Source organism: Diadema antillarum, unplaced genomic scaffold (assembly GCF_040938485.1).
Source record: "Diadema antillarum isolate AM-2024a unplaced genomic scaffold, OU_Dant_1.0 seq00000694_RagTag, whole genome shotgun sequence".
NCBI lineage: Eukaryota > Metazoa > Echinodermata > Echinoidea > Diadematoida > Diadematidae > Diadema > Diadema antillarum.
The window spans coordinates 663,919-724,866 of record NW_027271599.1 but is presented as its reverse complement, the minus strand read 5'-3'; the positions used below and the strand labels follow the sequence as shown (position 1 = coordinate 724,866).

The 60,948-nt window shown below is 41.0% G+C and overlaps 3 protein-coding genes across 3 annotated transcripts in view; 1 reads left to right on the top strand and 2 right to left on the bottom strand.

Annotated features, from left to right (window-relative positions):
- Window positions 1-2,263: 2,263 nt before the first annotated feature.
- LOC139737534 (torsin-1A-like) lies at window positions 2,264-9,149 on the bottom strand. Its single transcript, XM_071648207.1, has 5 exons — window positions 8,823-9,149; window positions 7,711-7,994; window positions 6,796-6,971; window positions 5,955-6,079; window positions 2,264-5,046 (listed from the first exon to the last, which is right to left on the bottom strand). The coding sequence occupies exons 1-5, from the start codon at window positions 9,136-9,138 to the stop codon at window positions 4,730-4,732; spliced, it is 1,218 nt and encodes a 405-aa protein (XP_071504308.1). The 5' UTR covers window positions 9,139-9,149; the 3' UTR covers window positions 2,264-4,729.
- Window positions 9,150-12,248: 3,099 nt separating this feature from the next.
- LOC139737517 (centrosome-associated protein 350-like) lies at window positions 12,249-50,104 on the top strand. The gene is given in 30 exon segments (XM_071648187.1): window positions 12,249-12,274; window positions 17,343-17,473; window positions 19,407-19,450; window positions 20,123-20,284; window positions 21,048-21,108; window positions 21,523-23,330; window positions 24,054-24,366; window positions 24,758-24,934; window positions 26,838-27,068; window positions 27,557-27,744; window positions 28,242-28,391; window positions 30,254-30,475; window positions 30,632-30,659; window positions 33,337-33,381; window positions 33,441-33,555; window positions 34,264-34,341; window positions 34,878-35,109; window positions 35,382-35,642; window positions 36,107-36,556; window positions 36,747-36,931; window positions 37,548-38,289; window positions 38,459-38,599; window positions 38,866-39,227; window positions 39,845-40,112; window positions 40,528-40,745; window positions 42,328-42,659; window positions 43,323-43,483; window positions 44,085-44,445; window positions 44,937-46,003; window positions 46,806-50,104. Coding segments are annotated over 29 exon segments (10,695 nt in total). The 5' UTR covers window positions 12,249-12,274; window positions 17,343-17,379; the 3' UTR covers window positions 49,005-50,104.
- Window positions 50,105-56,530: 6,426 nt separating this feature from the next.
- Window positions 56,531-60,948, bottom strand: part of LOC139737533 (vacuolar protein sorting-associated protein 52 homolog) — an 87,733-nt gene continuing 83,315 nt past the window's right edge. The window contains exons 16-17 of the mRNA XM_071648206.1: window positions 60,877-60,948; window positions 56,531-59,696 (exon numbers count right to left, since the gene is read on the bottom strand). The exon at window positions 60,877-60,948 is cut by the window's right edge and continues 47 nt beyond it. Of these exons, the coding sequence (XP_071504307.1) occupies window positions 59,550-59,696; window positions 60,877-60,948 (219 nt within the window). The 3' untranslated portion in view covers window positions 56,531-59,549. The remainder of the gene's footprint in view (window positions 59,697-60,876) is intronic.

Here is a 60,948-nt window from a genome sequence, read left to right as displayed (position 1 = left end):
ACTTCACCCCCTAATACACATACATGCCAAGTTTCACTACGATACCTCAAAAACATTTTTAGTTACGCTGTCCACAAAATTCATTACGGATGGACGGAAGGACGGACGGACGGACAACCCGAAAACATAATGCCTGCGGCACCACTTTGTGGCGGAGGCATAAAAACACAACAAACACAAACACACAAATGTGTGAGCATGCAAATTTAGATGACCTGTACATAATGAGCATGGAATTTGCTAACTTCCTGATTTACCTAGTGCACAAAAGAAATAAATAACCTATGTGAAGGTGACTGGTGGCTCATCCTCCAACGTCTGTTTTATCCACTGGCACTGAAGAAAAACTGTCTATCCCCACAAGATATGTGACACCTCGATTACAGTTCAATACTTATTTCAAAATGCAGTTTGGACTTCAGGGAGATGATGTAACTTAGCCAAACATTTCACAAGCTTGCAGTGGATTGCTTGAACTTTACAAGCAACAAAGATCTGAAGCAACATTGCATGATCACTATTTATGAAAATATTTTCACAATATACAAAAAGAGCATATGCACTGCTTTGATGCCTAATAAGTAAAAACAAAAAAATCAAATACGCTTCTGAGTGTGTGTATATGTATATGACGTACATATCTATGTTTGTATATATATGTATGTTTGTATATGTATGTATGTATGTACATGTATGTATGTATGTATGTATGTATGTATGCATATATACATTACAGGCAAGAACATTATTTACCCAAATGTTGACCTAACATACACAATGTACATTAGCAAAGCACTTACAGGTGTTTGAAATACTGACTTTATGACCATAATTCACAGAATTATCCATCCATAATTTTACTCTTGGGACACTCTTTGCATGAATCACGGACTTTGAGAATTTGACTTTGATCTTCCAATCCCCTTCAGCTCCTGTAGGATTTTCCCATAACACTCATTAGTCACTAACCCATTCACAATGGCCATGTAGCATGAAATGGCATCTACTTCATGTTATTGCATAAACAGTGAACTATCAGAATGGATACTTTACCTTTGATCTTTGAACTTTCCTCACTCATATGCTATATGAAGCCAACATGAGCTGTGCAATTTCTTCATATTTAATGACACTTTATCAGGCCTGAGAGGCTCTGGTTGAAACTATGTGCATGAGGTAACTTCAGTAGTACTATTTTCTGAGGGATGCAGCCCCAAAGAAAACAGTGCTACTTAAGTCACCGAAAGCACACGGTTTAACCAGAACCTCAAACAATGGCCTGGTATATTTGTTTTATATCCCTTCCTGTTAATTTTAAGAGTAAGAGCAAAGTAAAGTGGGTAGTTGACTGATCTAAAGTTATCTTTTTGTTTTTTCCTCAAGCACAAAATTACGAAGATGAAAGTGTTTATGATTGCATCAACTGCGCGATGCACTTTATCTCGCAAAACGTAGACGCAGTGCGTTTGGTGGAAAACCGTACTGTGACATGATGTCTCATGCACTAAAATATGCTCTTGTGGCACGATGTTGTGCGCTTGCGCTTACCAAATATCACCATAGCAGCGTGATATAGTTTTTTTACTATTTCCCTAGGGAAATAGTTGTACTAGGATTTTCATGGTGGAAATATGTTTTGTTATATTCAATGCACTCAACCAATCAGAGAACCAGAAATAATTTGTGAGGAATATATGAACCACTGAATCAGTAAACTTGAAGAATCAACTCTATAATTTGGCTCCTTATTTTCACTAGATCCTTTGAAAAATGTGGTTACAAAAAAATGTTCTGATATTTTGCTCTCATCAAGTCGGATGAAATCCAGTCTTCACATGATTTTTAGGTCGTTAAGGAGGTAGACAATTCAAACATAATATCTTCAGCACCACTGGCACAAGGGCATTAAAGACATGCAAATATGTAGCACAAAATCATTCAAAATAGTGACACTGCATGTGAAAATTCCTATTTAGGCAGCACATTTTATCTTCAAATCTTTATGTAGTCAACTTCGCATAATTACGTGGTATCAAGTGTACAGATGACATACTGGCGTACAGAACGAAAGTGAACCTTCTAGCACCTGAACTACCGACAGCCGCTGAGAATCACTGAAATGCTTGCAGCCATTCTGATTTGTGTGTGTGTGTGTGTGGGGGGGGGGGGGTGGTGGTGGTACCAATGTGTGAAAATGCATTTTGGTATGATTTATCTCGTTCTTGTATTATCTTAATCCACAAGCTAATCTCCATTGATACATTAGACATTTTGCCTAAACCCAGACAAAATGGTCTCAAGTAATTTGCTTACTTCGTTTGGTGACGAGAGCTTGACTATGTAAAAATAAAAACTTGTAGGTGCTGAAGGGTTTTAAGGGGCTGACTGCATTCAAACGTCCCTTTGAGGTGCTGGATGTCATTATTGTATGATGGCATGGCGGCTTCAGCCAGAGGTTTGTAAAACTGTTCTGCACACCAACATAGCATTAACAGTCACATGTGCATTAATTAACATCACACTTCTAGGGGAATGAGCCCCAAATGTATGTGGACGTTGATCGAAAGTAGAAATATTACTGTATATGCCATATATTTCACAGGGTTTTTATTTTTATGAACTTCACGAGTCAGATGCCATTCGCAAATCTAACAAGCAAAAATATTAACTCTATAAAATGCGACATGCATGCACACATTTCTCCATTCATTACTGTACCGAGTACCGTGATTGTGAATTTAACCACCTGCGAAATTGTTGGGAAGTACCAATTCGTGAAAATTAGACACACAAAATATATGTTGTAGACAGTATTGTAGTAGAACACATCAGTGAAGTTTGCAGAAAATCAGAAAATGTTATTTTCTACAAAAAGTATGTATTCCTTCCACTCTAAATTACATAATGTAGCAGATGATGTAATTCCCCTTGCCTTCAGAAAAAAGCCAAGTGCTCTTTCATTATGCTAGAAAAATTAAAGCATCTTGAATTATCTTCATATTTCATTCATAACTGTTGTACTACTAGAACATCACAAGTTGCTGTCATCTCCTTACCCAGCCTGGATGGCTGTACCAAAACTTTAGAAAGTCATAAATTTTTAACCAATTTTCTGATATTTATAAAACTTCACCGACGTGTTCTACTGATATTTCTGCACTAACTCAAGCCACACAAACATTTGGGGTCATTCCTCTGTAACTCTTTCACTACTATTGGTGACCTATTTCTATATATACACTATTAATAGCATTTTGAAATAGGGAGCCCTGAGAGTCAAAAACTTGAGCATTATACTCTAACCCCTATATGACATCTTACTTGACAAATGGAAAGATCAAATGGCTACAGATAAAAGTGCAAGCTTCCTCACAATACTAACTACAACGTATCTCTACTTGAACTTTTTTTTTCTACTTTTCTTTTTCAACCCCCACAAATGATGCATCATTTCATTTCATACACCGCAAGTGAAATTAAACAGAGGATGAGTCACTCTTAAAGATTATTGCACACACATATTTTTTTTTTTTTATTCTCAAGAACTTTTAAAGCACTGATATCACAGATAAGAGACAGCTGGAAAGGAGGGCCAAGTACAATTTACTGGCATTATTGTGGATTCTGTCACCACTCATTTCATACTCCATTCATCACCATTCATTTCGTCACTGCCAATGACAACTTCCAACCTCCACAGACTTTGCACAAAGTGGAGATGTAAGCACGAGTGAGTGGTGACGAAAGCCACGATTTGCCCAACTTACTTCCGTTATTGGAAAGTTATTTTCTTCCAACATATATTGACCACTTCTTTCTCTTTCACAGTGCCGGCAACTGCTGCTGATCACCATTATCAGCAAGAAGAGTAATTTGTATGTCCCAGGAAGTGCACTACATACAATTATTTTTTTTTTTAATTCTCACTCTTTATTCAAATGAATGATTCTTGCATCGAGTTGTATTTGACTTCAACCAATTGAGACAAATTGCCTGTCAGTGATTGAAAGCAATACAAATTATTCAGTGTCTGAGTAATAACTATGATAAAAAATCATGAGCATACATACTCACCTGAGATTTGAACCCACAACCCTCTGATTGTTAGACAGGCATTGTGTCCACTAGACTATCAAGATTCCACCTGATAGACAGTGATGGTTCTAATCCGCACAGTGTAATCTATTAAACTTGTTGATTCTGGTGTCAAGTTGTTTTTCAAATAAAGATATTCTCCTTCACTGTAACTAATCTCATGTACTTTGAAAAACAAAACAAAAACAATAACATGGGATTGCTTTGAGAGACTATCATACGAGCTCTTTCCTGGAGTTTAAACACAGATGTCTCCGATATCTGAAGTATACTCACAGATGTAGTGTTTCTTCAGACTGGCATTTGAATCATTTAAATGAAGAAGGCCCTTGGAGAAAATCCAAACAAACAGATGAATAAACAGATGAACAAACAAGCAAACAAAAAGACTACAAACAGAAAAAAAAGCCAGTCTTTCAAACTTTTCATATGTAAGTCGTGTTTCAGCAGTCTGGTGTTCCCACCTATCGGCCAACGATAGAGGGGCGATGTATCCTATCCCCACACGAAGATCAACGGAGTACATCCAAGTGTCAAAGATGCTGCATTTCTGATTGAAAGGTTTTTTACCTATTTCACAGAGAGGCATGGTGTCCAGACTCTACAAATCTTTATGCCACCTCTCTCGACGACTTCATAGATCTCCCTTGGAGTGAGCACTAGATTCTATCGTCCTTTTCCTAGTGTGAAGGCGATAGAGGGAAAGGTTCAGCTTCTCCACGACGCTCTTGCATCCCTTGGTGGCAAATATCTCCATATCCTTGGGCCAAAACTGGAGTTTCTGTAGGACCTCCTCGATCAACGTCTCCGCATCCACCTTGGGGATAAAGCCCTCTTTCTTCAGCTCCGTCTGTATGCACTGACGGACGTGGCCGGCCTCCAGGGGAAGGAAGGGGACGAAGTGGCTGATGAGATACTTGTCGATCAGTCTTGCCTTCTCGAATCCACTCCCTGTTCGGTCGTCACAAGAAGTGAAATGAAGAAAATAGAACAAAATTGCATCTCTCAGCAGCTGACTTTCAAAAGAATGGGAAAATTGTGCTGAGCAGGGACTCGGGTATAAGAAGACTCAAAGTATAGTATGTGAAATTACAACAGTGGCAAAGTCTCATGTCCAGATATATTCTGTCATTTTGGTCCACAAAGACTTGCTGTAGCAAATTGGGATTGAGCATACTGGGGGGCCATGTGAGATAAAGACAAAAATGTATACTTCTTTTGACCATTCATCACAAGAGCAATAGATTTGGGAGTCATTAAGATCTGACAGACCTTTCATACACATTATTGTTAAGTCAGTAAGAGATTGAGTGCAGATGTCATTGTCATGCATTATGAACATCTCCCGGGATTTAGTCTGTATTCATTTTCCTTTTTGGCTAATATTTCACATTTTCGTTGTTACACAACTGAAATTGTTTTATTACAGTGTTAATTCACTCATTTCTTACGCATTCATGTGTTCATTTTGGAGTAATAAGAGACAGTTCTGCAGACATATGAGAACTATGTTTTGGCTTTAATACTGAATACACTAAATATTTCACGAGGTTTTTATTTTTCGCAAATTTTGAGAGTCAGGAGCTATTCGCGAATTTAATGACACACAAAAATATTGACTCTGATCTCAACATGAATGTGACATGCACACATACACTTTTCAATTCAGTACTGTACTCCACGATTGCGAATATAGCCACTCGCGAAATCATCTGAAAGTCCTGATTCGTGAAATACATGGTGTATACAGTAATCATGATAGAGAGATACAGAACCAAACCATACAAATCATGTTTCCTTGGAATTCATGGGTAAAAAGAGCACAACATGAAAACACATGATGAGAGTATATGATGTACCTGCTAGCTGGAAGGAGCTACTTTCAATGATACCTTCCAACTGCTGCAACGTGATATCTTCTCTCTTCTTCCCAGCCTGCATGTGTTCCAATACCACGTTGGAGATATCTCTTGATGCTGTGTTACTGTGAGGTGGGAAGCAAAATTTGGGTTTGTGGACATCTGGGATACTAATTTCTACATAGCATATAGGCTGTGAAACAGGGAAACCAGCCACAATTCTTTTTTTATTTCTTTTTGCGCTTGAACCCACACCCTGAAACTTCTTTGAGCGAGACATTTTACAGCTGGTACAAAGCTGAACGATTTAAGGTTTATCTTCTGACTGCTTATCATATGCTGCAAACACCATTTTGGTGAGAGAGCGTATATCTTGTCTTGCTATAGCAATTGTCAACAAATTCTTCAAAAAGAATTATACAGAATACAGTTATCAGTGTTTGTATATTTGGGTTTTGTTGTTGTTGTTTTTCAGATTGTGCAGACATTAAATGACTCCTGAAGTTCTTACAAAAGGTAATCAGCATTCTGTATTTGAATGTCAGTTTATTATTTATAAACAGAAACATATATATTTTTTCTTTTTTTTTTTACGAATGCCACGTGACACGTCCCAATTCTATACCAATATGACAACACTGTGTGTGGAAATGATAACTGAGCATTCAACATCAGTTTACTGAATGCAGCAACAACAAAATGCCACTTTTCTTTTTTTCTTTATTTTTTGTGCATGCGTGAATACTAATCAGCAAAACACACGCATACACACACAATGTATTTACACTATATACACCAATATATCTTAATGTTCAGTTTAATTTCTGCATCACGGTCTTACCTTAAAAATATGTATATTGCCTTGTTGTATTGTTCACCCTGGTTGTGTGCTCCGTACTCCAGGAAAGGTCGTATAACATCCAGTAATCCTGGGGGCATGTTCTCGACCTCATCAAATATGAACAGCTGTCTCGGACAGGATTTGATACTCTTAGTCACCTCTTTGTGAAGAGAGTCCTGTCATGGATACAATAAATATGAATTTCTTGATAGAAAACTTAAATGAAAAAAGAGGAAAGAGAAAAGTGCAAGACATAATCTTTGGAGGAAAGAAAGATACACACTGCAGACAAACTTGGATTTATTGGCATGGGGGGGGGGGGGGGGAAAGACATCAGTTAAAGTTTGGAGATATCAGCAAAGCAGCATCAAGATGATGTCTATGCCTATGTCATTGCATTTGAAGTGTTTTCTTCAAAAAACATCATCTTCTATACTCTAAAGATATATCATGGCATTGAACTTGGGGTGAGAAGACAACATTTTGCAACTGATCGACAAACTGCCCTTCATTCTGCGTAAATAACCGCAGTCAGATTATTCAGTGTTTGAGCGGTAGCCATGATAAAAATCATGGGCATACATAATTGGGTGGATTTTGAACCCATTACCTCCAGATTGCTAGACAGGAATCATATCCGTTGGACTACCAAGCTTCCCCCCAATAGCCAGTGATGGTTCCGATAACATCTAGCAGCGGTACTGCATATTATTTACTCAAATTAATGAATCTTGCATCAAGTTGTTTCATTGCAAGCAATTGACAGTTGATGAAGGGCAATTTGTCAATCACTTGCAATAAAAACAACTCAACGCAAGGATCATTAATTTGAATTAACACTTGTGTAACCCTAATGATTTGGAGCAGAATTTAAACTCAATCTGACACAAAGTATAATAAAAAAAAAATCTCCACCTTGTATTCCTCCAACTTAGCAGCATGTCGATAATCTCTGTCCGCAATCTTGAAATGCACATACTTGCTCTGCATTCCTTTCCTGTAGATGCTCTCCGCGATGAGCCTGCTCACAAAGTTTTTACCCGTCCCCGTGCGACCATGGAAAGACAGAACCAGTGGCTTGGGCGGATTTCGATTGGACAGGTGGCCATGGAGGGCCCCGAGGACCGTTTCCTGCACTATGTGCTGCCCAAATAGGTTCTCTTTCAATGCGTTCTCCAGGCCAGAGGGCGCAAAGAGACCTGTAGGAAAGTGGGTAGGATGTCTTCCTCAATTGAAATGTCAGTTTCACAGGTCTAGCACAGAATTACATAATGATGATGATCTTAATAATGGTGATAATGATACTATCACTAGGTAATAATGATAATGATGATAATAATAATAACAATAATAATAATAATAATAATAAAAACAATAACATTGCTCTAATCCCTTGAGGCCTTTATGCATTTGACAATGTAGGACAAACTCTTAGCTGCCTCTACTATGCCCTGGGCCAATGGATTGGACTCAATATTACATAGCTGAACATTACAAACACAACGAGATATGGCATCATGATAACAACAACAATTTTACAACAACATAAACAATATTACAACAACTGCTTCTACTACTACTACTACTACTACTACCAATAATTAAAACAAAAATGATTAAATACCGTAAAAAAATCCAAATGGACAAAAAAAAAATCATACATAGGCCACGACAGTGGAAATCTAATATTACACGTATTCCATTTCCATCATTTCAATCGAAATGCTAATTACTTCAAATCGCATGCTATTTCTCATGACAAAAGTTACCAAAGGCTTACTTGACTTTGAAGCAATCTTATCCATTCACCATGCATCCATGCTAAGACAAACCAAACTATCACTTTATCCCCTTGAATTGCTGCAATAAAAAGTTAATTTGGTGAAGAAGCTACAATTATCAGTGCGACAGACAGTAAATAGAGCAGAGATACCAGGGGGCACTAGCGTGTAGCATCACACTACAGAAGGGGCTGTTTATTCATCAAGCTCCGCTGCACTGCATGCGACTCTTATGCATCAATTCACCTGATGAAACGTTGTGGATGTTGATCCAGGGCTCATCGCAGCATTCCCAGAGGCAGAACGGATTCCACTTCCATGCCACTGCCGCCGTGATGCCTACCATCTCGAGGACCTGGCCCGAGGACCGGCCTTGCTGGGGCTGCAGCGGCAAGCCACCCATTAGAAGGAGCAGGATGAAAAAGTGTCGCACATTCATCGCTTGTGCCATCGTTCCTGAGATGGAGACCTGCAGCCACCCTCTACCAGAAGCGCTCCCAAGATCTCTGTAGAATGCCCCCCTAAACTGCAAAGTCCTCCACGGCGTATTCTGCTGATTCATTGCTGCCAATCCCCAAATACGTCTTCTGCCTGGCATAAAGCGACGTCGTGCCCTGTAGCTGTACTACGTATGGCGATGCTCTCAGCTGTGGTTTCTTCTTCCCATGTGCAGCATCTAAATTGAACCGTGCAGTCACAATTTACTTGTAAATGTGGTATAAATGGCAAGTAACATAATAACAATTCTGACTTGATCAAAATGTGTTGTTTGATGTGCAGACTAATCCACTATAATGTCTTGCTGAATTTGAAGTTTCACAACTTCCCTTTAGTACCAGTAACTGAACCCTACCTGCTACAGGAAACAAAAATGCTGCAGACCTGTTATCTACAGCCTACTTCTTTATGAAGCTGCAAATGATTTGATTCACGCTTTTACACAAATACACAAGACAAATGTATTTTTGTTATTTAAACAAGAAAAATACCCTCAGATTGATGATGGATATTACCAATGAAATATCTTGTTCATTCATCAAATAAGCACATTTCTAGGATGACCAAGTTGTTGACGTAATCAATAGCTCACATCCACAAATTTACTACCAGGTACATCCACTTTGAAGTCTTTGTCCTGCAGTTGATGTCTGCTACTAAATATAGGCCTAAATCTCATTCAATAATTGCATGTGAAATTTTATATTTCTAATGTTTACTGTTAGTAGATATCTAGCTTTGCATCATGTATGGTAAGTCTACTACTCATCGACCACCCATTTTTAGATCGACCACCCTCGCGCAATGACTTTCTCGCATTAACAAAAATCAGAAGTATGAGTGGGACTGAGGGCAATTAATACACTGTAACATTTTAATATGAATACAAATCAAGAGAAATTAGGGGGATACAGGCCAGTAGCCTGAGGAAGGAGGAAATCCTCATTATACACGTAATTATTGTTAACAAGTCTTTGCAATTCACTACACTACATTTATGTGCTTTATGAATGGGAGAACGGGCGGTCGATTAAAATGATGAGCTTGCAACGGTGCACAGTAGAAAATGTCACTTGCGTTTGTTGCCAAGAATTCCGCACATACGGTACGAGTCAACAATCAGAGCCCAGGGTATGAATCTGCAGTATTTTCTGCCTTGAGTGAAATGAAATTATGGTGAAACTGAGGGATACTTTTTAAGATTGGGCCCACAAGGTATTTGATCAAAAAGTGGTCAATGAGTAGTAGGTCCAACAATACTCATTGGGACACTGGTAACAGAAATCTAGTGTCCTAGGGTGGTATTCTGAAAATCTTCCTAATTAAGTTTCTTCCCAAGTTTCTTCCAAAGTCAGAACTTAGGAAGTGCCCAGGAAAGACAGAATTGGTATTCTGAAATTTCTTCCGAGGAACTTCTTAATGCAAACTGGGCCATCCTTATCCCCGCCCAAGTCCTTTCTTAATCCAATACAAAATGCCATATCTAAAGGAACCAACCAATATGACAATCGCATATAACTATGACGTACCTTTCTCATATGCCCATTTCGTGCATCAAAGTACATGTTACACGCAGTAAATGACAGGCACCTATCACAATGTTTTGCAGCTTGCTTGCTTAGTTAGGACAGGGGTGGAGCTTTCCTAAATATCTTCCTAAAATTCCTTCCTATAAGTGCATTCTAGAATACCGTACCAACTTCTTACTGTAATCCTAAGTCAGAAATTTGCACATCTCATCCTCATTTGCATATCTTCCCAAGTTTCTTCCCAAGTTCAGGAAAAAACTTGATTAGGAAGATACGGTACGTATTTAGGAAGAAACTTAGGAAGATTTTCAGAATACCACTTATTTATAGGAAAAAATCCTGACATATACTACATAGCCACCATAGGAAGAAATTTCTTCCTAGGAGGGACTTCAGAATACCACCCCTGGACCTAGAGTAGAAACTCTAGATAGTGGCAGTGCCACCAGCACGCAGCCAGCGCAACATTGGCATCATTTACACCTACCAGTACTACACTAGACAATTATATAGACGGTCAGTCTAAATGGTCTATACTGTAGGCCTACAGCCTGCAGTAACTGTGTACAAGGAGCACCCCGGGGTTACCTGCAGGCCAGGCGCGGCACAGGCTAACGTTACAGAATTAATCATCACATCCCACACCATAAATCGTACTCTAATTTCTATTGTTGTTTGCTTTTATTTTTTGTTTACTTTACCATAGACCTCAGTCTCAGATCTAGCATATTTAGTGTCTACATTACAGACCCTCTTAAAAAAAAATTTAATCAGCGCTGCTACTAATGACATGTTAGATATTTAAGCGGATTAAGGTTTTGACACAACTGGGGATTGGGGTCATCCCATGGGCAGGGGTAGTCAAGAAAATTAAAGGCATAAATTGGCATGTTGTGTTAGCTATAGCCTGGTTAGCTGGTAAGGTTAGTTTGATTTAAATTCATCTTTAGTACATCCTTATCAAAATTTTATATTTGTAAGACAGTTTATTCTACTGAACCATAAATTTTAGAAATCATAATTTTCGTGTCAATGAAAGCTTCCTTAACCTTAGTATCAGTGACACGTTATAACATTGTTAGAAGTTAGGCAATAACTTTTTCTAGTAAATTTAGTGTCTACTGTCAGCTTTCAAGCTTGAGCCATATCGAGGCCTCGAGCCAAGCCCAGCCATTTAATAAATTTACACATACGTGCGTCTTCCTGTTTGACAGCAGCACTTCGATCATTACTTTTTGAGCAACAGTAGTAACGTTAGTGTCCTCTGAACTTTCCCTCTCGCGGCTCTACTGGGAACGGTTAGAGATCTAACGTTAGATTATCTAGTCTATGTGTGGTAAACAAATACTTCACCCTAGCCTATCCACAGTCACAGCTCAGTCATACGCGAACGTACAATGTACCGTACGTACAACAATCTTCGCCATACTGAAAGTAGGCTCTGCTCTGTGGGTCACCCAAGGGCAATTCCCCGCCTGGGTGGAGATGATATCATCGCTGAGACCCAAACACACAGACAGCGACAGCTCCGCCTCCTCTTTTTTCGCTGTTTGTACGTTTTTATAGCTCTTACCACTGGGTGATACACGTTACGAGCGTGTTTTGCGAGTCAGCGCAAGGGATATATCCCACAATGCATCTCAAAGCTGATAATATCAAAATGGCGATTGGGTGAGTGTTTCCGTATAGTTTGAATACGTATTCGTGAACGTTAGAAATTACGTTTGTTAACCTTCATTTTGCACTGAAAATATAGAAATTAAGTAATGTTTTATATCTGCACAGTATGAATTATGTTTGTAGAGTGTTTCAGTATGAATATATGGAAATATTTTTGTAACATAGCCTTGTGAAACTTAGTTGTTTTGAAATTGTGTGGGTAGGACTGCCGCAGTACAGTTAACCAACACGGCTCATTATGGAGTGGGATCACACAGCTCAGTGCATAAACTTCATTCACTGCAAACTGCGTGCGTGACTCGGAAGTGAGTCATTCAATACGATTTATTCGAACTTCTCCCAGTAAGACCGAGTTGCATACAGAAAGAAGTGTGAAACATTTGTTGGTTGCATTTTTCATGTAATATAACTTTACACTTAGATCCATCTAGATTCTAGTTTTTCATGATCTAAAATTAGTTTTTATAGGCGAATCGATAGAGTCGAAGCTACGGTAGCTCGCTAGCGTAGCCTGTAAGGCTGTATTAAAGTGGTAGGGTAGTGTGACTTGGCCTTGAGAGTTGAGAGTTGAGTTGTGCTTTTTGATGTTCAACTTGCACATGAATTGAGAAACCCTGAACATGGATCAGCTTGAGGAAGAGACGGGTAGGAAATAGAGTTAGATTTGTAAGATCGTGTCTAAATTACACGATATAGAAACGCGAAACGTCTAGCCAGATGGACTTGTGCTTAACGCTTGCCCTGGCTTTAAGGCCCACTGCCAGAATATCCTGTCATCATGGTCACAGCCCAGTGACAGGTATCAGGACGTTAACAAGCAAGGGCAGGTTATTGGACAGTATTAATAGAAAATTCTGATTTGGTATTCAGGTATCCGCGACCGCGACCAGCACGCACACGCCCTCGACATTATGACGGGGTATTCTGCAGTTGTTCAGGACTTTTTATGACACTGCTACTAGCCAGTGCTAGGACTTCTCGACTGCATGGGCTGTTCTCATGCCACTACCAGAGCACAATGCTCGATGGTTTTTGGTGTTTTTTGTTTGTTTGTTTGTTTGTTTGTTGTTTTTTGTCCAAGTCTAGACTAGAACCTTTCTAATTCAATCCAAGCTTCTTCTTTTTTTTTCTCTCTCTCTTCTTTTTTTATACCTCAACTCAGGCAGCTTCAAGGAGTTGCAGGACAAACCCATTGTAGCCTAAACTGCTAGAATTTAGAAACTTGTGTTTATGAATGTGACACTAGATTCTAGTGTAAATTTTTCTCTGGGTCATATGTTGTGCTGGTTATGATTTGATACTTTTTTCAAAATCGTGCTTTAATCTATTCTTACTAATCTTACCTATTGGCCATGCTATGTCAAATGATGAGCTGATTAATGCTAGCACAGTTGAGCATTTTTATTGTTTGAATTACCAGGTCTGCCTGGTATGTATCAGTTTGCAAAGCAGAGAAATCACTAATCAGATAAATCCATTGGCCTCATTCATAGGGTAAAAAACAAAAGTCAGTGATTTTACATACAGGCGCCTTGAGTATAATGAACTGTGCATTTTATCTGAGGTGAGTTCTGAGGCCTTTAATATTACACATTTGCACATCCTATTGCATTTTGTACATCATGACTTGTGTGTAATAGATTCTTATCTTATTTAAGACCATTTCTTTCATTTCACGTCATGTTTGTAGAAATTGCAATAATGATGTGCCTGGAATTTGAAAGAAAAAGAAAAAGAAGAAATCATCTGTCAATCAACTTTTCAATGTGATGTTGTCCTGTCTTTGCGATTGTACTCTTCTAAAATCAGTAGTATAAAAGTAGTCAGAAGGACTAGACTAGTCTGTAGCTTTTTTTTTTTCTTCTTCTTCTTCTTCTTTTGCTTTCCTTTCATTAGGGTATTGCCCAATGTTCTGTAAGGAATTACCGGTAAGCTGACGGGTGTGCTAGTGGGCAGATGCTATTGGCGCAAAAGAGAAGAACTGATTTTGGTTGCTCTACATGATGGAATGGTTATGAGCTGCGGTTTTGAAGATAGTTTTGTCCTGGATTGATGTTATAGGGTTAGGCAGTTGATTAAATTCTGGTATCTTGTGTAGAATGAATGAAAATTTCGAGCAATTTTGATTTGCTTGTATGGGGTATAACTGTTTACTGCAGAGGAATGTCTGAGATTCCTTCCAGTTGGGTACAAAGTAGACTGCACCACTTAAAGCCCAAACAAAGTTCTGGTACGCCTGCAAAAGTTGTCAAATTTCGCTCCCAAAGGTGAAGGTATGCTTAGGAAATGTGCAGGATAACGATGTTATTACAAGATATTCGATGGGTAACGACGAAAATGCCAAATATTAACCAAAAAGGTTCAGTCTCAGAACTTACCCGAAAGGGGTCAGGCTAAACTCGGACTCGGGGATTACTCGGCGCTTCGCTTTGACGGCGGGATGAGTTGTAATGGTTGTCCCTCTGATTGTACAGTGTTGTCCTATGGGAGCGGCCTGTACAAACTAGCGCTTCGTGTTCTGGCTACTCGCAGTAATGGTCCGAGTTGTTACAACGCGCGCATCAAAAACCTCTTTTGCGCGCATGCAAAATTAGTGTGCGCCTATCAAGCACCTCTAAAACAACCAAAGGCGCTTGATAAACAACAACAAAAACTCCAAAGACCGCGCGTCTCAGCAACTGAGGACTGCGCGCTGTCATTTTTGTTTTGTTTTGTACAGGATTACGTTAGCACGCACTTTCCTGTCCATTCAGTTAGGCCTCATTTGGTATTATGCAGTGGCCAGTATGTAGCGATCACTTACTGCGTGTGAATTGTTTGAAGTAGGGTCGAATTCTTCCCGAGACCGAGTTAGTCTGGAGCCTTCTGGAATAAAAGTCGGTTTTCCTACTATTATTATTTTTCTCAAAATACTCCAAACCGACTCATCATTCCGGCAAACCGCGTCAGCCAGGTAAGTTTCTTAGTGGACTCTTTCGATATATTGCAAGCAAAAATGAAATGGTGCTAGACGGGTTCTCAAGCACTTACCGAAACTTAGTTTTCACTTTAAAAAATAAATAGATTTGATAAATAGAAATAAGACCTGTGGAAAAGACAAAGTGTTGAGAAAAAGTTGTATGACTTCTTTAATACTTTCCATTTGATGTCTATAGCAGGGCTGTACACTAACCCATTTTTTCTTAGTCTAGTGCGATCTGTCCCTGTCGGACCAGTAGGTACCCAGTTTTTCAATTTTTACTTGTCTATTCCTGAAGAAGTTACTGGTCTGACAGTGATTTTTACTGGTGTGGACTGTCAGCCCAGTGCCAGTGTGCAATGTTGTCTATAGTGTAATGCTGTAGATGTTTTAAGCTGTGTAACTTGTACAATATGTAGGACATGTATACTGTATGTTATTGATTATTTTTTTATGCCTCCGTCACGAAGTTGTGCCAGAGGCATTATGTTTTCGGGTTGTCCGTCCTTCTGTCCGTCCGTTCTTCCGTCTGTCTGTCCTTCCATCCGTCCGTAATTAATTTTGTGGACAGCGTAACTAAAAAACCTTTTGAGGTATCGTAATGAAACTTAGCAGACATGTGTATTAGGGGATGAAGTTTTGCCTATCAACTTTTGGATGTACATGCTCAAGGTCAAAGTCAAAAGGTCAAGGTCAAATCTTTAAAATTTCACTGTTTCCCAATATCTATATATGCAATGGCTGAAGATATTTTTTTGAAACTTTGTGTATACATGTATTACCCAATTAAGTGTCTCTGGTGAAAGTTTGGGGTCATGAGGTCAAAGTTCAAAAGATCAAGTAAAAATGTTAAAATTTCACTTTTTTCTCCGTATCTTGGAAATTGTTCAAGGTATCTTCATGGAACATAGTATATATGCATGTGCTGACTGGCAGTGATTATCTAGGGAATCTGGGATTCATGGGGTGAAAGGTCAGGGATGAAAGGTCAAGGGCAACACTTCAAAATTGTACTATTTCCCTCATATTTAAAGGTGCATGGTCCCGGTGTTTTAGTCAAATGCGTACGCGGGGGCCCGGCGTAAGTTTCCTATAGAGACCTATGCTATCGACTCCTCTTTGGGGCTTACGCTGTGGCCCACTTCCCCGAGTCCGAAGAAGTCCAATCCACTGTAGTCAGTGGTTCGATCATGATTCGGCTCAGGGGGAAGACAGCTTTAGCAAATTTCTTTTGTGATGTCATAATAAGCACATATGCACGCACCCTGGCATTACTACAGACTGCGTGATGCGCAGAGAAGACAACGAAGGCAACGTTACTTAGCAACACCTACACGCTTTACTCTTGATGACAGCTCAACTTCGGCTATCTTCGTATCAATGCTGACGGTGATCGGCAGTATCATCAACAGCACCCTCTACACTACCGGGACTATGCACCTTCAAATGCAGTGCCAGCAGGATTATTTTTTTTTAAACTTAGTGTATGCATGTATAACCCAATCAATAGAGATTCCCTGGAAGTTTGTTTGGGGTTTTTTTTTTTTGCCAAAAAGGTCAAAGGTCAAAAGGTCAAAGATCAAGTGAAAGTGCTGAACTTACTTCTTCCTCCATATCTCGGAAGTGGCTCGAGTTACCTTGAAACTTAGTACATATTTATGCATGTTCTGTCTGACAGTGATTCTCTTATGAATTTTAGGGTCAAAGGCCAGATGAAAATTGTAACAATTTACTACTCAATACAGAAATTGCACTTTTTCTCCATACCTTGAACTTATGTAATGGTCAAAGTCAAGTAAAAATCCTTAAATCCTCAAATACATGCTCTCCTATTCATCCAATTAAACCTAGGTAAAGGAAGGTGAACATTCAACACATTTGTGACAAACATGTCATTTTAATATTCTGCGAATTTTGTGAAAATGTAATCACACATTGTCCACATGTACTATAGACCTATTTAAAAGAGAATCTTGCATTATGGCGGAGGCATACCAGTCACCATAGCAACATTTCTAGTTAAGTATTGAAAATGAATCATGGCCCAGACGTATAATGCAACATACCTAATAGATGTGCATTTGATATCCTTCACAACAGACACTTGCACAGATGAGCAGAAGATGTGTGCTTGATAATGGCCAGCACAACAGTAAGAGCCAGACGGGTCACAGAGCCAACTCCTGTACAGAAACAACCATATCAACTCAATGATGAGAAGCCATTTGCAAGTAAGTAATGAACTACATACTACTTTCTTTTGGTATACGATAATGTAAGAGTACCTCTAGTCGCTACTCTTGAGTTCAATTCAGTTTACTTCAGTTTATTTTGCTATCCATCAAAATTAGGCATTTCTTCGACTTGTTACTGACATATAGTAAGGGTAATATTATTCCCCCTGCCTTCTGAAAGAGAGAAGTCAAGCGTTCTTTTGTTATGCGAGAAAAGTGAAACTAAGTTGAATTTTCTTTATTCTTTCTTTATATCGTTGTACTCATGTGACATCACAAGCTATAGTAGTCTTCTCATCCAGCCTTGAGTGAGCAGAAACTTCAAAAATTCATAACTTTTGAACGGATTGTCCGATTTTCCTCAAACTCTCAATGATGTGCTCTACTAATATTGCTGCATTCACTCAACCCACATGTCTATGAAGGTGAACTTGTCCTTTAAAATGGATAATTTTGGGTTTAAAACCATTCACAAATTTGTAGAAGATGAAATTTGTGGGGAAAAAAAATTGAAAGAGTAAAAAAATAAATAAATAAAAAACCCGACCCGAGATTTCTGTGATTTTTGGTTGGTGGTGAAGGGCAAACAAACCATTTTTTTTTTTTTTTTTTTTTTTTTTGGGGGGGGGGGGGGTCTTATGAAGAGAACAATCATGGGCAAAAAAAAAAAAATGTGCTTGCTGGTTGACTCCCTGTGACCATCATTTGTTTTTGTTTTTGTTTTTTTCTGCTGCTAAATAATTTGGCATCTCTGTGTAATTGCCCTTGCATGCCAAACAGAGTAGGGACCACTGGGGTCATTAGCAGTTCCCAATTCCAGTAATATGAGCTTGAAATAATGTCGCATCATGCAGTCATACATCAAAGGTACTGGTTACCATTGAGAGTAGTGATTTAAAGAATGTTCAAGATATCACATTTTATGCATATATGATGTGTTGGTCAGTTGTATCATAAAACATCCAACCATGTAAAACATTTCGCAATAAAGCCTTGGATATAAGGAGATATCACTATTTTTCTCAATAAACCATAACTGGAGACGGTTTAATCTATAAAAATTTTTATTATAACTATTGTTCACATTTTGTGTATTTTTGTAATAACTATTGTTCACATTTTGTGTATTTAACAATACTTAACATTGATTATTCTGATTCAAATTTTTACATTAGTTGTTTTCCCTAACTTACATTTTAGAACTATTTTGGAGCACTAAAGCTGGGTTTTTGTTTTATGCAAATGGTGAATAATGCCTTTATAATGTGACTGGAGCTACCTAAATCCTTCAAAGGAAAGAGTGAGATTCAAACTAATAATTTCAGAGTAGTCCTTTCAAAGCTGTGGTGGCATGACACCCCTCCCCCCCCCCCCCCCCCCAAAAAAAAAAAAAGAAGAAGAAGAAGAAGAAATGAATAAAAGATTTTGAAAACTACAAACAATGGCAATTCCTTGCTTGTCGCTTGTTGCAAATATTTGATGTAAAATTACAGGGCTCATTTCAACCACCAAAGTTTTCTTATAGCTTATGACAGTGAAGTGTTTTTATGGCTGTATATCAGTGTCAGAACAAGATAAAAACAACACAGTAAAAAGCAAAGCAAAACTAATCCAAGCAACACCTTTATAGCAGTAGTACCATTTACATCTAAAGTGAAAGTCAATTAATTAACATCTACCGTCATATATATGGGCCGAGGACTTTTCAGGTTTTGAAAGTGAAGATGGTTTGGACCAGCCATATATTTGAAAGTGTTTCTGCAATATCAACTGTACATACACGGAAGTGGGGGCTCATTGAAGGGAAGGACAGTGAGCAAACATTTCAACCTAGGTGAAAAAAGTGTGTCTTCAGAGATATCCTAATAGTTGTTTTTGCATGCTGTAACAAGCAATAACCTGATGTTGGGTGATAAATCTTGCTTTGCAGACTTGGAGTCAGCATGGGACAACATTACAGAGGCAAAAACGGCTGTGAGTATATCATAATGTTCCTGCCAATATTTTCTCTGTGAATAGTTACTTCTTCTTTTGCATTTCTACAAATGGCAAAATGCAGTAGAATATAACATTTCCCGGTAATTCTGGAGAAAAAAAGAAGACTAGGATATATGAGGAGGCTGGCTAGATGGTTGAAAAGGCCATGTTGATGGCCAACAGGTTCTCCAGCCCACACCCCATACTGATATTAAAATCCACACCCAACCAAGACATTGGTCAACCAGAAAAAGCAAACTTTACAGAATGGTACAAGTATGATTTAGAAGTAAAGCATAAGTCATTGTGCGGTATTCTTCTGCTTCTGGGATTTGTGGATTTCTAAATATGCAAAGTGTCATGCATCCTATACAATTGCTGTAATTTTTCTTGGGGCTCCAATATCCAGACAGTGACTACAACTTTTGATGATAGATAATTGTCCATTTCAGGGATTGGTCAGCTGTGTTAAAACAGGGTGTATCACAATTCATGATGCTTGGAAAGTCAAATACAGTATTTGATTGCTTTCAGTTACCTATATAATGTGTTTGATGGTTGTATTTTTCCTTTTGTGTATGTGTTTCTGTCTTTTTACATATTCATCATGGCAAGGTGGCTTGCTGGACTTCTTTGATTTTTTTTTTCATTTTTTTTTTTTATCGATAGTTATATCGTGCTGAAGCCAGACTCGAACAGTCTGAGAATGGTCCCCATCTGAGGGATCACCGTAGCTCTGGAAGCCACCTTGAAAAGAGGCATCCTGCCGGTGCCCGCGCACCAGTCGACTCTGTTCCGTCCATGGAGATCAAGACAAGTGCTACTGCAAAGGTAGAGATTGTTAGCTCGTTGAATACAGCTTGCTTGTCCAGTTGGTATCTTATTTCATATCTATTTATCTTAATTACTTCCATATTGGTGGCAGTGATGGAAACAGCTCCATACAAGTGGTCCACTGCATTCACACTCAGAACAAATGAAAAACTTCCTTTAAAAAAAAAGAAGAAATTAAAACATTAATGAAAAAAATAATAAAAAATGAATGAGTAAGACTGCAACAATTAAGCCAACATGATTTTTTAAAACCTTTAGACAAACATCACTATCAGATGAATGATGAAATATAGTGCCGTGCAATATGATTAGAATTGTTGTGTTAGACTAAAGAGCGGTGAGTTAGGAGTGACACAGGTGACCAAGAGGAATGTTGATGCCATTTTCGTCCTAGTCCCGTTCCCTGCACACACAAAAAAGGAAGAACAAATCAATAAATCACATAACAAATCAAGCAAACCACAACAACCCAAAAGTCAATTTGGTCAATTTTCAACAACAATAACAAAGAAGGCTGTATGCAGAATATCACTCTTCCATTTTCTGTGTTTGTTTGCTGTGCTTATTTGAAGAGTGGTATTATTTTGTCATGCTCACTGACTGTTCAATGTAAAATTATTGTGTTGATATGTTTTTAGAGCATGCCACTCTAGAATCTGGTCCAAGTGTAGTGGAGACTAGTCCCAAATGTGGTACGATGTGCATACCTCCTTCCCTTGACTGGGTTATCAACAGTCATTTGTGTGTTTCTTGATTCCAGTTTGATCCAAAAAGCAGAGGATACCAATCAGAAAGGACACGAAAGAGGGTCACAATTGCTGGTAAGCATTTAGAATATTGGTACATTGTCCACACTTCGAGCCCAGATGATATGTACATATATGACAGAGCTGTGCCTTATGAGGCTGCTAAAGTGAATTACCCACTCCATGACAGCTCTGTAAGCTTTTGAACTGATTGTGTTTTGCTTTCTCATTCAGCAACAAAAACAATGATGTATGCACCGGAATTATTGTTTGGTGTTGTAATGATTAGATATTGCTTGTCCAATCACTGGAAGTCTTTGTGTGTCTGTGTGTGTGTGTGTGTGTGTGTGTGTGTGTGTGATTTAAAATACAAAACAAAAAAACAAAAATATCATTTAAGAAGTACTCATTTTAGGCTTCATGATGCACCTTACAGTTTCCTCTTTTTTTTTTTGTCATGGAACCTCTGTTTTACTTTGCCCCTAATAGATGACACAGTGAGGACCAGAGAGTTAGCTGCTCCCTCAGATATTACACCAAGTCCAATCCTGTCACAGAGGCATGGCTCTCAACTAACTGATAACTTCCAGAATGGTGCGCCTCGTTCTGATGACTCTGCCGGCAAGTTGGTGAATTCGTATGGAGGGCTGTCAAGGACAGATTTCAGGGAGCCTCACGGAGAGTCATCGAGCAGAGATATTCTTGGCAATGGCCCAGCAAATTTCTCTATCGGGAGCAGCACAGACATCAGAATCCTCAATGACATAGCAACTCCTAGTCTCGTTCGCCAGTCATCCACTGTAGAGATGGAACCAGGACTGAGAGTGAGCAAGGACTACATTCCTGCGTATGACCGACTCTTTGGTGATAAACCCGTTTTGAAACTGAGTCAGAAGGACCCAGCTTCAAGTCTCACAGCAGACAATTCGGAGAATAAGTGGTTGTCAAGGCTTGTGTCCTGCAGTCAGACCCCTCAGGATCAGTCTTATCGTGTCCATATGGACCGTCTGCGTAAACGCGTGGAACAGCAGAGGATGGCTTCATCGCAGCTGCTGGAATCCAGCGCAGATACCCAGCGGAAGCGGCATCAGGAGAGTGATCCCGTGAGATTTAATTCAGAAGCCGAGGCTGACGTTCTGTTGGGTCACGTTGCACCTCCCAAAGTGCCTGTTCGCAAAGTTGCTTCGGCCCCAGCAGCTCCTGCATACAGAGGGTTCAGCCAGGCCGAGGCCCGTTTTCAGCTTGTGCCAGGTGGCAGGATTGTGACTGAGGACCAGATAAAAAGGAAAACGAGTAGGCAAAACATTCACCACAGAGAAGATCCGCCTGCTTTAGGTCAAGGAAGAACAGACACTGCTAGACCGCTGCAACCGTCGCAGAAGCTGGCCCAAGACAATAGAGTCAACTCAAAGACCAATACCAGCAGAGGTAACCCCAAACCTGTCCGAAAGGTCCATAAAGCTCCTCTTCCAACTTCCAAGCCAAAGAGACCAGAACCTGTAGGGGGCATTGGTGTGAGTGCTTGGAGAGAGGGTCAGAGGACAGTCATAAAAGTGTTGGGACCACCGCCAAAGGTACCGAGGCAGCAATTCGCAGTTGATGCTACATCAGATCAGGGGCAGGACTCGAATGCTCCCTCTGATGCTGCCGGCAACAAGACCGGGGATGAGATCGACAGGTTATCAGAGCACCCCATCGACTCAGACAACGACATGACCGATAATCCCCATTCGAACAGTAACCCACCGAGCATTGGGCGGCTACCAGAGGAAGCGCAAGGAATCCTGAATGACTTGCATCTGGATCCGACGGATGAGGATAGAGACTCTTCCCCCATCCCTGTAGAATCCAAATCTAGCAAGAACAATAACAATGTTCCCCGGTTGTCTAAGAAGAAGAAAGCATCCAGATTAAAAGCACGAGAAGATGAACATAGGGTAGCTCCCGTCAGAAAAGTGCGTCACTACGAGGTAGAGGAGGTGCAGAAATACATGGCCAGACAACGGATGGACAGGAGAAAGAAAATTCAGGAGGATAAGAAACAGAAGGCCTTGCAGGCAGAAAAGAAGAAAGAACAATTGCAAGATTTGTACAAGAGGCAGCGGGACAGTGCAAAACCACCCACAAAGATCATCGCTGGAGGCAGCTTTGCTGCCGGAGATGGTGAAAGGCGGTTTCTGGATGAGACATTTAGCAAAGGACCGGGGCAAGAGTCGCAGGGGGGTCTTGCCAGACCTCTTGCCAGACCAGTAACTCTGTCCAGGCAGCATGCTTTCCAGGAAAATTACAACAGAAGGGTAAATAGTCTTTTACATTGATGAGTTTGGAATTCTGTTGCCCATTTAGGATGGTTGAAAAAAAGAGAAGAAGAGATGATGGTTTAAAAAACAAACAAAACTCAAAAACATATTGAAGTCTGTGAAATTATTCATCAGCATTTATAAAAATCCTCAGTTGATGTGTTTCAGTTTAATGAGATTACCAGCCAAGACTATTACTAATGCTTTGCTGATTGAGTTAACCACGACCCAGTGCTGTGTATCTGTCAGAGCAATCCGCTGTTATCCAAATAGGCTACACCAAGTAAGAATTCAGTGATGCTACAAATGTAGTACAGGGTAATAAAACCCAAATGTATATATGTGGATTGAGTGAATTCATTAGTATTAGTAGAACACATCACAAAGTTGGAGGAAAATCGGACAGTACATTAAAAAGTTACAAATTTTAAGTTTCTTTACAGCCATTGCTCTGTCATTATGCTAGGAAAGTGCAAATATATTGATTTTTTTAAATATTTTCTTTTTGTCATTTTGCATACATGACGTCACAGAGCGTTTTAGTATTCTCATCCAGCGTGGCTGCACCTCATAACTTTGGAACCGGATTGCCTGATTTTCCTCAAACTTTGCTGATGCGATTTACTAAGTTGCTGCCTTCCCTCAACTCAAATATTTATCTCTGTTTCATTCTCCTGTGAGGATATGTCATTAAAGAACCTTGTATCTCATTCTCTGTAGATTGATGTGACGGGGTCGGACAAGGAGAACCGTGCCTTCTGGAGCACATCCAGTAGCGACAGCTCCCTCCGCTCCAGCCCCCAGACTGATGTGTCAGCATCCACTCCTCAAGACCCCAATCCTGCCGCCGCTGGGGTCTCAATCTTCCATGATCCGCATCACCAGCACAGCGAGGGAGCCGGCCTGGGGAGGGATATCGTCCTTGAGCCTGTCCGTGAGGAGGACGCCCCAACTGCCTCCATGGTCATCAAAAACCAACTCGATGACAATGAGGGCAGACCGAGCAAGAACGACGTAGCTGCTGGAGTTGCAAGCCATGGTGCTGGGCCGCCAAACCAACCATCAAGTAAGTTTTCACACACAACAGTAGAGGTATGACAGGCCTGTAGATAAATCATTAATGTTGTAATGTGTAGTTTGTAGGTTGTAATATTATGCTATAATTGTTCTGTGACATAGCATTCACTTTGCTAGCAGTCATCATGAATTGAGCTATGTAAAATTGAATAAAGATTTTTCACATTATGTCAATACCGATGACATCTGAGATGTCAGTCCTGTTAGCTGCAATTGTAGGACAGGTTAGAAAGGTATGGATTTATTTTGTACAGTAGTTACAAAAATGTGACTTCATCATGATTTATATCTAACGTACTCCAACAATCCTATTCTCTCTCCCCACAAAAACCTGCATCACGTCAAAGCTGTAACACGGCCGCGACCAGTCACCTCTCCCGGCAAGCCCCGCAGCAAAGCGGAGCGGGTGGCAGCCATCCGGGCCTCGGCCGCAGCCCTGCAGGGGCGGCTGGAGAACGAAGTGCGACAGCTGACTGGGGATCTCTCCCACTTGACAGCTACTGCCCTGGGAGGCAGCCAGCACAGTCCAGGTCAGTCCAAGACTCCCTTTGCGCAACACAACTGTCCATCAGAGCTCACCAGCTAGCATTCTATGTGGTTTAGCTAGCTGAAAGTACTGAGATTTTGGAACTTTGCCAAGTTGCATTGAGCTTTCACTCCTCCATTGCCAGGAAACAGAGACTGTACGTGATTACAGACTAGCAAAGCTTTGTATTGCACATCGATTGTAAGGACAAGAAAAGAGTGTGGCAGCTGCTCAGAAATATGGATTGTTTGTTAGGGCCTGGCCTGCTGGCGAGTGATCAGATGTCCTTGCTTCCCTGTCAGAAAATGCTGTTTTTCTCCCATCATTTCTTCTTTTTTTAAATGATGTGTGTGTGTGTTGGGGGGGGGGGGCATTAAGATAATTGAAATGTGTGTATATATACTGACTATCAGAATTGGATAAAATTTTGATCATTCATTTCTTTTTCTTTTTTTTTTATCGAGGCAAAACTGGCTAAATGTTATCATGTCATCCATCTCCAGTGATGTAATTGCTTGGATTGCAAGCATTGGAATGTAGTGATTATTCAATTTTCTGATTTCCCGGGTAGTTATATTGACCAAAGAAGTCATGAAGTCATGTTAACTCTTAATGTGCCAGGCCAAAAACCCCTAACGTGCCAGAGGTTTTTACCTAAAGCTAGAACGTTTCGAAACTGGACTGACAATGAAATTTAAAACTGCCATATCTCTGAAACTATTGACTGTCTTGAATTAAGTTCTACACAACATATATCGAGAAAAGTTTGTTCTTTCATGTCATGTAATCAGTTTGCCATAATTTCTATCTGAACCTGAAATATTGCAGAAATAATTGATACATCAAAAAAATTATTATAAATGTTTGTGTAGTATGGAAAAAAAGAGTCAGTCGCGGTTTTTCTTCAATAGAACGCTCCCTTGACTCTGTGAGAAAGTTTTAGAGCAACATCTCCTGTTTCAAATGATAACAAAATTGCGTTCTAGAATTGTATGATTCCAAAGATACTAGCAGTTCATTTTGTCTTAGCAATTTCTCTTTCTGCCTCAGTAATTCATTCCCAAATGTGAGTTCTTTAGTCCCAAACCCTGTATTTGCAACTGAAGTAATGTCCCTGGCCCTGGAAGAGGGTCTTTTGTCCACTTGAGAAAGAAGAACCTTCTAATCCTCCTTTTGTCTAAGCGGACCGGGGGCGGGCGTACTCTATTGAAATCGGCTGGCCTTTGTCCGCGTGCAATTCCTATGCTAGCGTGGGGGACGATTAGTGACGTTTACCAAAACAAAAGGATGAAAGACTTGACCGACGAACGAAAGCTGACTCTCTTTGAGGGACAAAATCAAAGCAGCTTCCCGCAGGACAGCATCCAAGCGGAACAATCCGAGTGGAACCGCATAGACAATACATGCTGATTCAATAGCATACACACGCGTGGTTTACCAATGAGCCTTTTGGTCCACACACATCTTGCGGAGGGTGCGCTCACTGCGGATTTTCCCCGACGCCAAAAAAATACATCGAGCTGAAAAATCACGTATTTACTCAAAATTTTCCAATGTAAACATGGTCATATTTTCAGTGGAAACGATGGTTATACTAATCAGCTACCAGTTCATATCATCGGCAGTTTCTTGGTACAACACATTACGGTACCACAATAACTTGAATGATCAATGCTTTTCTAGCTCTTCTTAGTCGCCGATCGGCGACCATGGCACGTCAGGACTAAGGTCGCCGTTCGGCGACCATGGCACGTTAAGAGTTACTACAAAATTTGACGTCTGTATGTGTTTGACATGGCAGATTTGTAGAAGGCAGCATTTAAATGTAGATCGCCATGACCCTTGTTCTCATTCATCACCATGCTAACTTCCATGTGTGTGATCTGTATGCTGTCCTGCAGGTGCTGCTTCATTGAGATCACCGTCCAACGAGAGATGGGCGTATCCCTATTTGGGATTGGGCAGACCGGTCCCGACCACTACTCCCTCCCAGGTGGCCAGGCCCAGTGCCCATGTGAGGTTCAGCATGCCGGAGCCCGCCCTCTGGGAGCGCGAGTCTCCGAAGCTGACCAAGCACCAGAGAGTCGCGGGGAGTGGCAAGGACCCCAATGTCTTTGTCGGGTCACTGCCAGGTGAGTGTCGATCCGTGGTAGCAAGAGCGTGAAGGTTGGCTGAATTGGGGCAGATTTTATTCTCGTTTAAGTGCTTGGTATGTATTGAGAAAGAAACTCTTCAAAGACAAAAAAAAAAATCAAAAACTTGAAAAAAGACATCTCATTTACAGTAAAGAGTGTAAGTGCACATAATATTTAAAATCACCTACAGCTGTATCGTGATTGCATAACACAGCTCTGTGACATTGATTTTGATGAAGTAGGATTTCAGAATAACTGAATAGAATCATATTGTTCATGGTGTTTTTTTTTTTATAGTTTTTCTTCAATAACATCATTCTTAACGTTGACAGCATTACATACTCTGAGACCTGATTGCAGTACTACATTGCATATCGCAAAAAAAGAATAAATGAATAAAAATAGAACAAGTGAAATCTTGCATTCACTAAATGTAGCATCTGTATATGAGTGACAAATTTGACCTCTGACGTCTTGCTTCCCAGGTGTGAGTAACCTGTCCCAACAGGCCCGCCAAACGGAGGAGGGCCAGACTAAGGGAGAGGCGGCCACCACAATCCAGGCCGCCTTCCGCGGTCACCAGGTCCGGCAGCGACTCAACTGGGAGCTGCCTTCGGGAACCACTCTCAAGCAGCGCATCAAAGGCCAGAAGACCGAGGCTCAAGTACCACAGGTAGACAATGATTGTGGCATACTTGGTTGGGGGGGGGGGGGGGGGGGAATAAAACCCTCTCCCTATTACATAAAGTGAGCTGAACTAGATAGATCCAATACTTATAGTTTGTTTGGCAGTAGGTGAATGCTATGTGGTCATCCTTTGCTAGAGAGAAGTTATCAGTATAATGCACTATTGCACTATTCCGGATAGATTTTGACCATTATGGTTTATGAAGAAGCAAGTACTTCTTGTGATTGAAGTTGCACTAAGTTCACCTGTGGAATTATAACCTGTCCCCTGATTTCCTCAACTAGTTCTAGTACAAGGGAACCTGGTCATTAATGAGGACCAAAAAATCATGTCATTTACATTGTTATATCAAAAACAGAAAAATATAAAGAGTTGGAATTTTCAAAATTACCGTGTTATAAGAGGGTTTTGTCCAACCTCTTTATAATGAGGTCCCGCTGTACCTTCATATAATGTGCATATTTTATGTGTAATGTTCCCAGATTCGGCTGTCGGCAGTCGGGAAACCAGCAGTGCCGAGCGGCCATCCCATGCCGGAGCGTGCCCTCCAGTCAGATGGGGAATCTCTGAGCGAGGGTCCGCTGTCTGACGAGTCCAGCGAGGCAGAAGTGGATCAGGAGTATACACCCAAGGTAAGGGCTTTGTCCACCAGGGATGAGGTCAAAACTTGACCTTGGCCTGTCTTGACCTATGTGCATTTGAAGCTTATTGTCATATTTTTCTATATTTTTTGTTGTCACTTAGCAATATCAACAGAACAACTGGTATTTGAGAGTACAAGCTATATTTTCTTTGTTGACATCAACATTCTTAATGTTTGTTTTTTTGTGTTTGTTTGTGAAGAGGGAACGCTTACCTTATTTTTTACTTTTTAGAGGGATGTAATCCAACTCATTGAAGAATCGGCTATTGTTGATATCATGACTGGCTGCGCATACAAGTTGAAAAATGAGAGTTTTATACTGGTAGATAATACATTCATTTGCGTCAAAGCATATTTTGAATGTGTTCAGATAAAATTGGAATTGGGTTAAAAGAGTGGATCGCCTCCACAGCATTCAACACTGTGTGTGGTGCCTGTACATGGGGTTGTGTGTAAGAGGAAAACCACTAATGCCATTGCCTAAAGATCCCCTCCATGTGTGATTCATACATGTATTTGCCGCTGCAGCTGTTCCAGCCATCACAAACTTGGCCATGAGCCATCAAATCCTCTCTTTTTTTCCTTTTTTTTCCTCTTCCTTTTTTTTTTTTCCACAGAGCTGGCAAAGTGCTTGGCTCTGAATAGATGATTCAGTCATTGCATACTCATTGTGGTACATTGTATGTTTCCGCTGTGTGCTTGCTTGCCTTGTGTATGACTTTGTTTGTGTGTATGTGTGTGTGTGTGTGTCTTTGATTGCACAAAGTGGGGTCAAAACTTGTTTTGAATACAGTAGGTAGACAAGATAGAAATGACCAATACGTAATTCACGAAAGTGACTGGGGATTGTCACATTCTGGGATCATAGTATTTGATGCGGCTTCTGATACCCTGGGGTATCACGTGGAAATCTGCCATTTTGTTGAACTATTTTTTTTTTAAGTGTCGTACCCTGGGTTACCAAAAAATGGGTGGCAGTAATTTTTTGGGCTTTATGGAAGAAAATCTTGTTGTAACAATGAGCTCAGCAGTACAGCAGCATCATAACACGGGTACTCATCACACAGTAGCACTGCACTATGCATAACCAGTCCAAGGTAGACGTAAAATAAGTAATAATGGTGCGAGCTCGTGGATTGAGATGCTCTCACTCTGAGTTATTGTTCAAAATTTTAATAACAAGTTTCGAAAAAAAGAAGAAAATATTACTTTTATTATCATTATGGTTAAATAAAGAGATGTAACAGGGCTAAATTGGAATTGGGATCATTAGCTGACTGCTAAAATTTGGCTGCCAAAATAGCAGCTATGTGTAACTGTACAAACACAAGATTGGCGTAACGCAATGCTGTAACCCAAGGTATGACAGTACCCTGGGGAATGGCGTTGGTGCATCATTTTCTCACCGTTTTGATAATATCCGTGTCTTGGGCGTATCATCAGCATTCTTTCTCAGGATACTGCTTTATCATTAACTTAAGTGTTTTTCTAATTGTAAAATGTTTATGTGTTTAGTAAAAGGTAGCTTTTTAAAAGAAATATTTTTGTGAACTTCATTGTAATTTTTTGTTTATTTCTATGAATATGTTACAGACAAAGATTTAGTCCTCCTGACACACAACATGATAGAGTGACATAATATTAGTGGCAGGATGTATTTGTCACAAGAGAGAAATGTCTTTCTTGTAGAAAAACTTGAATGTGTGTTTGGCTATGGCAATGTTCCAATAAGGATGCTGTATTGGTAGATTAATGCAATCCCCCCCCCACCCCTTTCATACTTTTAAATATTTGACGTGAAATATCTTTAACCAGTTTTTCTCTGCACTTCTGTCCATTTATCCACTGCAGTTCAAAAGCTTGCCAACTCGAGCACAGAAGAAGTTGCACCATCCCCACGACAACAAGCAAACCAACCTGAACTTTGGTCGCGAGCAATCTTCATTCCAGCCCCATCACGATGGCCTGAGTGTAATTGACATTTACATGAAGAGGTACCAGGAGGGCCAAAGAGGTGAGAATACACCCCCATCCCGCCTCAATATCCCTTCCCTGCCCTTCCTCATGAATTGTGTGATACTAGATATTGCATATTTAATTTGTTTAACCTTCGCCCTACATCTATTGCTGGTTGAATACATGGAAGCATCATTACTTTGACACTAGTAGTGTTACAACTAGTAGGGACAGGGGCAGGGTTGTTGTCAAGCCCACCGGAGGTGAGGGGAGACTAAGGGATCGCCTGCGGCGTCTGTCCGTCCGTCCGTCCGTCCGTCCGTCCATCCATCTGTCATCCGTCCGTCCGTCGTCTGTCCGTAACGCTACAAAAACTTCAATAACTCTTTACTCTGGGCTTCAATTGCAATCAAACTTCGAGGGAAGAGGGGTCATACAAAGTTTCACAGTTTACCATATGTGAAGGTCACCTCAAGGTCAAAGCTCACAGGCAGGGGTCAATGAACTTTTAGAGCCCAATGTTAAATTTTTATTGCGCGTTTCTATTATGGGTCATAACTTTTGATCCATAGGTCCGTTTGTGACTAAACTTGGATGGTAGATGTCCCTTGGGGAGTGGATGATCACCACAAGGTCAAAGGTCACAAGCAGGGGTCAACGAACTTTTAGCGCCCAATGTTAAGTTTTTATGGCGTGTTTCTATTATGGGTCATAACTTTTGATCCATAGGTCCGTTTGTGACTAAACTTGGATTGTAGATGTCCCTTGGGGAGTGGATGATCACCACAAGGTCAAAGGTCACAAGCAGGGGTCAACAAACTTTTAGAGCCCAATGTTAAGTTTTTATGGCGTGTTTCTATTATGGGGCATAACTTTTGATCCATAACTCCATTTGTGACTAAACTTGGATGGTAGATGTCCCTTGGGGAGTGGATGGTCACCACAAGGTCAATGGTCACAAGCGTGGGTCAACGAACTTTTAGAGCCCAATGTTAAGTTTGTATGGCGCGTTTCTATTATGGGTCATAACTTTTGATCCATACGTCCGTTTGTGACCAAACTTGGATGGTAGATGTCCCTTGGTGAGTGGATGGTCACCACAAGGTCAAAGGTCACAGGCAGGGGTCAACAAACTTTAACCCTATTAAGCCCAAGCTATTTTGACCCCTCGCAGGCCCAAGGGGGGGGGCACATTGTGCCCCCCCTATATAACTTTTTTAGTATATGATGTATCATCGTCATATTTGGCACGTGGGTAGAGTAACTCATACTCTACATGACTGTACATTTGAATTTTCACAAGGTCACCCATGGAGGGCGCTATTTACAAAAATATAAAGAAATACATAGGAAATATGCTAAAAACATGATTTTTCGGTATAATTTCTTTATCCCCATTATATATGTCTTATTATAGACCAATCATTTTCATATTTGCCACAAATGATAAGCAAGTGGAATTTTATTATTTGTTATGTTTGAAATTTCTCAAGGTCACCACATGGGGGCGCTATTCATATCAACATATTGATACATTATGAGACCTGAGATGAAATGTTTGGGATGGGTACATGTATAGTTATGACATTTCATATTTGCATAATAGTGGAATTTTGAGATTGCAAATTGATAATATGATAAACTAATGATATTAGAGGCATAACTTGGGTGAAGGAATCAAAATGACTCAAAATATAGGGGCTCTCTGTAGAAAATATTATTGTTTTCAATTATCTCTATTATATCTATTGTTTTATGCCTCTGTCACATAAAAACAAAGGAAATAATAAGAAAAACTTTCCAGGACCATAATTACTTCAAATGTTGCTTCTTCAACAAATTTCAGCCAAGAAACACCCATTTCATACACTGTAATGCTGTTAAATGAAATGGGAACAGAAAAAAGATGCAAAATCTCACTGACATGGTTGTCAGTTTATGGTTGCCATGGCAACCAGCAACATCAAATATAGCTAAATTATATATCAAAATGTTCGCAATAAGATTTTAGGAAAAGTCACCAAATTTGGTTGAAATCGGATCAAGGACGAAGGAGTGGCAAACGAAAATCTGGTAGGGGGGGCACAATGTGCCCCCCCTTGGGCTTTATAGGGTTAAGGGCCCAATGTTAAGTCTTTATGGCATGTTTCTTTTTTGCCATTAATTTTTACCCTTTTATATCTCTTTTTACCTGTTATATCTCTTTTTTGTCCCCGCCGAACGAGTTCGAGCAGGGGACTATGAAACGGGCTCCGTACGTGTGTGTGTCCGTCCGTCCGTGTGTCCGTCCGTGCGTCCGTCCGTGTGTCCGTCCGTGTGTCCGTGTGTGCGTCCGTGTGATCAAAATCTTCAATTTGCTACTTCTCTGTCATTTATGAGCCAATTTGATTCTGTTTGCTTTATATGATAGCACTACATGGGAGCTTTGAAACTTCTACACAGAATTTCAGTCGTGACCTTTGACCTTGACCTTTGACCTGTATTGTACATTGGCTATAAAATGCTACTCCTTCGCCATTTCTAACCCGATTTCGATTCCGTTTGCTTTATGTGATGGCACTAGGTGAGGGCTTCAAAACTTTTACACAGAATTTTGACCTTTGACTTCTTTGACCTTTGACCTTGATTTTTTACCTATATTGCACATTTTGCTTCAAAATGCTACTTCCGGCGGGGACATATATTACGCACCGCGTAATTTCTACTTTTCCTTGTTTAATCTGTTATATCTCTTTTTTTATCTGTTATATCCCATTCGCGTACAATTTCTTGTACGTGAATGGGCGAGACACATTATTGCACTTGCCTTGTTCATCAATCAGGATATTTACAGTGCATAAAACTTGAGTGTTCCAGGTGATAACTTTCAAATCATGATAATCATACAGAAGTATTGCCATCAACTTTTGCCTTTTAACATGCATACAACTTGAGGGCACCTCCAGTGAATTTCTTTCCACGATATATTTATTATACAGTACATAAGATGCCTTATTAGCTAATGCCCCCAGATTTCTCATTATGCTCTGTCCTGTTTTCCATTTTCTTTTTATGTTAAAAAACAAACATACAGATATTCGAGTAGCAAGAAGTCCAATTCCAGCCTCGGCATCAGCTGATAATATCCGAGAGATTGCCAGCACGGCAAGCCCTGCCAGCCATTCCAAGGTGAGTGACCGTTGAGTGACCGTCACATTGTCCATCTACACATCCCTTTGCATTTATCAAGGATGCGAGCGTTCAGAATTTAATCTGATTTCAGATTTTTTTACTCTGCCCATGCCACACTTATCAGACATTTTGGCAATTCAAATGCATTGAAATTTTCACAGTTTACTTCACTTCAGACTTTTTTTTCCCCATAAGTATTAGATTTTTTCAGATTTTCTTTTTTTCTGCAAGTACTCTCACACCCCTGATTTATGGAGCTATTGACCATCACCATACTTCACTGAGGCCTAATAGCATTGGGGACAAACTTAAGTCTTGTTTCAAGTGAGAACTCCTTCCCTTGCATCCTGTTGTTGAACGTTATTGTATATTAGCCTTTCGGAATGTGCATATGTTTTTCCAGTCAGAGTGGTATGAGAAGATACCAGGTATGTAAGGATTATTTCTTTGTCAAACGTGCTTTATTCAAGTAGAGTTAACTATGCATTGATATATATTGTATGTGTCATGTGGTAGAGTTGTAATGACAAATCAAACATATGATGCCGTCTTAGGTATGCAGGGAATTTTTTGGAGAGATTACTTCATGCAGTATGTCAGTCACATTTGTCATTGGCTCAAGTGATGTATACTTCATCACCAGTATTGCACATTTGTTTGAATGAACGTAGATATACGTGTATGTGACATTAACATCAAATATTATGTTTGATTGAACAGACAAACAGTGCAAGCAGGCCCCCAACTGGCCGATCGCTGTCATTCCCTTCAGCAGGGACTTCGACATCATCCCCGTCTGATACCTTGAACAGGTTAGCAACTTTTCCCTCTGAATTAAAGTCGGTCACTGGATGTTGTCAGCGTGTGAGCATTTAAGTGTCATTTCCTTTGTCTGCTCATTTGAGTTCTTGGCATAATATTATTAAGACAAGTGTACATGTTCAGTCCAAATTGTCTTCAGTGTTGCTTGTTTACTTGGACCAATCAGAATGTTATGTCCAGCATCCACATTTTCCTATATCCCTTGTCAATCCGATCAATATTTGTGATGCATTATATTGCAGTTCTTCCAAAGATGACATAATTTGACCACATGACTTATCAGCAAGTATGTTGAAATTGGTTCATCCTGCCAACAATTTGTGTGTTTAACCTTTTCTAGACGTGGGATACCAGCTGCACAACTAATGTAGATAGATATCACAGACTGTTCATGTCATCATCAAAGGTTGAACTAACCCCATTTTTTTTTTACACACACACACACACACACACACACACACAAATGAGTATAGAAAGAAGGCTTTAATCTCTAAACTATCCAATTTTCTGCCATGATTACCATCAGCTTGAGTGTGACTGAGAAGAAAAGATCACGCACCCCTAGCCCTCGGCCCCTCTCTCTGCGAGATGCCGGCACACAAACTCCGCCCAGCTCCAGGAGCTCTCCCTCGTCGATCAAGTCCCGCTCGTCCAGCAGCAGAGGGAGCCATTCACCGCCCAGTGACGCCAGGTCCCCCGTCAGTGATCACCACAAGTCTCCCGTGGATGAGATTAGGTCACTCATCGAAGACTTGAAGGTGAAGAAGGGAGTTACTGCAGTATATGCTGCAATTGCTAGTAGAAATGGGGTTGTCCTTTATCATTGCATTTAGATTCTTGCATATGAGCACATCTTTTTATGCAACAGGGCTGTTTTCAGTCAATATTTGGAAGTTTTAGAGTCCCGGAGATTCCAATGTGTCTCTATAGAGTAATTTAAGTCAATTTTTGCCATGATGGTGCTCATTTTGCCAATCTCAAGTACATTGTTGAAATTTGTTGAAGAAAACTCATCTCATTCCCCCTACAGAAATCAACATCTTCAAACTCAGAGTCAGTTCATGGTGAAGGCACCAAGAGCGATGCAGCATCAGGAAACAGGTCGCCGCTCACCAAAACTCCTTCCGAGTCACCCACATCACCCCACCCCAGCCTCGGTCTGTCCCCACCGGTGGGTAGGAGTGCCAAGTCGCCAGTCACCAGGGAGGTGCTGAACCACTTCAAGCCCATCAGCCACCCTGGAAGTGAGCTCTCAGCACGGTCACGGGCAGCAGACCAGAGCAGCAGTACTGTGAGTGAAAGTGTATCAACTTTTACAGCAATGTCATGATTAATGATTTTTTTTTTTTTTTTTGATGTCAACACAAAGTATAAACACCTGTGAAAACAAAAGTTGACAGAGCATTTTTTAATAGGTCCTGCATGTCCTCAATTGTGATAAATTCCCCTTCACCCTTTCTATCATGTGACGAATTTGAATACTCTGTAGACAATGAATCTCAAATGGAGTTAATTTTGTAGATAGTACATGTCTTAGCACTGGTAACATCAGCATGTTCAAGATTTGTCACCACAGAGGCAATCATTGTAGTCATTAATTTAAATATTTGCAGCTGTAGTTTATTTGCAGAGGAGGCCCAGACTCGCGTAGTGAGTAAATGTTTCTTGTGTACTCCTTGTGTGACATAACCAGTGTAAATGTAAGTGGTAGATATTGATCTTCATGACTTTGTCCTTTCTGTCTCTCTCATGCAGTCGTCCATCCTATCGTCGGCCATGTCTCAACCCGGTCCCAAGTTTTTCTCGCCCAACGCCCTGCAGCTGAAGATGGCTGCCGAGCTGAATCTCCTGGAGACCCTGGAGGAGTCTGTGCGGCAGCTGTCCGAGGTGGAGCGCTCCCGGGCTGTAGCCCTGGCCCAGCAGGAGAGCTCCTCGCTGGCCAAGATCCTGCAGGCGCGGCAGCGGGACCACGAGAAGGAGCTGCAGCTGCTGTCCCTGAAGGCCAGGCAGGAGGTAGAGGCGGCCAACCGGCAGCTTGAGGAGGTCCGGGAGCGGGCTGCTGTCACGGCCCTCGAGGCAGAGCAGGTCCTGGTCCAGGCCAAGAGGGACGCAGCAGCAGAGACAAGGGACTCGGCCCAGAAGCTCTTGCAGACCCAGGCAGACGCAGCTAGGGTGACTGCAGAAGCAGCGAAGCAACTAGCTGAGGTGAGCCTCACCAGCAATTTCAGTCTGAGGGCTCTATACACGTAGTCCCGTTAACTCACAGATCTGTCCATTTTGCTACATGAAATTCTTCCCCTGCCATTGCTTTGCCTATGTGGAGTGATAAATTATACACAAGCTACAGCATGTAGGAACTAGAAATGAGACCGCTTTCTTTTTTGTCCACACACAGGCACATAAAGTCTCGGTGAGTGCCCCTCTCCCACCCCAGGTTGACGTAGGCCAAGTGGCTGCAGACACCGCCAAGGCAGCGGCTTCGGCGGCTGTGGGTGCCGCTCTGGAGCAGCAGCGACTCCACCAGAGGGACCTGCTGAAGGAGATGCAGGCCTCGCTGCATCCACCACCTCCTGTCACAAGGTAGGCCTCAGACCATCAACCTGCCACACATTGTCACAGTTCACCGAACTAGGAGAGCATGAACTTCAAACTATCCTTCTTCTTATAGTCCCACATGTATTAGAATACTTAAAGTTCTTTCCAAGTACTTTATCTTCAGAAGGGTGTTGATAAATTCTGTTTTTGAAGTCAATCATTTTTGACGTATTTACATCTTACTTTGAATGGATTGGAATGTACTGTTGAATGTTCTGGATGCCTTTCATCTATGGGCCCCAATGTTTAGAGAAGGACAACTTGTGGATGTGTTCCCAATTGTAAATATTGTGTTGTAATGATTTATTGCATGTATCACAGCTTGATTTTGTGGCTACCATGTGATGTACATGTAAACATTGTAAATCATATTTTCTGTGAGAAGTGTGTTGCTTGTCTAGAATGATAATGATACGGGCAGACTCACAAGAGTGTCTATGAGGCTGTCTTTGACTAAATGAAATTACTTCTGTGCATCTGCCTCTGTAAAGTCATTTTCAGCATGTGACCTATGTTATTGGGCTTCTCATGGGCCTGTTAATGGGAAAGCTGGTGTTATATTAGTTTCTCAGTGAATCCATTGATTCTTTCCATCATGCAGAAGTATAGCTACAGGTGACTCCAGAGTTAGCTCAGCAACACCAAGCAGGAGCGTGGAATCCAAGACTCCTTCTGCAAGCTACACAGAGGACTTCACCAACACTGCCTCGGCTTCATCTCGCACACCGCCCTCTACGTCCCAGTCAGCTGCCGACACCATCTCATCCCAGAGAATACCCACGGCCAGTGACAGTTCCTATTCCAAGCACTCTGATGCTTCCAACAAGAGTCCGAAGACCGTGAGCAGTGTTCCCTTCGAGCTGGACGACGAGTCTGGGAGGCAGAACCAGAGTGACTCCATCGCGACCGCCAGCGATCTCGCTGCCGACGAGGACGTCAGTCGAGGGAATGCCAGCTCCTCAATCCGAACCGAGTCAGATGCACGGGGAGCGAGTTCAGCCTCAAAGAGTAGCATCCCGGATGAGGTCAACGAGACCAAATCAAATCTGGACCAGTATTCGGGCAGTTTTGATGATTCGGGTTCTGATGAGGCATCAATCCCCAGCGTGATTTCTCCATCGCCCCCCAAGGCGGAAGCCAAGAAAGATGCGAGGAGCACTCCAAGGCGCTTCACAGTCAGGGATGCTGGGGCCACAAGAGACGTCAACGAGTCCACCGATTCGGTCCAAACGGAGAAGGATGTTTCATTCAGCGTGACAACCATCGAGGTGATCCAAAAGCAGCTGAAAGAAGAGGAGGCGAGGTCACAGCAGCAGGTCACTCTGCTTAGGCTGAGAGAAAAGGTGAGTCTGAAAGTCATTTCTCTACCCATGAAATGTCCAAGATATTTTCTGGCTAAACAAATAGACAGCATCAGCTGCAGGATAGAACACAATATTCTCAGAGAATAAGTCGTTCTCTTAATCCTGTCTTGAGAGATCTCAAAAGTCAATGCTTCTGATTTGCCTGTAGGTGTTGGTGGATAAGACCAATGCAGAGCTAGAATGGCTGGAGCACCAGAAGAAGAGGCACAAGGAGAAGGATGACCAGGAAGGCGTGGCCAACCTCAGGAAAAGACAGAAGGTCCTGCTAGCTAAGCTACAGGCAGAGCAGGTACTAACATAACTTCTTTTTTGTTTGTTTGTTGTCACTACAGTGTCAAATGATACTGATTTTTCATTGTCACACAGTGATAGTGTTTTTGTTATGTTTCACATATGATTTTAAAAAAAAAATACATATTAAAACAATCTCTTTTAAAATTTCTGTGATATTGACCATCACGTTATAAGTTTTGTTGACAGAAGCCACACCACAAAGTCCTGTTAATGATTACACATAGTGAGTGATCATGTTATGTTTGGTGATCTGTCCTGAAGGCGGAGATCAGGCGGCTGCTGACTGTCCAGAAGCAGTCGAGCATTGAGAGACAGCGACTCCTGTACCAGCAGCAGGAGATCATGAGGATACGCAAGGCTGCCACCCGCTACAAGGACCAGCTGAAGGACCTACCGCCGGCCACGCCCAACGCCTCCTCCATCCAGGCCAGCAGCGAGGATGAGTCAGTGGACGGAGGGATGCTGGGCTTGTCGGACTCCAACGCGGACCCGTCATCCCTCCTGCCCGGCGGCTCATCTCCCGTGGGTTCCCAGAGGGCTTCTCCTCAAGACCAAGCTGCTGTGGAGAAGCAGGCAAAAGTCATGCAGAAGCTGAAAATGTTGCAACAACCTCTCAGCATGAAGTGAGTTCTCATTCTGTGTTTGACTGCATCTCTTTGCACCTAGCCAGTATAAAAAACAACAACAACAAACACCGGCATCGATATAACTCTTGTCAATATCCTCTTAAAATTTCAGGAGAGAGGAATTTTGTCGTCATTGTTTCAGGCAAAGTCAAAGTGAAATGTTCCTGGCTGTACACGTGTAGTTTACTTTCAGCGTGTCCTTCAAACAAATTTGACTCGTTTATTTTCAGCTCTGGCTACTTTCAGCATATGTATCAAATGAAAATTTGTAAAATTCTGTGCACAGAATGTTTGTTACTGTGTCATAGGAGTCTTTGAATTCTGAAGTGTTTATATCTTAACATTAACATTTAACAGTTGTGATTCACTGTGGAGACATTCAATACTTAATTATCTGAAGAAACAGCATACTGTGTCTTTCATTTTGTTCAGTTTGTTTCACGTACCTGTGAGAAGAAGTTGACTCTGGGATGAAGCATACATTGTTATTGTGTGATGCATGATTAATTATACGGATGATACATTTTTCTTCGTAATAGATATCTCATAATAATAGTAATATTAGCAATGCCAGTCATATTTAGATGTGTTTTTTCTCTGTTCTTTTGAAACAGACTGCTCATGAAGCGTGAGATGAAGCTGAAGAAGCGCAGAAAGAATGCTGAGGAGCTGTTGGCATGGAAACAGCGGCTGGATGAGGAAGAGAAGCACGTGGCCAGCATGGAGCATGAGGTCCTTCACTTGTGGGATGCCACCAAGCAGCGCAAGAGCAAGCTGGCCGACAGACACAGTAAGGAGAGGGCCAAGCCGGAGACTAGCGTCAGAGATGGAGACAGCTACTCATCCGCCTTCTCATCATTGCCAACGCGCAGAGATGCAAAGGTAGAACCCCAATGTCAGGAACGCATTTATATTTATTTACTCGTTTTCGTTTTCCATCTTAATGAGTTGGCTGGATAGCTCATATTCAGCCACACTAGTTAGTCTACGTGGGGTCCAGTTGCATATTATGATTGGGCCAGACCACTTCACCGGGTTATGCACCCTGCTCTTTGCGATGAATAAATGAAGCAGGATCTTTTACGTGTGGGGATTGTGACTTTCACAAAGGGAACCTCCATTTCATTTCCTATCCAAGGGACCCTTATATTCATATTCTGACCAGCAAAGTTGGCTGAAATATGCTGTTGATGCTTCACTCTGCAAACAACAACTCCACTTGCATCTATAAGAAGTCTTGCCGAAATGGTTTAGAAATTTTTCATTTATTGTCACCCCATAATTTTACACCCTTCAGAGTGATGACGACATCTCAGAAGATTTCTCCTTCAAGAGCAGCGTCAAGTCGGAAGTGTCCCTCCCCAAGTCCAAATCCGAGTCGCACAGGAGCGGCCCCAAGTCTGCCTCATCCGAAAGGAAAGTTGCGAGCAACAGTGATGCCTCCATCGCAGAAGATTTACCCAACAGCAGCATCAACGAGGACATCTCGGCGGAGAAACCGCAGTCCAGCAAGAGGTGAGTGTCATTGCGAGCTTCACCGCCAATTCTGGATTTGAAGGACCTTGTTGAAAGAAGAATTGATTCCTGAAGAGCAGTGTATTTATCACATTGGCAATAAAAGGATGTGAAATAGCTACAGTTAAATATGAGCACACAAATGATAAGCTTTAACCCTAAACAGGCCGGGCTTTTTGGGCTGTGCTTTGTCCTGGGGAGGGTTGAATCAACCTCCACCCACCATTCTCGGGGAAATTGAAATTGAAATTTTCTTTATATTAATTAATGTATGCATAAAATCATACATTTTGCTCTAAAATAAAGCTCCTAGAATCCTAATTTGTGGTGATAGCATTCTTTGTAGTATTCCTAACAATGTACTTGAAAAAAAAAAATCTGGTATCAAAATTAATTTCTCATGTATTGTATTGTTTCATGAATTTGTTATGTATTTCTCTATTTTTCAATCTTTTGTTTTATAATTTTTCTTTTGCAAAATTTATGACAGACCCTATTTCAAGCATGATTATGCTAAGATTAATTGATTTCAGCCAATGAACGTGAAAATAATTGTATCTTTTTGAATAAGGTGAGAAAACTCCATTTACATGGACTTTGTACACAAAATCACATTTTTGAGCCATTTTCGGTCTGACAGGCATGTATAAAGGGTTGTGCAGCATCCGGTGACCCCGAAAACCACACATTTTTCTCATTATATGTTCTACTTCTCTCACCTTCCTACCAATTTTGTTGCATTCTTGTTTGGGATTTCAAAAACAGCTTCTTTGACTACAAGATACATTTTCTGTGCAAGAAATTTTACTGATAGTAAGGCACGATAAATACAAACATCTGGGGGTGTTTCATCAACGTGTGACGGCGCTGACAACTTGAATCACTATAGTAACAGTCAGTGACCAGAACATCTCAGCCAATCAAAACCAAGGATTTTACTGAAATTGGTCAGCGCCAACAATGACAAACGTTGATGAAACACCCCCCTGCACTGACTGTCCCCTTTTCAACAATTTTAGTATGTGTGTGAAATTTGGTTTTGTATTAATCATTCAGGATACAAATTAATAAATAGTGCATGGTCTAGAAGGTCAACAGCAAAGAAGAGTGCATTCAGATTTACGTACCTGCTGGATAAAATAATTCTCTAATGCCATAGTTTCCATGCGAGGCATCCAACATTCGTAAGGTATATTGGATTCCAGTCGTCCTTGACTGCCGACCACTTTGCTTACATTGAGATAAAGGCTGACTGAGGAGCATTTCCTGTGGATAAGATATTAATGCAGCTCATAATGCATTTAAGTAGCAAAGTACTGCCTACCGCACATTGTCTCAGAACACATGCCAATCACTCATAATTACACATACTAGCACAGCCACACTGGCAGCACAGGCTACGTAACACAGCATGGCAGATGCCAATTTTGATTGCGAGCCATGGATTCTAGAATCCAGTCACTGCAACATGCTCATTAGGAGAGTGCTGCGTGCTCTTGATACCAAACACTCGTTCTCAAGGTTAGTGTAACCACACCAAGGTTCATGCCACTTCACTCTCTGTGCTGTCCCCCACCCTCAGTGCCACCGAGAGTCCTCACCAAGGGGGAGACCTGTCGAGCGATGACACCATCAAGGAAGCCTCCGCCTTGCAGGACTATGGTAGTGACTCCTTCGAGTCGGCAGACCACACCCTCACCCCGTCCAAGGCGGAGTCCTCGCTGAGGGGTGCAAAGGTGTTGTCGTCGTCCCCGCCCCTCCCAGCCACAGCCCTCAGCTCATCCACTCCTAAGTCACTGGGCAGCAGTGGCAGTATTCCATCCAGAAAGAGTCCGTTCAACCCGCCCCAGCGGAGCAGGCATCCCTCTGACAGTGGCTCAGAGTCCGAGAAGTCGTTCTCACAGACTATGTCAGGTAAAGCCCCAGTTTTGTTGTTGCTAGTGTCAGTCCCCACCTGTCAGTCCGAATGTTTCTATAGTCTATTGCTATTTCCCTCAGTCAGTTTTATCATTGAAACTGATGTCAGCAGCTTGTATGCAGATTCTATGACACCAGAAATTGAATATGTTTGATGCATATCAGATGCATTTCTCAGCCACATGTACATCACTGTGTTTAGAAACCTGAAAGCCATGCAGAAACAGAATGACATACAGTGCACTCCCATTACAATGAACATGGTTATAATTAAATTCTGTCTACAAGGAAGTGAGTATTCAGGCCACCGAATTCTCAGCTATATATCGTGAAGTGCTTTACTGTTCGGCTATAACTGAATTTTGATATAACCAAGGAAAACCGCCGATCCCGAGGACTTTGTTATAACGGGAGTGCACTGTACGTGCATAGATTGTTGAATGGCAGCAGGAGTCATCACTCCCTAAGTGATGTATGATGAAACAGTGCTAAGAAGAGGAAGGGGAGGGAGGTTATCACTCCCTGAATCTAATCAGTTTGATGAATGGTCTGGGAAATATTAAGTCCTGTTTGAAATCATTTTGCTAATACATTATTAAGGTTTGTCAAAATGACATTGTCTCAATGACTGCCATATTTCTGTGATCCCCTGCTCCTCAGAAACTGCCTCTGACCAGAGCGACATCGAGGGACGCGTGAGGGCACTCAAGGACGCGCTGAAGAAGCGCAAGATGGAAGCAGACCGGCTCAGGAAGCAGCAGAAGAGACTCAACCGTGAGAAGCTGAAGGCCCAGGAGGCCAGCCTCAAGAAGCAACTTGAGGTAAGCCATCCAACCCTCTCATGCGTGTATTTGGAGTGTGTCATTCGTCATACTGCACCTGCATCTTTTTGTGTATTGTCAGCATATAGTTCATTACATAGGATAAAACATGTGTGCCAATAACATAATAAACTTGTGACCCTTTTTATCAAAAGATATAAATTGATTATAAATTTCCGTACAATCGATTATAAATTTCCATACCACACAGGCTACCATAGACTCACGATAGAAAACAATATATAATCAGTTATAACTCTTCATAAAACAGGGCCCTTATCTCTCTCACACTAGCTGGCACAAACTACAGTGATTCATTGTTCATAAATTTATGAATTACTGTACACGGTATACATTTAACGAGTCTATTTTTTTTTTGTTAATAGTTAAATTCACAATCATGGAGTACAGCAATGAACAGAGAAATGAATGTGTGCATGTTACATTCATATTGGAATCAGCATTACTGTCCACTTTATTTATTTCTTCTTCTTTTTTCTTCCAGATTTTTGATTTGTGTATGTATGTTTGTAAATACTGATGATGAGCCTTCAATGTAATATGATTACATGGTTTTGTATGTGTGGTTGTATGTCCACAGACTTACGACGTCTTTATTGAGAAGACCAAATCAGAGCTGGATCAAGAGTCCAGGAAACAGAAACTACAGGGTTCCCTTCTACCGACGCCGACCGCCAAACCCCAGATCAAACAGCCAAAGGCGGGCACTGACTCCCTTCGCCATGCGAGGGCGCTGCGTCAGAGGACAGCCTCCGACAGCAGCCAAGATGGCCACTCCGAGGGCAGGAGCGTGGCATCGGTCAGGGTCCTCAGCGGGTCGGAGAGTGGCCGATCCAGCCGGTCTAGTCTTGAGGGAGTTGTCGGCGAGGAGAGACCAGCCAATCTTCCGGGAAGCAAGGACTTCTCAAATACCTCCTCTCCCAGCACCCAGCATTATGAAGGTGAGAATAATTCTCCAATCCAAGTAGGGCGCTTTTTGTGTATATTTGATACTAGTATGTATTATTTAGTGTTTTCAAAGTGCACATATAAGATTAAAGAAATCTGCTTTTGTGAGACTGACACGCTGATACTTGAAGTTTTTAAAGATATTTGATGTTGCAAGATGCCATTTGTGGTGAACTCTCCTACATCAATAAAAAACATTCTAATTAGGAATACAAGGTACTGTAAAGACTGTGCTGTAGTTATAAACCTTACTCAAATGGTATAGCCTTACTGAAAGTGGTCACTGTGTTGTATCTTGTGAGTGACCGTTTGATGGGAGGTTTAAAACTGATTGAACTTTCACATAACAGTGCTGTGCTGTACTTTCATATGAAAGTGTCCAATTCATTACATTCATGATTAGAACCAATGAAGGGGTCATCAAAAGTATGATTCATTGGTAACTCAGTAACATCTCCTTTTTTTGCTGTCACCTTTTCTTCAGGTGCACTGAGCCCAAAGTCTCCTCACAGTATTTCCAGGGATCGCAGCATTTCGGCGAGCAGTAGCATCGGGGAAGACATCAGTATCAGGAGTGACTTTTCTGACCGGGAGAGTGTACATGACTCTGAAAAGTTTGACTCTGAGGACCACCGAAAGATCAAGGAGAGGCTGCAAAGGGAAGAGCCGAAGGAGGAAGAAGATGAGGAGGAAAAACCAGGGGCCAAAGATGCGTTCGATGTGAGCATCAGTCCGATACCTGATGGGAGACTGTCAGGAGATGGAAAGGAAGCAGAGGAGACTGGTCCAGCAAATATCAGCCAAGTGGCTCTGAGCTCCAGTCCAGCGCTCTCAGAGAAACACACCCCGGCACCAGACACTGGGGACGACGACACCTTTGATAGGGACATTTCGATCTCCTCTTCAGTTCCGGAAGAGGTCATCTCTGCGGCTAGCGCAAGGACTCAAGAATCCTTGGAGGAGTCGGCGAAGATGCCTATGATTCTTCCAACATCTCCAAAATCAGATCGCGAGGAGGCCATAAGCGACCATCTTGCAGAGTCTCCAAGCTTGCCAAAGAGTCCCCAAGTAGCACCTTTATCGCCAACTGCTAAGGCACCAGTGAGTCAGACGCCGGAAGATGCATCTCTGAGGAGTGCCAAATCTGCTACCAGCTCCGTCTATTCGCAGTCATCATCCCATCTATCTCCACGATCACAGAGTGCAAGGTCTGATGCCAGCTACAGTGACTCCTTCCTCTCGGGGTCGAAGGATCGAGAGTCGAGATCAGACACAGAGGAGGACATAAGTGAGCACTTGAGTGAGGTGTCCATCGCACAGAGCAGCCACAGTGCACACTCAGGACAGTTGGTGTTCGATCTGAAAGACAAACCGAGGACTTTGGACACCCCAGAGCAGCCTGCTGCAGAGGAAGATCATCCTGAAGCCACCATAGTCCCAAAGAGACAAGAAGATGAGGATGACGTCAAAGATGCAACCTTTGACGTCCTTCCAGCTGTTGATGAACCCACGGATGTATTAACCACTGATGTTCCAGAACCAACACCCACAGTAAGTTTGTATTTTTGTGATAACCTACATCATCACATCATTTCAAATGTTTAAATCAGCAGCATGCTTTGCTGTGATTTGTGCTGGATATCCCTCTCCACCTCTTTATATCTTGAGGTGTTTTGTCTGAGCTCACTTATTCCCTAGTCTCTGAAATGGAAGAATAGGTTTCTTTGATATTTTCTCATTAATGTTTAGTACAATTTTCACTTGAAATCTGTAAAGTTGTGATTTACTATTATACCACATCACAGCATTTGTTGTTGTTTTTTTTTTTTTTTGGGGGGGGGGGGTTGGCAAGTGTGACAGAATTGAGAGTCAGAGAAGTGACAAAATTTCACAATGTAGCATGGAAATTGAATTGAAAATGCCTTTTCTTAACAGATAAAGATGTGTTTGATAATGCAATTGTGCATACTAACTTTTCTTACTGTAATGTGGTGGCAAATTACCTCACTTTTAAATATTTCCAAGTTGTACAAGTGAGACATGACTGGCTTCCTAATTTAAAGCATAAAAAGGATTTTACATTTTGTCAAAATATGATATATGTTGATCGGTATGTGTATCACAGTGTTTGTTACCATGCTTAGAAAGAGCACATAATCCCCTCCACATTTCACCAGCTCAGCTGGTGTGATCAAGCTTCATGTGAAATAAGTTACCTCTAATTACGTCCAAGCATAGTTAGAACTGGTGGGGGAAAAAATAGTGTCAATTGATGGAGTGTGCACCTAGCTCAAGACATATCTAGACTCATTCCTTTTCCTGTTTTTTCTTTTGCTCCTTCTTCAACTTTCAGGTTCTTGCACACATTCACCTTGGAGATGAAGTACTCATCAGTGGGAAGCAGCCGGGAACACTTCGTTTCAAGGGTCCCACAGAGTTTGCCTCGGGGATGTGGGCAGGTGTTGAGCTGAGAGATGCCGTAGGAAGGAATGATGGATCCATAGAGGGTGTGTCCTACTTCATCTGCCAGCCCAACTACGGTATCTTTGCCCCGGTGGACAGGGTGGCACCTCTGCCCAAAGACTTTAAACCGGCAGAGGTGACCCCAGTTTCTGATGATGAAGAGGAGGCATCAGAGCTCATCGAAGAAGACATTCCAAGCCAGTCATCTGTCAAAACTGTCTCTGAGAGTGATCCCATCAAGAGTGGGAGTGTCCACACAGGCGTTGCCCTGGAGGAGAAAGCTGAGGAACTTGGCAAGGATGAAGACAAAGAGAGTGAGCCATCACTGTCCCAACTGGTGTCTCTCAGGTCTGAGGACAATCTTGAGGAAGCGACGGATGACAATACGTCAGTCGGAAGCATTGATGATGATGCACTAGAGAAGTTGATCAGCAATGCTGCAGAAGCTGTCGAATCCTTTTCTCACGACGAGCACCTCAAGATCGCTTCAGCCCTTGACACCCCTCGTGGAGGTCCGGACGACATCGAAGAGCTGCCCCACGAGGATCAGGAGGAGCAGCAAGAGGAGGCCGAGACCAAGTTGGTGAATTCCATCACCGACCACCTGGTTGAGGTTGTGGTGAGGGACACCTTTGATGCCATGCTGGATGTGGCTGAACAGCAGCAGTCAGATGAGCAGGAGGCAGAGAGACAAAAGTCCCAGTCCAAGGAAAGCCTCTTCAGTATGCTGGTGTCTGCTGAATCCCCTCGAAGCGACAGTGAGCATGCAGAAGTGCCTGTTGAGAAGTCTGTGGTGGAAGTCTCAGAGAAACAGACTGCAAATGAGAAAGCAGACTCCATTGCAAAGTCACTAATGAACGAGGCCATCGGCGATTTGCTCAGACTTCGGAGAGAGAGGAATGAAAAGATCAAACTAGCCAATCAGACTCTGAAACAAGTAGAGCAGAAGAGCAGGTCAAAATTACCAGAGAGTAGATCACCAGAAGAGGTTACATCCCCTGAAATTAGAGCAGAGACTCCTTACACTCCTGACAAGAGTCCAGAGAGGCGAATCGAGAACATTGCACCACTTGACGATGACATCTTCATCAACAGGGTGCGTGTAGAATCAAGCTTGGGGAACGACACCATCCCTGTAGCAAGGCCAGGATCACCTGTCTTTGGTGAATCGGGAAGTGTCAGTCCAGAGGCCCTCAATGAAAAACTGGAACAGCTCCAGGCCTTGGATAAAGACCTCCTAGAAGCTGACCTCTTTGGTGACCAGGAATGGTTTGATGACGAGTTTGGATCGATGCCAAAAAGCCAGAGCATCATTAAAGTGCCAAAGCGAATGTCCGTGGATGAGAAGCAGGAGAGCGCAGCAGCGATAGCTGCACAGGAGGCGAAGGTAGCTGCCAAGCGAAATGCCAAGCTCGACTTGAAGAAAATCGTTGAGGAACCATTCTATGCAGTGCCTCACAATGTGAGAGACGTGAAAGACATTGCTTGTAAATCTGTCAAAGTCTTCCATGAACGGGTGCTCACTGAAGAACCTGTCGCCAGCCTGGCACCATCAGAGGAGATCCTGGGCTCAGAAACCAAAGGTACTGACATTGAAAGCACGAGTCGCAGGGCGTACAAGCATCTCATGTTCACTCTGTCTGGTGAGGTCTATCGAGCCATCTGCCAAGAGCAGGAACCAACCGTCCAGCCCCCGTGGATGAAACCCAAGCGCAAACCCCGCCGTTTTTTCTTCCAGCAGCCACCCCGCAACGAAGCAGAGATGACCACAGCAGTTGGCGACAGAGTTCTGTCTCTCACAGGACTCGTCTCTAAGCCTAGACAGGAGACTGCCCTGTCAGGTAGCAAACTCAGTAAAAAGAAAGACCACGTTGATGAGATCTTGATCGATGAACTCAAGGCAGAAGAACCCGAGTGGATTGACTACGATGAGGATGAGTTGTCTGTGAAAATGCAGTTGGCTGATGCCCTCTTTGAGTCCCTGCTTGTGGACACGGCAATGGTGCTGCATCAAATAGAAGACAAGCGAAAAGCCAGGAGCAGTGGTCTCCAGGGGGACCAGTTCAGACACCATGACGTGGAGTTCTGAGCATCTCTGAACACCTTGTATTCTCCAACTCCCAGTGTTTGCACCCCACAAAGGGGATGAATATCCTATTATCTGGTTGTTTGTGAGGTCTTGCCAATGTCTACCCAAGCCAGTGACAATGCTTTCCTCATTTTATGAGTACTCCAGAATTTTATCATTCTGCAGGATTACATCTCCAGTGCTTGACACACCAGGCAATAGTGATGACCTGAAGTGAACTTGTTGACAGTAAGATCTTGCCTGAGATAAAAACTTCTGCACATTGAGTCGGTTAGGGTCGGTCTCTTGCAGTGTGCAGTCTTTGCCAATGAAAAAGCTTTAGTAGGCTCTGTGATCTCCTCCACAGCCTCGAGTAGTTTTGAAATTGAAGAAGGAAGTTTAAATGCTGAAAAGATGTCAGTTTAGTTATGGATGGGAAGAAAATTTGGGGAAAAGGAGGAAATTTAATGGTCTTTTCAATAAGGTGATCAGAGTATGCTGAAATTGATAAAAGCAATGGTTGGATGTATGTGCCATCAGCCCCTTTTACATCCACAGTATCTTAAAGTTAGTGTTACATCTCGCTGCTAGAGTAAAGACACAGAGACTGTTGGTCCTCACAAAATGCCTCTGTCATGAATTTGATCTGTGTAGGGAAACGGGCCTCTGAGTAATGTGCAAACTGTAGAAGTAGAGATTGGCATGTTCATTCTGCCAATGGCAGTACGCAATGTGATGGGTGTGAAATACATGGTGCTGCACATTAAGGTGTGATTGTCTGAATTAAGCGGCATAAATGAGCATGATAACCAAGTGCAATTCCTATAATTTGAAAGCTTCTGCATGAATATTAACATGCTGAAAATCATGGTCTGAATGGGTGCACAGCTGTGTTATGTGTGTGCAACAATGGAAGTGCAAAAAAAAAAAAAAAAAAAAAAGAGCCATCAGCAAAATGTACATGCAACTGCAATGATCTTCACTTTGTTGTTTTTTCTATTTTTACTTATTCTATTTCCCCAAGTGTTTGAAACAGTAATGAACACACAGTAGGATGGCTGCCTGTGCAAAATCACCCTATAGTAATATGCTCTTGCCAGAAAATGAAGGCACCTTTTACTCGTGAGGGAGGGTTGAGCAAATATTTTGCAGTTTAACATATGTTAAGTATTCTTTTTTTCTTCTTCTTCTTCTTCTTTTTAGATGAAGAATGTGTTGCTGTTGCCTGTTTGCATCTAGATATAATCAGCTCTGATTTATTTTGATTTTAGGGTTGCAAGATGTGTATGAATTCCACTATGTATTAAGTTATTCTCTCTCTCTGTGTTACTCAAAGGTTCCTTTTATCCTGCTTTGTTTCAGGAATCGAAGTCTGCTGGTGAAGATTAAGTATGTTTGTAGAGAGATTATCAATTTAACCGATATGATGCTTCTTGTAGGTTTCAGACACTCTACACTGTTTATTCTCGCTTGCTAACATTCAGTGATGCAAGTGTTTGTACAATTTGAGAGACACATAATGAAGTGTCACCAATGCCTATCAAAAATGTGATAGCAAACCAAGTCACAAGCAGTCTGTGCCCAAACACATGTATATGCAGCATCGTGTGTGAATAACATAAGTAAGATTAAGATGATTACATGACTGGACTCCATTAAGCAGTCTTTTTGTGTGTGTGTAATCAGAATCGTCTCGCCTATCTTATGCAAGAAACTGTGATACGACAGTATAATGAATGTCTCTTGAGATAAGTACAAAACCTTTAGCTGTAGTTAAAGTCTGTGTTCACAGTTTTAAATATGTGCAACTTCTGAAGTAAATGTCTGTGTATATTTCTATTTTAACATTTTGCTGAGCAAAATACATGATTTTTATACAAGATTAGGTCAGCAAAAATGCCATTTGACTTTTAAAAAAAAGAGAGAAAAAAACAAGAAGACATTGCAGTCATTTTTAACCCAAGTCCAGTAGCAGTGAATTTCACCATAGGGGTAAAATGTCATGGAGTTATGGATGCAGCTTTCTACACGACTTGATATAAGGCATAAATGTTGTCTGGTGTGATTCTGTTTGTTTATTTGATGCAAGAAATTCTTCCATTTTGGCCAAAGGGAAGTGCCTATGCTCGTTCAGGAGGAGGGGAAAGGTTTATTTTGAACTTGGTTTACTCTACGTGAATTTGAGCTGTGACGGGAATATTTTGCTACTATCTGCAATAACAAGTTTTTGTCGATGAGTTTGGTTCCGATGGAATGGCGTGATTGTCGTGATGATATTTTTGAAATACTTGATCTTTTTTTACCGTGAAACAAAGACTGCTATTTTTTTAGTGGCGACCTCTCGTCGCTCATTTCGTCTCCTCGTGACATTCATTTGAACGGCCAGCACGGTTAAAGTGCTAGCAGAGATGCCACAAGAGATGGCATCCCAAAACTCCTGAAGCAAGCAGCTGACAGTGTTGCCAATTTGATGACCATTTGTGTACGATAGCGCTTTTCAAGTTTCCCAGATACCCTTCTTCATTCGGAGGTGCCATATTGTCACAACCACATCATGGGATTTGCTAACACACATTCAGACCCAGGAGACGGGGATGAGGGAGGGGGGATGGGGGGGTGTGGGGAGGGGATGGAGAGTCTTGTCATCGGACATGCAAGATTGTATTTCATATGCTAACCCCAAATTCAATTAAAAATACCCATTTACGGAGGGACAAAAAATTATGATCCATCAATTGGCTACAGAAAACGAGTGTTGGGGAGCTATGAAGTCTCCGTTTTTCTGTAAGTTCGATGTAAGGTAGATGACAAGATTTTGTTCTGTCGTATTAAAGACTAAGTTATGTACAGCATTTACCCGGTACATCATCCATTTTGCACACTCGTGAAAATGTAGACTTTTATTTACTTGGTACAGCAAAAATGACAGCGACTTCTGTGATTTCTATTAAAGTTGTTAAGCAGTGGTCATAGAGTTGGTGTGTTGACTCTTTCCCAACTGAACATAATTTTGCTGGATCCGTCTCTGTGTAGCCTAGGAACGTAGCCCCAGAGTACACTGTACATCAAATGTATACCAGAGTAGCTGTGCTCCAAGTGTTGCAGTGGAGCCATCTTATATAATTATATAAACCAGGATATGCTCCCATCATTTATTGTATAGGTCCGGTCAGTGATGCGAGAGTTGCAACTGATAGGAATTTAAGCGCACCTAGCCAGCAACCATGTTGCAATGATTATAATAAAAATTGGGGGGAACAAATATGATTGCATCCCTAAACGTTGCAGACACTTGATTATTATTCACCGCAGAAACGACATTTCACACAATCACTGATGTACCATGGCAGAAATTAAGGTGAAGGGTAGGCTTTTGCCTTTATTCTTTCAGGTAACTGAAGAGCTATGTTCATTGTTAATTGTTGCAAGTTACAACTGTAGTGTAGAGAGATATATTGCTCTCTTGTTTGGAGAGATATGAGTGCAGAGTATCATAAGTTTAGATGCATAGCCTCTGGAGCTGATACTGATTCCTTATAAGATTGCAATTGTTTATGCATGGTGGCTCATATTTGTTAATGTGTATATACACAAATAGTTATAGGTGGTAACCACATGGGCAGCTGGAACTTGTAAAATAAAACAAAACAAAACAAACAAAAAGGAAGAAAAATCCAGTCATAGATATAAAGGTAATCGCGCAAATATGACTGTACTTTTGTAAATAAGATATTATTGTCTTTATAGCTGTGTAGTACAGATATGTACATTATGGGGCAATATCCATCATGACATTAAGCTCATACAATTAGTCTCCATAATTGTCTCACAAGTATCAATGTATTTTTTTTTTTTTTTTTATGATTAAACAGGCTTGTATTCTGTAATGTAAAGATGTATACTGTATGTGGCATGTATGGATGTTTAATGGAATAGTCATTCCCAGGTTGAAATCCAGTATGTTGTAGATTTAAAGCATTGTTCATGCCAAATGTCCTGCTCTGTATCACGCATACATATCATACTTTGCCAAGCGGGGTAAGGAAGAAGTAATTGCCAGTATATCTTTTGTCTGAGGTCTTATATTTACAGTATGTTAATCAGCCTTGTAATGCATGTTAGATAATTATTAAAACCCATAATTCCATTGCTGTATATTTGTATGTCTCAGGACTGAAATAACGAATACACTTGTGCTTGTGCACAACATCATCATAATTCATTCAGATCGAACACACAAATTTTGAAGGTAGCGAAAGAAACTGCAATATACTTGTATTTACTTTCCCCCGAGATAGCATACTGATGTTTTTGTTTGTGTTATTTTCTTATCGGAATGAGGCAGGAAAAATGCGGGGAATAAAAATACTTTGACTGTGCAGAAATGTATCATCATCGATAGCTCTTGCTTATGCGTATTGTGTAAAGTTTATATATCACTGTGGGTATGTACCCTGGGCGTTTATACAAGCATTGTACACTGTTCATACTGAATAGGAAAAAGAGAAGATGATAAGAGTGTCTATCAAATATGTGTAAATTAGCCTGTACATGTACACCGTATGTAAGTGACTGGAGAAACAAGATGTAAATATCTGCATGTATTAACTTGTACAGCGGGATGTGTGATAATGTAAATAACATCATTGAAATGATTATGTGAATAAAAATGCCTATTGCAATTTAAGGTGCCCCCTACGACATCGAATAACACCGGTTGTTAAAATTTCGTCTTCATTGGTTGCACATGTTTAGCGTTTGAAAATGTTATGCTCTTCCCTACGCACGCAAAAGATACAGAACAAATGAATACGAGTGGTACATGTACATTAGCAAGTTGGAGTGGGAAAAGCGATCAGCTCAACGAAACCATTGGCTCCTAGAAACCACATTCCTGTGGTTTGGAGCTGTTTTCATATATACCTATATATCAAATTATCTAATATCTATATTAATACAGTTCGACCTTGATTGTCTGGCCTCCTTTTATCCGGAAATCTCTATTATCCGAACGCGTTCACGCAGTGAAGGACTTTTTTTTTTTCATCCAAAAATTGAGAAAAATCAATTCAAATTTCTACAAAATTCACACGATTTGCCTACAATATTCCCGACAGAACAAACATAAATTCACACCACATTATCATCGTAAAAGTAAGCAGTCATGACGCAGGGTACGCTACCTGCCTAGCTGCCCGTGCACTGGGACGGCAGCTTGGACAGCAGCTATATCCGGCCAATTCGCTTATCCGAATGAGCGCCGGTCCCGACATGGCTGGATAATCGAGGTCGAACTGTATATGATACATGTATATGATTATTTTTTCTCAAACTATGGATCCAGCTTACGAGAGACATAGTTACCGGTACTTTATTTAGGAGACACAACACCTTTATTAGGGAGACCATATGAAGAGTTTGTTCGCAAAAACCGATAAGTCCATTTTTGAAGATTTTGAAGTACGGTCTCTGTCATTACGAGTACAAAATAATACCTTTTGAATGATATATTGGTCACTACATATAAAAGTACACTTTTGAAGTTATGGTCAAAAGAAGCAAAAATTTTCTCATTATTCTCTATTTTTCTTACACTTTAATCGCAAATATCTCCATTTGGCAAATATGGACTTATCGATTTTTGCAAACAAACTCTTCATATATAAATATATAAATTAATATATATATACCATGCCCAGCGGGTAAATTGCTCAAATACACTTGTGACTGTGGCTTGCTGTAATCACGATCGCCCACGTCACAATTGCATACTTCAGCAGCGCACACTCGATCAATTACAAACGCTCATTCAATCACATATATACAATTGTGTGAACAACATGTATGTTCATATTTAGTGTGTTTGGAACATTTCTTTGGACATCTTGGCTTTCAGAGTAAGTTCTTCATGTAGCTGGCTGATATTTACTAAAAAAAGTAAATCTGAAATAGTTCAGAGAACCATTTCATAAACTAGATAATGCACAGGTTTAGTTCATGAGATAAGTGGAGACGCAGCTCACTCTGTATTGACGCAACATGCACTCAGCTGCGCCTAGTACATGTCAAAAGATTGTAAATACCTTGAACGTATTACATCTCCACTAACGCACTGACACCAGTGTATTATTTGTATTATAACATATACTTGTTTGCTATGGTTGCAGAATATTCAAAAGTCTAGATCGAAATTCCAAAATTTGTAACTGACTCATAAATTGACAAGCATTTTTGAGATTTCTGTTGCTCCCTCAAATTGGCACATACTTTGTATTGGTGGACTTCCTTATCATTCCGTGCAGGTCAATTAATCAAAAAAAAAAAAATTCAATCTACAGTATACACCATATATTTTGAGTGGTTTTTATTTTTGCAGATTTCGCAAGTCTGGTGCTATTGGCAAATTGAACAACATGCAAAATCAACTCTGATCCTCACATGAATGTGACGTGCATCAGAGCTACCAAGTCTCACGCATTCTGCGTGAGACTCAAGCATTTAGGGGCAATCTCACGATCTTACGCATGACACCCATTTTTCTCATGCATCGGGCCAAGTCTGCATCTTGGGCTTATAATAATGAGCATAGCTCAAAAGATTAAAGTGATAGTTGCAAATGAAGGTATATTTCCCATTTGTCTTTCAAAATAAGTAAAAAATAGTCACTTAAGTATGCACCTGATCGCACCATTAAGAGCTAAAAATTGAAAAAGCTCCCTACCGTGGCAGGCCACAGGGGGGGAAAACCCCTACCACACCCTCGCTCGCGCACACATTCGCATGCCGAGATGCCGAGTCATGAAAATCTCACTCATAAAATTTTGTTGAACTTGGCATCCCTGCGTGCATGCACACATTGTAGCCTGAATTTCTGCTGAAACGAATTTGACTTCAGCATATTGTGTAGTCTATCACCGACAAATAAGCCAGTTCGGAGTTAAGCTCATGGGAACATCGGTACAAACGACCTTCTTCTTTCTCAGTTGATTAGGCACTCCACGATTTTTCAAGCGAGAGAAGGTATTTCAGCTTACCCGACGTAACAATTTATGGAATTCATCAGTCATGTTCAAACAAAGAATGAACTTGCGTAGACCAGGTGACCAGAATGATCCATCAATTAGCACTTTGGAAAGCATCCATTTCATTATTTTGCATTGAATATATAAACAATATTTTTCTATTGATATTGTCAAATACCACTTTTGCTGTCAGGTGGATGTGCTGGCAAGCACCACTCATAATGATCACTTGAATAATCATTATATCACAGATGCTTATCTCAGAGAATAAAAAACCAACATGCTCTGCCAGTACAGATGACCTTTTTCTGCTCATGCTCAAAGTGGAATCCCGAACTGGCTTATTATGTGCAATTGTACTAGTAAGTGTATAGTAGCTATGAATGCAAGAAGTCACCATCGCACATATCTGTATCTCCTTTGCAGACTGACAATCAGAAACATTTCACGAGATCCGAGAATTGGTGCACTGGATCAAGGAAATGCTACAGAATCACACACCACTCGCTTGCATCTCATATCCAGACTTTATTTCAATTTCATTTGAAATGACTTGAATTGAATTCAAGTCAATTCAATTCAAAAATTGTTGCACTGGATCAAGGAAATGATAAAGCCTCACACATCATTTGCTCACATTTCATATCCACAGATATTATGCGACACATCAATGAGTGGTAGTACATCGATAAACTTTTATCAATATCTACACATCAGAAATGGATCATCCATCTTTCATATACAATAGACACAATTTAGAATTCAGAATGCCCTCTTTATGAGGAATTTACCCCTAAGACAAATCTCTAATACATGGACTAAGACATACATAGCATTACTGTATACGCTGTTATTTTCGCATAGATATTTTCGCGAATGAGGTCAAGGACATTTTCGCGAGATGTTGTTTTCGCGAATTGACACGGAGGCCTACATAAACGCACTACTACTTTAGCGTACGGTGACATTTTCGCGTGTTGTTAAATTCGCGGTCCAACTGAGATTTGCGAAATTCGCGAAAACTAAACCCTCGTGAAAATAACAGCTTATACAGTACTTCAAATCAGGACCCCTAGCTAGAAACTTGACTCTGTGAATTAAATGCAACTTGCGATGAAAGGCAAGTGCCGCTCATAATTTGCATTCGATCCCCATGTTCTGGTGCCCAAGAAGATATTTGCATTTTGGGACCAGTCTAAATTCCCAATACAGCCAAAATAAATCCCTGTGATAATTAGCGTTTGTACATTGCAGAGGATGGCAGCGGAAAGTATTAAAATGTATACTTGAAAACACACCATCAATATCAAACATATGAGCGAATGATTTACTGCAGTGATGTCAATCAGGGTTAAGACAGTTTGGCTACCTTTAAGATATTCCCAGAATTTGTTGTTCCACAAATAACTGCCTTGCTTTTAAAACTAACCTCAGTTGGTGGATATAAATACTTCATAACACAACACAAAAGTCTGCTGGTGGGACTACAAAAGTTAGCTAATGCTGTGATAATTTACACAGATTTTTTTTTTTTTTTAAGGTCGTTATATTCACAAGTTGCCATAAATACTATAATAATGTTTGAGTGTGATGTAACACACAATCCACAGGCATAATTTACTTGCATTTAGAATAGAAATAAGATTTGTAAATGTCAAGACTTCTCCTAGCTTGTCATGGATGTTAGGACAGCATGGCCTTAAAACGTTTGGAGACAAGTCTTGGAGAAAACATACCTATGGAGACAATGTGATGGTTGTTACACTCCACATTAAAGACTTGAGAGGCTAACAGTATCATTTCATGATACTATCATTATTGTGCTTTCTCTCTCAGAGAAATTCTGTCTTTACTCATCTTTAAAGTTACAAAACGACAGCACAAAATGATATCAAAATACTTAGCATTTTCCTATGTTGGTTAGAATATGTGTATTTATGAACAAGTAAATAATTGCAAATGTATATTTCTTGATAATCTCAGTGTATTTTGTTGGTTTCACATATTAGCAATTATTAACAAAAGTCATTGTGGTGCACAATAAATAACTTGACTTGTACAAATAATGGTTAATGAATAATTCCTACAAGAAGGTAGCATCTACCCTGCTGTATGAAAGACAGGCCTTCTTGCAGAAAGAAGACAATAATTATGTAGCAACAAGAAAAGTCTGGAATGTGAGATCAAAGTTACATGACTGAAGTTATACTCTAACTTTCTGATGAGATTCTAAACTTGGAACACAAGCCTCAATACAATTAAACTTCATAATTAGCTTTGTCATGATAACTATTCATCAAAGTATGGTCTCTGTTGTGCAGCTAGACATTTGAGAAGGGCTACTTTTAAACTCCGTAGCTGTGCATATCAATTGTGGAGCACTGTCTACTAGGACTGCATTCTCATGAATATTCATTAGGTAGGGATATGACCAATTACACAAACTAGCTGCACAGCTTATCACACATACACGATATGAATATAGCAATGCTCTAACTGAATACCGACAAGGAAAGATAATCAAACATGATTTCATAACCATGTGACTACTTTACGAGTACCTAAACCACTTACACTTTCAGAAGTAGCCAAGCTTTGGTCATGCTCGCTCGTATAAAGGAGGAAAAGCTCAACTTATTCTTGCCATCCCATATCGATAGCACTTTCGAGTCCTACGTATCGAAGCCACAAGATTGTAGTTACATGTGTGCTCACATCTGGGTGCAAAAGACTAAAAACAAAGTTTTTTTCTTGACTTATACACATAGAATATGGACTCTGGCGACAGGGAGGGAAATAGAAAAGAGAAGGAATCAACGATAATGCATCAAAACATGAGGAGGGCAGTCTCAGCTGAAATGTAAACAGTCTAAAACGTACCTGTGTCAAAGCAAAACGAGCGCACAACAGAGCAAGGGGATATCATGGAGTGGATAGGCTGGCCCAGCTTGGATATATTCGAGAATCCCCGTAACAAATTGTGTAGAGCTTTATCACTGATCTCTATGTCTGTACACACACAGCCAAAGAATCTCATCTGGAGTAGACTGTTACCGATGAGGGTACGCTTCGATCCACATATTTGCTGACCAGCGCTATTCACGGTTTTCAAATGTACCCTGGTGGACAGTGAATGAATAAGACCACCCATGCATCCCCACGCTACCGGATCTTTAATATGGTGACACACAATTTGCTCCTGACTCCTGCAACAATTACCCTGGTCTTATTTTCTCCAAGGACTTAAGAGTTAGGCTTATGGTTGTGATCCATAGGGTGTTAGGTTTAGTTTGATGTGAGGATTTGGGCTAGGGTTAGGGTTATGGGGGCAACTGTTGCAGGAGCAAATGTCATGGAACCCTTTAACCTGTTGCGGATTGTTTGACTTTGCTACAACAACCATTTCCCATTGACACTTGCCTGAGTATATTCGGGACTCTTCCTTAACGGGTTAATATAACTGTACACTTTTTTTTTCTAAATGTACAGTACATTGTCAAGAGACTGTCCTTTTGATGCAAATGTCCACTGCTGCAGAAAATGCTCAAAAGGCAGGCTTGTGTTTCTTGACCTCCACCATGAGGTGATGGATGTTGATGAGCTCCCCTCGCACCGCCATGCCCTTCAGTGGGTTCTGGGACAAGACCTTCTGGAAGCGATGATAGTACTGGATGAGTTGCGTCAGGGCTCCCTAGAAGACATGAGACCAGACCAGACAAAACAAAAACATGCTACTTACTTCAAATAGGGGACATGCTAGTTTCTTCAAAATAGCTAGTTTCTTCAAAATAGCAAGCTGTAAAGAATAGTCATTAAAAAAAATCAAGAAAACAGACCTTGTGAAGAGGATATATATGTGAACTTTTCTTCATAAGAATAGTAAAAGTAGCCTTGCCTCTCTAAAAACTTCAGCATCCAGAAAACTTTACCTTAATTTTTTTCCCCTTTGTATTTCATCACTCATGCAAGCTTAATCTCTTAGCATGATTTTGGCATAGATATTTAAGGATATCTGCAACTTTTTTCAAGCAACCCTACCTCATATACATTCCGTTTGAGATATTGATCAAACATGATCCCGAGGTTGTATTGCCAAGACAGAAAAAGAATTCAACTTACATCACAAGTTAAAATACATGTCTCACTTTGTGTCCAACCTTGCGTAATAGACTAAATGAAAGGATGGAATGGCTTGTATTTGAGCCATGAAGTGAAGCAGCTGCAGCAGTTGTTGTGGCACAACCATCAACAATGCCAACTTCATTACCCTCAAAAATAACAATAACCATCATTACTGACATTAACAACCAACAAGAAAGTAATTACCACCATCAACCAAAAGCACTACCACCACCAACATGCAACAACCAGCAACAACACCAACAAGCACCCATCAATTCTAACAACAAAAAGCAATCATTATCAACAACACCAACAAGCACCCATCAATTCTAACAACAAAAAGCAATCATTATCAACAACACCAACAAGCACCCATCAATTCTAACAACAAAAAGCAATCATTATCAACAACACCAACAAGCACCCATCAATACCACCAACAAAAAAGCAACCATCAACAACAACTCCAACAAACACCCATCAATACCATCAACAAAAAGCAACCACCATCTACAATACCAACAAGCACCCACCAACACCACCATCATAAGGCAACCATCATCAACACCAACAAGCACACATCAATACCAACCACAACAAAAAGCAACCATCAACATCAACATCCACTAGCTACATCAAAACCAACAGTAACAACACCAAAAAGGCTACAACAACAACAACTGCAACAAACAACACAGGTGATCTCTGAGTGGCAGGTGGTAAAAAGCACCCTTGGCCATCACTCTCACCTGTAGAATGCTAGTGCCGTTCTTGAAGTTGGTGAAGGACCTCATGATCTCCTGGTTGATGAGCTCAATGGC

Bases quoted from the DNA above. Each gene is read 5' to 3' on its own strand.
- LOC139737534 (XM_071648207.1), bottom strand. From the start codon at position 9,138: ATGAATCAGCAGAATACGCCGTGGAGGACTTTGCAGTTTAGGGGGGCA. The intron at 7,995-8,822 runs GTGAATTGATGC...ACTTTCCTACAG, and splicing joins CATCCACAACGTTTCATCAG to GTCTCTTTGCGCCCTCTGGC. The intron at 6,080-6,795 runs GTAAGACCGTGA...CCCACCTCACAG, and splicing joins GCAATATACATATTTTTAAG to TAACACAGCATCAAGAGATA.